Genomic DNA, 72,089 nt, shown 5'->3' on the forward strand with positions numbered 1-72,089 from the left:
TAGATTTACTTAAGTATCAATGTTTAAAAATAATTACTCACAAGATATTACTTAGAAGTATAAACATGTTAAATAGATTGTGAAATAAATCATACTTAAAATATTTAAATTAAAAATCCTATCTTTCGAGCATTACAAATTTTAATTAATCATGTAAAATAATAAGAAAAAATAATTTTGAATACACAAATAATTTTAAAATATTACCAATAATTCAAATATGTGGAAAAGAGAAGCTCCACGTTCTAAACAATGAGAAATAGTTTCAAAATTGATCAAATCAATTGAGAATCTTAAAAACTCTTATGTAGGCCAGTTTACTGACCGAGTTTTGTTAAAATAGAAACTTCTTTATCTTATGTATTTGGTGAGAAAGTTCGTGATAGGGTCATTTGTGGATGAGCTTGCTGCGGAATGGATTAAGCTTAATATAGGCGTCATTTTGTGGTATTTACAAAAATGTTTCCGCCTATATTCTACAACGGTCCCCGAATAACCGATATCGTCTTCTAGTAGTAGAATATTGCTTTTCTAGTAGTGAAGGGATATGTTGATGAGCTTAGTATAATCATAAAACTTTTTCTTTGGTGTTACGCGTTAGTTTAATGAGCCTGATGAGAGGGGTTTTTAAATTGAGGTCACTTTTGTTTTTCCTAGTGGCTTGTGCTATAGTTAATTAGTTCCCTTTTCATTGATAAAGTTTTCTGCTTATAAAAAAAATGGTGCATAAGATAAAGTACATTGTATAAATAGTCTTCATAAATGCTTTATTTGATTACTTAGTAATATATTGAATAATTTTAAATATAATAAATATTTTTTAAATAAAAATCATATTTTTATTTGTGTAACCTTTTATACTTGAACTATAAGATAAAAAGTTACTGTCTCTGCTTCTTATATAAGAAACGTACAATTGGATAGATTTTTTTTATTCCTAATTATTAATAAAAAATATAAACTCAATTTAAAAAAATTATTGTATTTTTTTAATATCTTGACTTATTCTGAAATCTATTAATGAGTCACTTACTCATTTTTCATGCAAGTGAATATATTCATTGACTTATTAATTAACAATATAGTATTGTTGGGTAATGAAAGCTCTCACAAATAAAATTATTTATCCCCATAAACGATCATGAGAACATAACAAAGATTACATTATAGGAAAAATAATAACAACATAAGAATTTAACGTGATTCGACACTTCTTGTTTACGTCCACGAGACTGACTCAAAGTATTTCATTATCTCAAAAATGATTACAAGATTGTAATCAACCCCAAATAATATATCACTCTATAAATCCAAGTACATTAATCAATGGTTATAAAAAATTATAACACTCTTACACATAGACATTTTTTTCTTAACAAAGTGACTTTATTTCACAATCTTACTTCTCATACACTCTCTCTCCTCATGTGTTGTTATTTCTTCACTTAATCTCTTCTTTATTTATAATGAAAATTGTCACCAACTATAATAAATAAGTTCTTTTGAAAGTTGAAACAAAAAAAATCTTCAATACATTCATTCAACTAAGGTTCATCTAGTAAAATTCAATTTTTTACTTTATATTTAAGTCACTTAAACCTTAGTAATAAAAATCTAATTCTCAATATGCATTCAGCTTATCTTTTGATTTAAAACTCTACGATTAGTATCATTAAATAAAATCATTATACTTAAATCAATTAATTTCATTGGTATTGTTAGAATAAAACTTAAATTTGTGATACTATTAACTAAAGTTAATCAATTTAACTATTTTTATTAATTTTAATAAATTTTAATGAATCAGTTAATTATTTATTATATAAAAGGCTGGAGGTACTTGTTAATATTTTTTTTATGATAGAGTGAAAATCACTTAAATTTTATTTATAACAAGAGTTTAAAGTTTGTTATAAAATTTCCATTTTATAGGTAAACATGCTAAAGATACAAAATATCTATTATTAATTTTATTGATAAGAAATTTTTGCAAGAGAAATTTTAGTTAGACTTTTCCTCCAATTTAGTTTTTTCATCTATATATAGACTCAAATTAGAGATTTTTTTAAAACTTAATTATACAGTTTCACTCTAACAGACACTTATTGGTTGTTATAAAATTTCATATTAAAACATGATATAAAAGATTCATTTAAAAATAATCAATAATTATAATTTTTTATTAATTATTTTATGATTATTGATAATCTTATGGACCCGTACATTTTGATAATTTTTACCAATTCATAGATGAATTATCTTTACTTTATAATTATCTTTTTATCCTGATTTCATTATATTCTTGGAAATAATATTATTATTAAATTGAAAAATATAATTCAATATATTTTATATTTTAATTATTTTGAATTGAATTTTACCAGCAAGTGTACATAAAGAAAGGAGAAACAATATTTACACATATTAAAGACAGATCAAATGCTAACACGCCTTTTGAATATCTGCAATGATGCCTCTTATATTGCAATATTCTAAGGAGTAACAGTTTCGTCAATGGAGAATATTAATTGTTCTTAGTTAATTTAAAGTATGGGGTCAACAACCAATAGTTGCAAACGAAATCTTATCTTTACACAGCCCTATATATATATGGCGTCCTGCAATTAATATTTAATGATGTACACAATTTTGAATTGTAGAAAGCAAATAAAAAAATGTATAAAAAAGAAAGTAAAAGAACGGAATACCTAATTTTGAAGCCACTAACATAAAGGTAGGGTCACTAGTCATATTTACATTCAAGTCGGTTCTTTCAAAATATATATTTACTAATTAGAGTACGTACATGTTAAATTTGCATATAAATCAAAACTTTTTGGGTGGAAGATTCTGAAATAAATGTGGTATGTTCTAAATATTTTAAGGGCTTCTCTAAAAAAAATAAGGGCTAAAGCCATGCCTCTTTCCACGAAATTACCAAAAAGGTAGCACAAAGATTGACAAGTTTGAAGAGTGAAGACTCAATAATCAAAAGGAATTGAATTATAGTAACAAGCTAGGTTGTAGACCGAAAAAGTGGAACTATTTTGTTTTTGCATCCAATATTCTAAGTTCAATGGATCTAACTATAATGGGGAACTCTTCATGGACCCGTACATTTTCGTCTGGACGAGGAAAAAATATAGATAAGAAAAAAAAATAGACATAAAGTATGTCTAGAAAATCTAACATTTTTGTTCTTTAATTTATTTATGTTTTATTTCAATTATTTTAAAAATATTCTAATTCTTTAATTTTTCTTTTCTTATCAAATTTATTATTTATATAGATAATTTTATTTCATGGCTTTTCACAGCTTGTAATATATGAATTTGATCGATAAAGAAGAAAATCTGTTTCTTACGGAAACCATTTCATTCAGAATGTATGTAGCTTTAATATTATATTATTAATTTACACGAACAGGATTACTTTCATGAATAATATCTGTAATATATATAAAAAATATTTATTATTGACAACTGAACGTCATTTGTAATGTCTAGATTTTATACTTTTGTATCTCGTTTGTCTCTAAATATGTTTCTTTTCTGAATGTAGTTTTTTTTCGCTGGTGTTGGTTGTTGTGAAGTTTGGTTGGTGAAAGGAGATTTGCCAATTTGGTTTTGTTTTCCAATTTGTTGTTGGTATATGTTTCATCGGCAAGTACCATTGCAGGTGCTAGCGAACGCTGGTGGTAGGTTTTGTCTTAGTTTTCGTCATTAGGATTTAAATTATTAACTCCAACGAAAATCACTTTACTTTTTAACGTGTAATATTTGAAAATAGCTTATACAATTGTAAAAATGCACAAAAAAGCAAAGGAGTACAAAAAAGTTACAATTTTCAATTACTTTATTATTAAATCCAACAGTCCATCAAACTCTTACATCGGGCAAGACTTGAGGAACTGTGATACCCTAGCTAAAAGTCATTGGTAGATAGGTAAAACATTATAATAAGTTATTATCTCTAATCCGGCCTTTTTATAAAAAAAGATAATATATTTAAATAATTAATCACTTACTTCTTATAAAAAGGATCGAAAGTATTATAAACACGTAAATCCTTTAAATTTCTATAGCTACCAAAATTTGGATAGTACACTTTTGGCAAGTTGTGTTGAGTTAATTATATTTATGGAGTTTTCCCTTGAGTCAACAAGCTTCTCTGGACAATGAGAGGTGGTACCTCCTAGGAATTCCGACCTCAAGTTAGGAAGGGTTTTTCCTTTGTTTTTTTTTTGTTTTTTTTTTTTTAAATTAAAAGAGAGTGATCATACTTACATGTATCATTTTTAAGAGTTTCGAAATATCTTGTGTAACTGTTTGAACGTGTTTTCCATATTTTTCAAACATATGATCTCTATCCTTAAGTTTGTTGGACAATCAGGTTCTAGTTATTTGAGATATTACATTAAAAAAAAAGAAGCATTTTATGTGCATGTATGTGGCTGAGTTCCAAGACATATTAGTGATACTCTGGTTACCATTCTACTAAGGAATTGTACAACTCGTATAACCAAATTGTTTAAGTAGGCTCGTAGTGTTTGTAGATGCGACAACTTATAGCTTGGTAAGCATATAACTCGGTCAATGCATAAGCATCCCAAGCTCTGAGCTCATCTTGGGAGAAGGAGCTTTATTTGCATTTGTTCAATCCCACAAGTTGTGTCGAAAGATTAAATTGTCGAGCTGTTGTAGGTTTGTTATTGCTGTTTCTGGGACTTACACTTAAATTTGTTTGTTGTCTTTAAGTTCTGTTCGTTCTCTTCAACCTTTTGTCTTCGTGTAATTTTTTTCAATCACTTTTCCATATTTTAATGGCTGATCCCACGAAGAAGACATGGGTAATTTGGATAAAAAAATCCTATTAAAATGTATGTGCTTGACACATGATCTCTCGGGATTAACAGAATAGACAAAGGTCCGTGCAATGAATTTCAATCAATTAGGGAGTTTTAATTTGTAGGTCTCCCAGAAGGAGGGGTATTAGATGTAGTAAAGTGATAACAAAATAGAGCGATCGAGCTTAGTTTGCTTTAAGGTTTAATATCATATTATTTCCTCAAAATGATACAAGATCACGTTAGACATTCAGTATTACTACTCCTGGTTCTTGTTTATAAGTTACAAATGATTAATTCACTGTCATTAAGAAAAATAATTAAGAATATTAAATTTATCTTAAATTAATATTTTTTTTTCAAAACTATCCACTATAACACAAACAATAATAATTTATGTTTCTCTCACTTTATGCAACTCTGTCATCTCAATCTAAAACAATTCAATTAATTTTCTTTCCAGCAAATATTTTTATTAGCAAATTGTTTAATTCACAAATATTCAATTTATCTCTTTTATATTTAATATAAATTTAAATCAACTCATGAGCAATAATTATATAAATAATTTTCTTTTATTTAAGCACTGTAACACATCAAAATAATATTTTTTTAAATAACCTATTAAATAACTCTTATTGTAAATGCTCTTACACATCATTCTAAGATTAACTTTAATCAGAAATAACTTTATGAAAAAATAATTAACACAAATAACATTTTGAATTTAACATTTTAGAAGATCAAGTTACGTACACATCTAATTTCAACCTAATAAGTACTAGAAGTGATAGTTTTTTAAGTCGACTTGATATATTGAAACTTTAAAAAATGATCTGATTACAATGTCCCTAATTCTTTAGTAGCTACATAAATCATACGTTTACTTGGCTTAAATAGATTCCTACAATAGAAGGTTGAGTAGATGATATCTGACCATAATGAAAATTGCAAACCTATATATAGAAGCAATGGTAGACATGCAAGTACTGCAATTATATCAGGAACCGCCTTCAAACCATAGTAGTACGTTATGAAGAAGGCACTGCCAAATGCTACCATCATGCATGCTATGGAGATGAATAGAGTTATCAGTCCACATATTAACTTCAAGGGTAGTGACTTGTGAAAGTCATACTCCGCATATCGTGAGATGAGAATAGACAAGAATATCAATATTGCAGTTGCAGAGAAGACGAATGCAGCTGCATCTGATATTGCAAATACTTGGAATGATGCTTTGTTCAAGTAATTTGGTTTATTTGTGCCATCATCGATACCACCTGGTATGTTAATAGCAGCAGCGAACACTGCTGTGGCAATAACTGTTGATATAAGCATACAAAACTCAGCAGTGCGTTTCATCCATTCCTCTCCTTCTTTTCGCAATCCTTCATGCTCCTTTGTAAATAATTCTTCAGCAGTTAGGCCATCAGAATTTTTCAACTTTATGAATGATGGTGGCATTATTTTCTTCACCTCCTGTGTTAGGAGTTAGTATAGATGACTTTAGTGAATAAACCTCAATAATTACAATTTAGGACTTCAGGCATAATAATAAATGAATCTATATATATGCGGGAACAAATGCATATATGGAAGATCGACAAACAAATGGATTGACTAAATTTTGAATAGAATTATAATGGATGAGTAAAAAATAAACAATTAATCCATGTATGATCTCTCCAAAATGTAAATATTTCAATCAACACATAACTTATTTAATAAAAAACCAAGCCATTATTTATGTTATGGATGTATACGTAAATCATCTATTTTTTAGTTGCCAATGACATTTATACGGAGCATCAACCTATCAAAACACATACTATGACACGAATATTGAACACAATATGAATATTTTAATACAACTTATGTCTAAAATCTAGGACACAAAGACACTACATAAACATACAAATAGAGAGAGTGATATATTCATCTTTTTAAATTAACCATTTATATTTTCTCAATTGTATGAATCATGTAAAAATGACAACTTAAGTGTTCAAGCCAACAAAAAACAATTTTTAAATTAATAAGTGTGGAGCAAGTGTCATGTGGTGTCAATATCGAAAATAGATTTGATATAACAACATTTCAAATAAGAGAGGTGTTCGTGTTTTATAGGTATCAATCAAATTTTCTGATGATTAATCTTGATTAAAAAATTTGATTAATTACCTTTAATAAAAAAATTTCTTCCATCCACAAAGTTGGAAAAAATGTAAAACCAGAGAAAAGAGTAAAAAACACTTTATCCTAATATGCAACGATAAAAGAATTTTCAAACTCATAACAATGCAGTGGTGCTGTGAAAACAGAGTGCCGTGTGAAAATGCAAAGCATTCAGAGTTAATGAAATAAAGGGGTTACCTTAAACCATATGATCTCGAGGCACATTTGGAATGCTGCTCCAGAAACTAATTCAAGTCGATCTGGTGGGGCTAACTTTGCAGCCAAATGCAATAAAGTGTTGTTCTTATTTTTTGGTTGAAAACACAACGGGTTGTTTTCTTTGACAAAATATGATATTATAATATCCTTAATGGACCCTATTTCATGTACGAGATTGAAGATGCTAGCATGGCGATATGAAACTGCTGTGTGAATTATACTTTGGTTTTTGTTGTCCACTTCCCATATGATCATGCTAGGGTAAGCACTAATAAGCTCTGACAAGAATCCAAAATTACCAACTTCTGCAGCATCGAATAATAGTTGAGAAGGAACACTTATGATTCTGAATGCCTCGGAGTGGTCTTTGTGGCGGAGAATCGTTTTCCAGAGAAAATTAACCAATTGAAACATCACATGTTTTTTCATGTCTGCAATATAAAAAATGGTTTCTTGTAATAAAAGAAGTGTAAAAGAGCAGGGTATAATCTGGAAGCTCTACAAATAAATAAATAATTCAAGCCACTTGTCTTTCCTTATAATTAGTGAACGTAAGAATTTACCAGGGTTGATCTGGATGGGATCTTTAATCTCTGAACAATGACAACAAGAATCCAAAGGGTTTTGATTTAGAGCCAAGAGATGCAAAGCTGTGTCCTTATTTTCATCCCGTGCATAAGCTAGCTCTTCCCACTCTCTTGCCATTTCTAAGGCCATGTCTGAAAGATATTTGGATCAATATCTACTCAACTTCATTTTAAATTAAGACTTAAATATGCTTTAAATATATGATAATTGATTAATTTTTATTTTGGATTTTAATATTTTTTTTTCATAGAATTCATCATATATTAAAATTTTTGTTTCTAGTTCATGTTGTGTGTTAAATGATTGTGAAACATTGGTGAATAAATATTTTCAATATATATTAACAGTTGAGATAATATCACAATATAATTTAAAGACTTAAAATAAAAGTTTTAATATATTAACGATCTATTAAAATTTAATAAAAATTGAAACAAAAAAAGTCATTTATTAACAACCTAAAACATATTTAGATCTTAATTTAACACAATTTTATGTTACAACAAATAAACATTGAGTATGTGTATATGGAATTGTTATTAATAATATAAAACTTTTTTATAAATTTAAATAACCAATATGATATCATTTAAAAATTGAACGGACTAAATTTAAAATATTTTAAAATCTTAAAGGACTAAAATAATATCATTTGAAATGACATTTTAATTAAGATATCATTATTATATCAATAAGTATTATTGGACTCGTCATACTTATAGAAAAAAAAAGATTAAAATAAAATCTTTTGAAAATATAAAAGAAATAAAATGAAATTTTTAAAACTTAAATAAGCAAAATATTGACTTAAATAATCAAAAGTAACTTTTAGCCTAAATAGAAAAAAAGTCTTGCAAAATTTGTGCTAATAAATTTTAATTAATATGTCTAAAAGAGTGTATTAATAATTGTGTTTAAAACAAGAAATGCTTACGATAGTTGCCGGTCTTGATACAGGTAAAGAACAACTTTATCTTGTCCTTGTCTTGGAATACTACTTTGGTCATGTCGTATAGAAACCGTGCCATGTCGCATTTTCCTTGCATCACAGCAAACTGAATAGGTGTATAATCATTTCCACCCCTTTTTGTTGGCAAGTGTGGATTTCTATCCATCAATAATTTAACAATTTCCATGTTCCCAGATGCAACAGCGAAGGAGAAGGCGGTGTTGCCCATGTAATCTTGCAATGCAATGTGTTCGTCTTTGAGTTCTTGCAGCAGCTCCTCCACAAAGTGTGAATCGTTTGCTCCTGCAGCAACATGTAGAAGTGTAGCCCAACCACTAGCTATTGCAGCGTGCTTCAGTCTATCATCTTTTGCTAAGATTACTTTGGCTGCTTCCCAGTTGCCTCTTAGAGCAAGCTTGTGAAGGGGCACACAAAGATCCAAAAATTTGTCCATGGATTCCCCTGAAACAAAGCTAATATTTATTACTTGTGAAGTTTTTTAATTAATACGTTTTTTTTTACAATACTGCCTCTACTCATATATAACTTTTCTATTAAAACTAATTTAAAAACATTAAAAAAATTGCTTAATTTAATTTTCGGATGGATTCAAGATATTTTTCAACCAAAAGTCAAAAGATTAATCCTTCAAAGGATTAAGATTCATTTTAAGTGGTTATTATTTTTTCTCAATAGATATTTTTCCACACATAAACCTGATTATTTAACTTGTCTTGAGCACATACATATAAAAAATAAAATTATTTATCAATCATATCATGCTATAAAACTCGTCATTTTGATATTTTTATCTTTTTTTACTAAACTAATCAATGTATGCAAAGTGAATGATAATTATATAATTTATTTTATTACTAATTTGTTGCTAGTTATTTAACCTTTACAAAAGAAAAAAAAATAATTTATTTTATTAATTTACAGTGTTTGTTTTTTATTATAAATTAACAAGTTTTTAATAAAAAAATTGATAATTTAAAAGAACAAATCATTTTTACCGTACTTGTATCCTGAAAAAAGTAAAGGTCAGGAGAATTAAATTGAGTAGCATCTGGTGTGTTTGGATCCTTGGAGAGTTGTCCTTGTGGAGTTGGAGAGTTGGCACCTGTCATTTCCCTGTTAAAGCAAAGATTGCAAATTACGTAATTATTATATTAGGGTTGGAGTTCTCTTCATTTATTTGATTTGTTTTTAATGTTGTATTTTTGTCTCTCTTAAAAATCAAGAAAATGGAGAGGTCTGAGTTGTTTTTTTCCCAATTATACACGTTAGAATTCTAGAAACAGTGCGTACTAAAAGGAGGAAAAAATATTCAAGGTTAGCATTCAGCAATTACCAAGTTTCAAAATTTTGAATCTACAAATTGAAGATACTTAACCTGTCAAAAAAAAATCTGTCAAGCTCGTCCCACATTTGCTTGGCTGATTTTGGGTCATCTGAAAATATTTCAAAAATATCTGGATTTAAGGCACAATGTAAAATATTTTTTGCTTTTGCTTCTAATTCCAAACTCTTCATGTCGTCTTCATCATATTCATCTTCACTTTTCTCCACTTCTTTGTTGTCTACTAGCTTGGTTGGAACTTTTGGTCCATTTTTTATCACAAGCCAAAGCTTGAAGTCAACAGATTGTATGAATACTCTCATACGTTCCTTCCACTCAGTGTAGTTTCTTCCATTGAAATATGGTGGCCTCGAAATAGAGTGCCCTTCAGTGATGATATTACTCATCAAATTCACAACTGTTGAACCTACAAGGATATATTTTCTTATACTATATTATGCCCAGGAATGTTAAGGATAAAATTTATTTAGTGGTCATCTAACTTGACCACTCAAATAAGAATTAATAATTTATCTTTTGTAGTTACATATAAAGTATATGTTATGATCTTTGTCCTATCCTTAATTAATAAATGAATTAACGAAGAGTGAAATATGAAACAAAGAAATAAGTGAGACAAAATAAGAAGAATATAATATGAATCATAAAGTTTTAGATTTTGATGATGTCGAAAAGAATTTATTTAATAATGATTATTATCATATAAAAAAAAAGAAAATATGAATCATAAAAAAATTAAAATAAATAATTGAGAGTCACTTCTTTCCTCTCTTCTTTACCCACATCCACCTACCAATAAAATACCTCCTTCCTAAGTGTTTTTCCTCGATCTTAATTCCTTCTCCCCTAAATACACCTAAACAAACACGGTAAGAAATTCTTATGAATCCCCTGAGATGAGTGGAAATTTTCATTCCTATTTAGACTCAAAAGAATTTATAGTTCTTATGCATATTAGACTCGTACGTGAGTGATTGAGAAATCCCTATGCTTTAAAAAAAACGTGAAGGAACAGTTGAATACGGAGTTCATACAAAGTGAATACATATTATGACGTTTCAGACACTTGTACTGTGAATATGGAAAATGTCTCTAAGAAGATAAGGATTTCCAAAAGAAAACTCGAATACCTAATTAAAGTGAGGCAGGAGTAAGCTATTATAATTTTGTATAAAAATATATAAATATTGAAAAATTCTCGTACCTAAAAATTTGTTTTTCTTATAGGATTCTTCAGGATATAAAAACTCTGTTAACTGAAGAAAGAACAAGAAAAGGTAAAGGTCAGACAAGAATAATTGATATATATATATATATATATCTTGGTATGGACGGTTTCTTTTATCTTTTCTACTATTTGGACCACTTGCACATTAAAGAAATGAAAAGATATTTAAGTATGATTAACCATTGACTAGTACTTTTAATCTTACCGAAGTTGGATCACGATCGTTGATCATTTAGCATATAAAAATAGCCTGTAAGGCACTCGAGTAGCTAGACAAGGGCCATAAGGGTTAAATTACTCCTTATACTTTCTTTAAAAAGATGGAGTACGTAGGAGCCAGGAGGAAGTAAACCTAACGGGACAACCGTATATTTCGACCTAACCGAATTTTACCTCGAGAGATGAAAAAAGAATGTCATTATATGTGAAATATTTCATGAGAACTGTAAAAATTGACTTAAAAAGGATATATATATATATATAAGAAGTACGTGCAATACGTGGTGGGGTCATATGCGAAACCCCACCAGTGAGAATAATCCAAGTTTGCGTTTGTTGTTTTTCCCCTCATGCCCTCAACTTAATTAATTATGGCCAAATACTGTACGACAAATCTTTCTTCAATTCCTAATAACGTGTGACTGAAATTTCAACCTTATGAAGAAAATATTAAGGTGCGCGTACCTAAAAATATAAAACTTTTTAAAGTTTTAACTGCATCTTTTCCTCCTCCACTTGATTGCCTGCACAAAAATGATAAACAATACCAATAAGTATTTTGGGCAAATAGAATTAGAAATGAAATGTTTCAAAATTGTAAGGGAAAGTAATTAGTGCATAGATCTGGTTGAGTTCTTGATGGAGTTGTAGTAGAAAACATAAAAATAAAAAAAGATACAGAGGTACGTAAATTCAAAGTGTGTCCATAAGATGAAAGGGAAAGAGAAGGAAATAAAGTTGAAACAAGTGTACAGTTAAGAGGAGGTGGAATGACGAAAAAGATACCTGAAGAAGAAGAAGATGGTGGTGGTTGGTGTTGTGGTCTTAAATGAAGGAATGAAGTTGATATTTAAAGGATAGGATAGAAAGAAAATAGCTCTAATACAATAGAAGAAATGCTGAAGAACGTTCCTTTTGAATATTCTTTCCTTCTTCTAAATGGCTTTGGGAAATGACACTTTCCAGGGTATTACTCAAACACAAGTTGCTTTTTAATAATGTTGCAATGTAAACCGGAGACTTAGGTCGTCAACGTACAGTAGTGAACAATGAAAATGAATGATATTAATGTTTCTGTCAACAAGCATCATAATATTCCACTTAAAAGGAAAAATTCTTTGTCGCAATATGCGTTGTGCTGCGACTTGTGATAATTTATAGTATATTAACAGTGTCATATATAATCAAGGTTTGAGTTGTACCGATATTTAGGTGGCAGTCATGTTCACATAATCTTCTTTCACAAGAGGTACCTCATATAAAAAGAGGTACCTCGGTGGCACTAGGAGGAGTTACCTCACGAAGACATCAATGAATCTCACATAGGTCACAAACCTTTCATCAACATCAAAGGTAGTACCAGAAAAATGCTAATGGGAAGGCATCACATGTCCTCTGGAGTACGCATAAGTTACATTTTTCTTTATTTCTTTAACCTAATAAAAAAACTGAACTTTTTGTTTCAGAAAAAAAAATTGAATTTTTATTTTTACTTTTATTTTCAAAATTACTAATTTCTATATAATTTTAACAATTTATTTTTTCAATGTTTTATTATAATGTTTTTTTTTTATGTTCATAGCAAATATAAGTAAACATCACCCCAGCGAAGCATGGGTCAACACGCTAGTTTTTATATGCATTGTTATGTTATTCTTGAACCATTTTTTCTATATTTAATCCATTAAAGTTGGTTTAGTGACGAAGAATTTGAGTAATTTATATGGATCTTACCTATGTTTGGATAGAGCAATTTAGTAAGGGAATTCATTTTTTTAAGGAATTTAAAATAATTTATAATAAAATAACTTGTTTGAATAGAATATTTGAAAGGAGATTGAATTTCTAGTATTTTTATGAATCATTTTGATTGACCAAAATAGTGGGATTTCAAATTCTCTCAAAAAATATAGAATTTGAAATTCTTTTTTCGGAGATGCTCACTCTAACTCACATTCTTGTTCACGACTCTTTTTCGCTCAACACTCACAACTACGGGTGACCAAAGTTTTTACGGTCGATATCGACATAAGTTGTTTTTCACTGACATTGGCCGAGGTTTTTCCAGTCAGAAATTTTTTATATGATATCAACCAAAGCTATTTTTTGTCGATATTGGCTAAGATTTTTTTTAGATGATGTTGGTTAGGGTTATTACGAGTATCGCGTAATGCCTTTTGGTCTATGCAATGCCCCATCGACATTTCAAGCAACCATGAACACATTCCTTCAACCTTATCTATGAAAATTCATCGCGGTGTTTTTCAATGACATTTTGGTTTATAGCGCCACCCTGAAATCTCACCTCCATCACTTAGAGTTGATTTTCACAACTCTCTTGCAGGGGTAATTCTTCCTTGAACACTCCAAGGCTTGTTTGCTCAATGGCAAATGGAGTATTTAGGACATGTTATTTCCACTAATAGGATAGAACCAGACCACTCCAAGATTATCGTGATGCTCGAGTGGCCAGTCCCCAACAACCAAAGGGACCTGCGAGGCTTCCTTGGACTCACGGGCTTCTACCGAAAGTTCATCAAAGGTTATGCTGCCATTGTCGCCCCTTTGACCTCACTCCTGTGTAAAAACAACTTCAGTTGGACACCAGAAACACAGAAAGTCTTTGAGTGGCTTAAAGTTGCAATGACTAACGCCCCTGTTTTAGCCATTCCAAATTTTTCTCTGCCTTTCATATTGGAAACTGATTTAATGTGAAGTCTAATCCACTCCTTTTATTTAAATTTTTGAGTTTGTATAAGAATATGGTTGTTTTCACAAGAAAAATGTCAAAAATATCGTGACTACAACTATATTTTTTGTGTGATTCAGTAAACCTTTTTTTCTTCTTTTGTGGGTTAACTGCTTTGTATTTTGTTAATTACTTATACGATCATCATTTTGAGCAACAGTAAAAAAAATTACATGCAGACAAAAGTACATCAAAATTTATTATTGAGCAAACAGCTCAATCTTTCTAATGAATCATTTGTTTCCTTGGTCTAAACAGAGAACCACAAATATAGTGCAAATACATTATGTCATGCCAGAGACGAAACTGTAGACATATAAATAAGAATATTGGAAAACACACAAATACAGCAATGGTGATAGGAACCCACGTTTTAGCATGGTAATATGCTATGAAGAAAGTACTACTGAATGCTACCATCATGCTGATTATTGAGAAAAATAGTGACACTAGTCCAAATATCAATTTGAATGGCAGTGACCTGAGAAAGTCTTCCTCAGCATAACGTGAGATGAGTATGGACAAAAAAATTAGGGTTGAGGTCGTAGAAAGGGTCAATGCCAAGGCATCTGATAAAGCAAATACCGTGAATAAAGGTTTCTTCAAATAATTGGGAGATCCTAACTTGTCATCGATACCACCTGGGACGCTGAAAGCTGCAGAAAACACTCCTGTTGCAATTAGAGTTGAGACAACCATGCAAGAACTTGCTGTTCGCTTCATCCAAGATTCTCCCTTTTTCAACAAATCTTCATGCTGATTGGTGAATAGTTCTCGAGGAATAATGCCTTCATAATTTGGCATCTCTACAAATGATGGTAGCATGATCTTTTTTACCTCCTGCCACATCAAGGGTATGTGCATAATATCATTTATGTATAAATTATTTATTTACTTCATGGAATTGAAGTATAAATACATAAATTTAAGGTTGTTTTTGTTTAAACTAATTACAAATTATTCTTGGGAAAGTGAATTTCAGAATATCATGTATTAATATTGTGAACAAATTTTGAGAAAACATTCCAAGTATTATTTATTTTTAAGAATATAAAATATTCATATTTATTTTATTACTTATTCTTGAGATGAAAAAATGACTATCTCTTAGAGTCAATTATTCGAACCTCCCTTGAGGTTTTATCTTATTACACTTCATACTTCTTTTGAGAAGTTCTCAAAAGAGCTTATGATTTGTATCCAAACAGGTATGTAATCCTACAAAAAGATCTTCTAATTTATTGCTTCGTATAATGTATAATACTGGGAACTCTTTTCCTCCATTTGCATCCCTTGTGTTTTATGTGAATAGCACTTGATATTTCTCTATTTATTTTTCTTAGCTTTAGACCTTACTGTCAAGTAACAACATTAATTAATAGATAATGTGTTTTATGTGAATAACACTTGATATTCCTCCATTTATTGCTTCGTATAATACCGGCAACCCAGTTACTTATCATACTATTAAGGAGTCTAATAGAGCAACCTCGTGTTATTGTTTTTGAAAAAATTGTGTTTTTAATTTCGCATCAGTTCATAACAATTGATGATGTCAAGAAGTTTTTAAGCAATTAAAAACAGTTAACAACAAAAAATTACCCTTGATGATCTCATTAGACTGCTTGATGACATGACAAGTTATTAAAATTCGTTGTTATATCATCAGTTGATGGAGTATATATCAAGCAGAATTTGCATAAAACACGGGGAGTGCAAGTGAGGGAGGGGTTGTCCGGTATTGTATGAGACAATATATTTGTGTGAGAGGAAAGGGGGGCAAGGGTTACAAAATGAAGGAGTATTAGGTGTAATCAATGAAAATCTTAGAAGTATCTATGTAATTTACTCTATCACTTATATTCCTATAAAAATAGAAGTTACTTCCTATAACAACTATTTATTCTCACTTCATTCTTTCACATTTCTTCTTTTACTTTTAGTTTTTTCATTTTTCTTATTAAATACTTTTTTATTACTAAATGTTAACCAAACACATTTAGGAGAATAGTATTCCAAGTATTTCTGAGACTATTTATAAGAATGTAATATTATACCTTAAAAATAGAAAAGGATGAAATTAAGAAGCTTGGAGTATAGACTATACCTCAAACCATGTCAACTCAAGCATCATTTGAAAAGCAGCTCCAGAAACTACATTAAGTCGATCTGTTGGTGCTATTACTGCAACAGAATGGAGTAACGTGCTGCCTTCATCATCCAAAAATGTTAACACGAAATCTTTGCTTGGGCCAATTTCGTGTATCAAATTGAATATGCTAGCATGTCGGTGTAAGGCAGCAACGTGAATTATACTACGACCCATCGTATTCAATTCCCAAATCAAATCCGGATAAGTGCTCATAATCACAGATAGAAACTCGAAATTGCCTTCTTCTGCGGCAATAAATGTTACTTGGGATGGTTCTCTTATTGCATCCATCATCTCAGAGTCATCAAGGGTAAGAAATATATCCCAGATGCGTCTTGTAAGTTTAAGGACCGGAGGGTCCTTCATGTTCTTGCCTACGGCACACAACATATATCACCGATTAGTTGTCTCATGAAAAAGTATTCAACAAAAAAAAAAACCACAAAAAAGTTGTCTCATGAAAAAGTTAAAATTGTTGAATTTTGTAATACTTATTCAAAGGTAATAATTAGCAGTTGAACTGAGGGTGTGATGAAGGTGTGATGAAGCATACTTGATTTTTTAGTGTATGCTTGAGAGATTTTCAATAAAGCAATAAATGTTAAAGAATATAACTACCAACACAATAAACAATAAATATTAACAATACTTTTTCTACTTTTTTTTACTTTTTAATGATTGAGTGAAATTTATCCTATATTTTGGTAAGTCTCACTTCTAATCGGAAAAGATAATCGTTAAATAAAAGTTGAGGCCAACTAAAATTAGTAATTTTTAATAAATTTTAATCAATTATAGAAAAAATATTAAAAAAAATGCTAGAGAGAATATTGCTAGCATTTCTCCATGTGAAAATTATAAAACAGAGTAACAGATTGAAAAGAGTCATGATTTCCTAAAAGAAGTGATTATATGCACTTACACAAATGAAGGAGGTGTTTTGGATATCGTAGTGGACTTCGGCAACCACAATTCAAAGGCTTTCGAGCCAAAACATGCAAAGCTGTCTCGTAGTTATCACCCCGGGCAAAAGCTAGCGATTCCCTCTGATTTAGCATTTCCAGGGCAAGCTCTGCAAGAAGATCCAAATCATGTGGACTAAAAACTCTGATGACAGCATGATTAATGAAAGTGTTCACCCATGTTCAGTTCTACCAAGATTACACTGCCTAATTTATGTGTACTTAGTGATATATTTGTGGTTCACACTCATCAGTAAAGGGAAGGATGCAGCCGTTTCAAGAATGAAATTAAAAGTATTCTTCTGAAGTCATTAATCAAACATTAAACCATTTGGACTTTCACCAGCAACTGGGGTATTAAGTTTCTTTTCTTGTTTAAAATCTTGCCTTGAATTCACTTTTGATTCCTACTATCATTAGAAATGATTTGACATTAACATGCTAATATGATAAATGATATGACAATTAACATTTATATTAACGTGACACTAACCGTGTGTTGTACATAAATAGAAAAACACTAACATGCAACGGCAACACATTATTAGTGTAACATAAATATTAGACTATCATATTAGCATGTAGATATGCCATCATGAATATGAAAATTACTCAATTTGAAAGACATGAGAACCAAATGTTTAATAAATATTTTAGGAGACTAAAATTACATATTCATAAAACTATATGGAAAAATAAAAGAAGTGAATTTAGATGGAAGACCACAAAACTGAGAGAAGGTTGAAAACTTAAACAAAATGTTTGGTTATTAATATGCTTACCATAGAGCCCAGAGTTTACACAAATGAGGAACAGTGTAATCCAATCATCATCATAGAGTATTTCTCTAGTTTTATCAAACAGATACCGAGTCATTTCACTCCGTCCTTGTAACACAGCCAAGTGAAGAGGAGTGACTCCTTCTCCACCCCTTATAGTTGGCAACGATTCATTCTTTATGCGCATGATTTCAGCAATGTGCACGTTCCCAACAGCTGCAGCAAAGCAGAATGCAGTGTTTCCCTTGTCATCTAGCAGTTCTAAGTCTTCGCGTGAAAGTAGTTTCACCAACTCCTCTACAAAGCATTCATGGTTTGCTCCGACTGCAATGTGGAGCACTGTTGCCCACCCCTTTGTTATGGCAGACTTGAGTAGCGTGGGGTCTTGGTCTAGTATTTTCTTGGCCTCTTTCCAGTCTCCTTTTAGTGCTGCTTTGTGAAGTGGAACACATTGGGTGAGGTACCTGTGCCTGGCTTCCTCTGCAACAAGTCAATTGAAGTGTTATTCCCTATATATACATATGAAGTTTTCAGAGATTAATGCGATTGATGCATGCATCCCCACAGGGGATTATAATTAATGATAGTATTACTAGTTTTATGTGTAGATTAACCGTCTGAGAGATGAAAAAGGTTTTCGGAGTGTCACGTTGAGTGGAATGAGAAGCTTAACATGGTGCTTAAACCATCAGACTCTCCCACTTAATAGATTAGTCGTTCAGATTTAATTCTTTTATTGTGCTTAAGTCATAAAAATTGGTACTTAAATTAAGAAATGACTCTTGAAAGAGGTAGCAATGTTTAAAGGAAGTTTAGTTTAGTGGTTGAATAATCTGCGAGTTATTGTAAATTTCTTGGAATCTTGGTACCTAAGTTTGATTCCTAAAGATAAAAACAAGTTTACAAGTTCCACATTGAAGCTTAGTATGATATTTTAGTCATGATGAGGCACTCTTAATGAACTAGTGTTTTAGGTTGGACTGTCTTCTCAGCTTAAGTCACTTTTTCAGTGCTTCAGATTATGTATTCTTCTATTGAAATCATGACATGTGACATTTATTTACTGTTCTTTAAACTTATAGAGAACTAAATGATGTTTCAAAAAGAGGAAAGTAGACCTTGATCTATAATGACCTACAATTTTGGTGCTTCAGTGTATGGGAAGACAGCCAGTAACATTAGTAGGAGATATTGTATATCATAAAAGTGAGGTGGTTTTGTAATGATTTTGAATTTTGATTGACCACGTATTACTGAAATTATTATTATGGTAAGTTACGCAGAAGACCCTACTTTTATTTTCCATTTTTTTATAAAAAAAAGAATCCACATTTTATGAAAAGATAATTGGTAGGGCTTTAAGAAGGGACAGAGAGCTTACGAGTGGACACAAGATGAAGGAGAGGCCTCCTAAACTGAGCTGAAGCAGCCCTCTGAAACATTTGTTGGAAAGATGTTGAATGTGTTAAGGCCATTTCTCTGCAAAGACAACATACAATACAATATTACATCTTTTCAGTAATTAGTTAAGCACTTGAATATGCTTGGCATGACAATCTTCTAAGTCATAAACTACTTTTTAGGGCTTACCTAAAATCAGAGAAAAAAATGCATTTGCTTTGACTTTTGAGTGCCTACAGAAATAGAGTCTTATAATAACTGAAAAGTGATATAATTTCATTAATTGATCTTATTTTTTATTTAATGAATTTTTATTTTAATTTATAATTTTTAATAAATTTCAGCTAATAATAAAGTATATTAAAAAATAATGTGTAACACTGTCAAGGAAAAAAAAGCATACGAACATAATTTGATAGCTAAATCAGAAATACCTGTAAACTTGGTAACTTTTTTCCCCCTTGTTTTGCTACAATATTCTCTTGCTTTTGGGAGGGGGAGGGGCTCAAGAAACAAAAATAACCTTCAGATTTCCACTACGAGTCTATGACCCAGATCTCTAAAGACAATAAATCAAATAAAGTTAGGTTGGAGCAGATTTAATTAATTAAGGAATATATTGGGATTCCTAGACAGATAAGCACTCACACAAGTGATTAACAACAACAAACGAAATAAGTTGGACACTGGTGGTAATGTATCATACGATATACTATACTATATCCATATACTTAAATGCTTATCATTTGAAAACTGGAAAATTTATGGTCTAATTATTGGTCTTCTGCACGCCACAAGTTTGCGCACACCTATTCTGGATAATGTTTCTGCCTCTGCGAATATAAGAAACTCATTATTCAATACTTTAAAGAAAATGAAACTAAACAATAATTGGTGAAGAGACAAAATAGTAAAGACTGAAAAAGATGAAAAATAAAGATTTCTCAGCTGTTTTTTGTTATTTTATTTAGAACTCTTTGTTTTGGAACATAATTTGTAAAAAAAAAATTTTAAAAAAAAACTAAGAGAACAAACATGGCTTTAGTTTTTGCATACCATGCCGTGTCTTCAAAATTGCAACAGATGAGTTAAATCCAAAAGAATACTGAAAGATCACTGTGCAGGAAAAACATGTTTTTTTTTTAATTATTTTCCTGCATACTTTCTTCTACTATCTGAAATATAAGCTTTTTCTTCATAATAACATACTTGAAAACTATCCTGTCTATTGTTCTATATTGCTCCATGGTTGAACACCAGAACAATTAGGGATATTTCGAGAGATGAATAAATAAATACCCAGAACATATAATCGGCATTTAGCAACAAATTCTTTGAACAAAAGAGAAAATATTAACTACTATAAAGACCAGAGCTATTTGGTCAAGGTAGCTCCAACAAACAAGAACTACAGTAATATAAAGGAAGAGAAGTGAGGGACAAAGAGCAATAGATAAGAAAGAGAAAGAGAAGGAAGTTATGTTACCTTAAAAGAAAAGTTGAGAAACTTTCCCCTTTTGCAGCGTGATTGGTTTTGCTTGCTTCCACAATGCCAAATTCATCTGCAGAGGGCACAGTACTGAAGTGAAGTGTTTTGGTTCGTTTAGAACAGTCCAAATGAAATAGGTGAATGCATAAATTGATGGAACACCTTTTTTTTATATGATTGGCTGCCAGACTGTTAGACAAGTCAATGATAAATAAATTAAATAAAGTAGTCTAGTATATCTATGAAATATTACAAACCAAGAAAATAAGAAAGCAAAAGTATGATTTTCATGATTTTTCAATTAAAATTACATCTTGATTTTCTAAATAAATCACTTAAGGCTTAGATGAATTAGTACATAATTTTAAATAAATCACTTAAGCGGTTTAAATAGTGGCTTTTAACTATTCAAACTACTATCTGAATTATTTTAAGAATGAAAAATAAAATAAAAAACATAATTTATAAAAATTAAAATAAAAAAAAAATTACAAGAAAAAAACAAAAAAAATATTAAATTATAAAAACTAAAAATATATTAAATTACAAGAACCTGCTGGCCGCGAAGCCAACAACTCCATAGAGAAGCACTAAGATCCAGAGGATTTTAAGTTTTTATTTTTATTTTGTGTGTGAATATGATATTAAACATCCACAACTTTTTAACTGTGAAGAGAAGAGAACAACTATATACAAAAAAAATGTTTTGGATGTTCTCCTCTCCGTCTCCACCTAGACGGATAAGGCGTTGTTGTTGTTGTTCTCCTTACACAACAATTTGGTATTAATATTAACAATTTCTATTTTAAAATACAAGTTCTAAATATATTAAATATAATTTATGCTGAAGCAATTAATATTATGTTAAATATGGCAATGCTTAATTTTATTTAGATAAATAAGATGTTATGTTAAAAGAATTGGATGATAATTGATGTAATTCCAAAAATAATTTAATTTATTTTGTCACATGTTTTATTTTTAATTGTTTAGTTTTTTTAAATAATTTATTTTGCTCAAATCCTTTAAGTAACATGAATGTTATTAGTTTAGTTAATTATTCACATAAATTTAATAATTTTTATTTAATCATAAAATTATATTATTTAAACTTCAAGTCTCTTTGTATAAAAAGAATAAATAATATAATTTTTTAATGAATATGTGATTGTAAAAAAAATAGTAAATCAGCTTTTTTAATGAATGATTCGAGTATTAAGAAACAGTAACGTTAACAAAAAAAATGACGTTAACAAAATCTTTAGTATATCAATGACTAAGTAAAAATCAGTCAAGAACGGTAGGCGCATAATTACGTTGACTTGATTTTTAATTTTTTATCTGAGCTAATTTATTGTACTTTTTTCTAAGTTAACCTATTATACATAAGAGTATCAGTTTATTTATAGAAAAAGAGAGTATCAGATTAGATTTTAATAGAATGTGTAAATATTAGAAAATCCTTTTACATGGTTACTAATCAGTGGTCTGGTCATAAAAATTTATAAATTTTTGATAGAATGTGTAAATATTTTTAATCCTTTTAATAGAATGTGTCTGAAAAATTTATAAATTTTTAAAATAATTATCATAAAAATTACATCAATAATAATTTTTAGTTGATTGATAATAAAATATTTTTTTACAAGCTGTAGATAAAAATTAAACTCAAATGAAACTTATATTAAAAGAATAAATATTAAAGGTCTATTTGGTTAAGTAACTTAATTAAGTAGTTGTTGAATAGTATTTACTTAAGTATAGTTATTTTATAATAAAAGAGAAAATAAGGTTAAATTATTTTTATATAGAAGTTATAATTTGTTTTCAATATTATCTTATAAAAATAAGGTAAAGAATAGTTTATAAACACATAGTAAGCTATTTTTATAAATTCAACTTTATCCTTTGTTCAACTTTTTCTTTTGAATAACAATCAAATAAAGGATTATTTTAAATATATTTAAATAATTAAATGATCATTTTAAACCTTTTAGATAAAATGAGATAGCAGAATAAATTTTTTAAAAGATAAATGATTATTTCAAACTTTTTAAATAAGATAAAAAGACCAAAATAAAATTTTTAAAAGATAAATAATTAAACAAAATAAATTAAGATACAAAACCAAAATGATTATTTAGTATAACAACGTACGGATCGGGTACCAGTTTTTGTACGCTATAAGTGTAGATTAGACCTTTAGTCATCTAATGAAAATAATCCAAAGTTGGGGTTCAGGCTTGGATGATTCAATTGTCTCTTCTTTTATCATTAAAGCTTGACACTATATTACTCTCAAACAGCTTGGAACAATCAAATTGCACTTCTATACCAATTAATCCATCATGAAACAATTAATAATGGGAAGGCATGTTCCCATGTTAAATTTTTACATGTTATTATCAAGTGAAAATTCTATGTTCACGTCTCTATTATAATTAAGAAGTGGGGTCAAGGAACTTCAATGTACATAAAGTGAGCGTTTATAAAGAAAACGGTATAGTCCCACTACAAATTTGTACCCCCACCATCAGACATTAGAGATGCAGCAGCTGCAGCAGCAGTAGGAACAACACCGGTTGAAATGCCTGGTTTGGACAGGTGGAGAAGCCTGGGAAATTCACACCAAACAGTTACATATGTCAATGATAAATGTGAAGGAACATTGCAAAAACATGATAATTTTTCTGCAAACTCAAAGGGTTGCTAATCTGATCCACCTAAATTGATAACCGTATAACTAATTCTAATATGATGGTAAGACCTTAGACAATCATAACTGAGCAATATCAAACAAGCATGACAAAGTTATTAAATCTATGACCTGTTGGCCGAATATGGATGAAGTTAACAATATAGTAAACCTGCCAGTTACTAGCAGCTGCAGCATCACCTTCTAGGTGAGTAAAATATTTGCACTTGGTATAGAAAAATGTGCAATTGAGAAAGCAAAAAGATTCTTACGGTGCAAGGTATTCACAAAAGGATGACACAGCAGAAGCAACTTCAGCGTAGGTTTCAGCAGTTGCAGGTGCTGTTACTTCAACCATTTGTATACCAGGTGTTACTGGCACGGCCTCATCAGTTGCATGCAGCTTCAGCATTTTATTGATTGATGAAACTGTTACAGTGATTTGTGCACCCCTGTGGAAATTGAAGGAAAATCCCACCCTCAGCAGCTCATGGTCTAACTTGTACCCCAGTGTATAAAACATGCGAAGTGCATTCTTGCTTGTTTTGCTTTCCACCATTGACCTAACGAGAACAGAAATTTGCTCTGCACCTGCTCCCCTCATTGCACCACCTACATGTTTAACAGTCCTGAACAACCCATCAAGCACAACTTAAATTCGTATATGATTATGGACATAAGTTCTGACAAGTTTTTGACAGTGAAGTTGCATGGTTTACCAGGAAGGTTCAGCTTGCTCTAGGTCACACAAGAGTCGAACCTCTGAGGCTACAGTGCCTAGAAATAAAGACCATTAAATCATATGATTAATTGGAGAAAGGTCAAGATATGATACACTCAAGAAAACTGGACATATACACTAACTAATTCAAAAAGTAGACAGAAATGTTGAGGACCTCAGGGAATCATTAAGGAATCAAAAACATTTCATCTCCATCTTAAGATGCAATACAGAATAAACCTCATCTTGGACAAGCATAAATTTCTTCAAAACAACTCCATGACATGTAATACTGAAAGCCAATACAAAAGAGCATCATGGGTCAAAAAAGGAGCACGAAGCATGCCATTTAGATACTAGTCCACTACAAATGCTTAAGGGTGCACTTGATGCTCATTGAAGAACAGCACAGCTCAAGAAGCCAAGTCACATAAAATTGTTTTGCTTTGTCTGCTGTTTGGTGGTTAATATATAGCACAGCCACAAGCAGTTCTAGAAATGGAGTAAGAGTTCACATTGGGTACAAGCCCGATTGGGGCATTGTGCTTGCTGGCTTAACTAAATTGGGGGTATTTTAAATTTTTTTGGAAATTTGTATTGTCTAGTCCTTCATTTGTTAGCAAATCAAATGCATTCTAAATGAAAATGCCACTGCATATACTGAAACAAACATTCAACAGAGAGTACACATTATCTGCAAACAACATTCAAAAAAATATTTTCTTTAATTTTACCGTGGCCAGAAGCTAAGCATATACGTCATTCTGGACTACTCATTTCAGGCTTCCAAAGAATCCTGGGTATTTCCGCATAATTTGAAGCAATTTTCCAAAATTTCATTTGGAGACTTAGGAGGGGGGGAATTGGGTAAGGCTCTGGGGAGAAGCACTCTTTTTCTGCCTTGGTGGAGTAGGGTGAAGGATGGTGCTCTTTTTCTCTATTCTCAATACTGTTATTATCATATGCACTCTCAGATTCTCAGGGGCTTGCTTATATATCAGAATTGAAGGCTTTGTTGTATCAATGTCTGTTTCCCTGCTTCCTAATGTAAGTTATTTCATATTCATACTTGTCTTTCCCAGTAGAATGATATTCTTTTCCTCTTCCTTAGTAATACAATTACTTTCATAGCAGCAAAGACAAATGGAAATATATTGAAATAAAACACTCACCCAGATGTGGACCACTCTTGAGGCATATTTCATGGATCCTCAATCGTTCTCTCTGAACACCACATAGTCCTTGAAGAAGAATCTCCAAGGCCTCAACATGCTGCAAAAGATAACAAAATATTAACAGCCAAAGTTGTCTCACAGCCAGAAACATGAAAGATTCCTTCTGAAAAAATGTAATACTAACATAACATACTAACAAAACATCTTAAGACATTTGTATGCCTTTTATTTGAGAAAGAGGTCCATTCAGGTGGCTACTCAATCTTTAACTAGAGCATTAAGCTACCTATCATTGGTAGAATTCAAATACGAAATGCAAGTAATACACAAGCAATCACAGTCAGCGTTCTTAAAACAAGACGGGGGAAATGGAGATTATGGCATTAACATGAAACAAGATGATTTATAATAGCTGCATCCCAAATCTAAAATTTCTAACCTCAAGAGACAATGGCTATGCCAGGTCAATTTAATTCCACAACATCTCCCATATATCTTCAAAGAAAAAGCAATTGCCAATTTATAATAATTCAACGAAAATATAAACTCACCTGAGTCTCTATAATTCCCTGAACCACACATTCCATATCCACTATGCTCAGCTGCATTACACACGAGATGCATGTATTATTTATGCAATCTAACACTTTTGATAAATCCATCCAATATTTATACAGATAAACACAGATAAATCCATCCAATATTTATACAGAAAATTCTACACAATATTCAAAGATAAAGTAAAATAACTTAAGAATTGAGACAAAACCCGTGTTAACTTGTAGTTGCAGCTCTTGACTAAAGTTATTAGTGAAGTCAATTGAAGGATCAATGTTCGAATCTATCATACAAAGTGTTAGACATTACTATCAGTAAATAACAGCGCTAAATATTTAACAAATCAAAAACACAAACCCTAGATTACAGTAGAGAGATATGAATAGATGAGAGGGACGAACAGGGCGAACGCGAGAGGGAGTGAGCGGGAACGTGACGAGCGGACGCGAACGCTTTCCAGGAGAATCTCGGATCCAGATCCTCTCCAATTGAAAATAATTGGAGGATCTCCGATTAATAAATTTTCAGCCATTAGATTAAATTGAAGGCATAGATTTGGCCACGTTTCCAATGAAGAGAGAGAATTACAATGGAAAAGGTGAAGAAGAAGGGGCATCAAATTATAGTGGGGAAAACGCGGACAGTTGGCATAAGGGAAGGCGCGTTGTTATTTGGGGAAACCATTTGCGTGAAAACTCCAACTACATGAGTAAACGTTAATATTCCTCCTGTATCAATTTTCATGTACAGTATCTACTTTTTTTATTACTTTCTTTTAACTTTAATTAAAATTTATATTAGACAAAAAATCACACCGAATTTTTTTTAACAATGTGAAGATTAAATTGATTGATTAAATCGGTCTATTTCTTTTTAGTTTACATTCTATTTCTAATTATCTTTTTTAATTCTTATATCAAATTCTAATAAAAAAATAATTTAGCAAAAGATTTATTTTTTAAATGATATCAATAACATTAAAATATGTTAACTACTTCATCATTATTAAATGAGATTAATAAAATTAAATGAATAATTTATATAAAAGAAAAAAATTATGTACTTATGTAAAAAAGTAATTCTCTCTTTTCCATTATCAAATCTTAACCCTTGATCTAATGTATTTATGTTAATTTGGAATTTAGTCTCATGTTTTTAATCTTTTGAAATATAGAATTGGAGTTGGATTTTGGAATATCTTAGGACTATGGTCAAAGTAGAATGTTGTCACCGACTCAACCAGACAAAAAGTTTGACCCAACAAGACACAAGGAAAAGAAAAATCATTTACTTGAGAAGTTCTTGCCCAACTAGCCAGATGGTGCGCCCAACTAGAATTCTTCCAACAAGCATTAGTGAAGTTTTGGCCCATCTGAAACATAATTTTGGTTTGGTCAAAACTGTTGAATTGACACTATGTACGAAAAAGACAAAGCAAACTAAGGGGCTTTTTGCTAGAGAATATAACATTCTTCTCTGACCTAGGTTTGGACACAAGTAGGATACTCGGGAGACTCTTATTCCTCCAATTTCCATGATCTTCTTTTCACCATTTTTTATGTTCCTCTCAACCATGAGTAGTTGAGCTCCCCTTTGTTGGGAATTTGAATGTAACTAAACTCAAACTCATGTATATCTTTTGAGTTATTAATAGATGTTTATTATTCACCATTAAGTGCTTTCTTCTTTGCTTAATGTTTTCTTTGGTTTGATCACCCATTTGCTTGATTTTATGGTTTTAATGTGTTTGGAAAATGTATTTGAACTATGAACCAGAGAAGAGTGCCTAACAAGTGTTGTTGCTAGGAATAGAGCAAGGCTCACTACTAAAATAAGTAGTTTCAACGGCTGAAGTTCAACGATTGTCCTCTCAAACCCGTCGTTATTTTTTAAGTGGTGGTATTTTGGTAAATAAAAGGAACATTTCAAAGATGGTCGTTTTCAAAAACCGTCTTTGAATGAGGTGAGTTTTTATTTTTATTGTGACTACTCAGCTCGCACCCTAGCTAGTCTTTGTGGACTCCCCTCACTCCATCTTTGAACTTCTCTCTCAATCGTGTCGTCGAGGTCTATAATGTCGACACCCTTGGCCACGACGCTGTTAAGGATCTCCAACTCCTCGTCGAGATTTCCGTCACGGCCCTTAAACAAACCCATATCAGTGACGACCAGGTCCACCGCGCCAAGAGGGCGCTCTACGCCCTCGTCACTGCCATGTTGCTCGACGACAACAATGCTACCGCCAAAGGAACCGTACACACCCGCTCCTTCAGCCACCGCGCCAAAAACACCAACACCACCACCAGATCTACATGATGAGCACCAGATCTTCAAATGTAAGCAGACTTCACCTTTAATTTGCATCCAATGTTGTTATGAGTTTATTGGTCAGCTAAATAGTGGTTTCTGTTTTGATTTTAGAATTTATTCTAACACTTCGATGTAAATTAGAGTGTTGTATTGGACATTCAATTATTGTTGTTTTTAGTTGTTCTAGCGGCCTGACATGGGGTATCTCTTATTTTTCTTTATGAGGATTTGAAACTTGCAAGGCTGATTAATCTTTGGAGTTCCTATAGATGAAAAATATGCTCTTATGATATGGACTTTAGCTATGCTTATTTGCTGAGCATATGCTTTTTTTCGTGGTGTTTACTTGGAACTACTGTAATATTTATATATAGTTTTCATTTTCCTTCAAGTAGTTTTGACAAAATCATTTTGTGATGATTTCAGTTTGTCAAGTTTGGAACGAATCACTGGCACTCCATGGTTGTATAATAGCATCTGTCTTTCTGATGTATTTAAAATTTCTATTTGGGTGATTGTTTATTTTGTTATTTTTTTTAGAAACATATCCCCGAATGGATTCATAGAAAGTTGTATTTCACACGATCTCTATGTCTATACTGAAATTCTATCATAGGAGGTTTATGCTTTTGTAATTGGTATCATGTTGGTAGCCTTGTCGGCAAAATTGAGTTGTTCTATGTATTTCTGGAATGTAGCTAAGATAGTAATTTTTATAAGATATTGAATACTTGATATGAGGATTGAAGTTAATTATTGTTTTTTTAAAAGAATATGTAAGTTGTGTACTTAACTTGTAAGTTGTAACCGACTCTCTCTATCTTACCTATAGCTGCAAGATTGCATTCAAAAATCCATAATGCACTTGCACTACACCATTACATTTCAAGTCAGCTACCTAAACCAGAAATCTTCATTTTAATTTCCTCGATCTATTACCATTCATACATGCCAGAGGGTTATTGATCCAAGAAGACGGTGGATAAATGAATCCTTTGGTACAAAACCGCATCAACTTCCATGATAGCAACTGCACATATTCCATAATTTCCAGAACAATTAAAAACTTTTCTGGGAGCACCTCTAATGTTAACTCGGGTCCTTAGGCACTAGTTAATAAATTTAAAATATTTAGTATAGCAAGCATCTTTCTTGAAGATTTTATTCTTAGTATAGCAAGCATCTTTTCATTATTATTTTTCTGTTACCTTTTGCTGGTATAATTTTTTATTTTATTTTTTATCATTGGTATGCATTTAAATTCTCAGATTCACAAGCGCTTGCTAAGAAGAAAAGAAACCTACCAGGAAATTCAGGTATCTTTTCTCTAATTAACAGCTATCTCAATTTCTCAACTTTTTTTTTCATTTAAATATATAAAAACATTTTTGTTTTTCCTTTTTCATGTTTAATATTTTGATAATATAATAAGTTATTTTTTTGTATTACTATTAGAGCTATTCATTATAGCTGTCAAATGAAAACAAGCGGCGAGTGGTGACTTTGACATTGCAACATTAGCTTGGGCTAGTCAACGGGCCATTGCACAGGCAGCCTGCCAAAGCAACAAGGTTGTAGAGCATGATTGGATGTTAAGATCAAAATGTTAGGTATGGGATTATAGTAGTGGAGTTTATAAGGTTTTTGGCTCTCCAACTATGGCAACTAGCTTTTATGGTGTAGTTCAACAAAGGTTCTTATCATGGCATGCCACAATGTTAGTTGTTATTCATGAGTTAGTTTGATATTGAATATTTGCAAGGAATTAGCGCTTTACCTCCAATTTATGGTTCTATTTGTAGGAATTATACATATTTTTCTTTGTAGTGTGATTTTATAGAGTAGATACTCCATTTTTGTGAATTTATGTTGAATCCAACTCAGTTTCAGGTCAAAGAAGAGAAGGTTTAAGTAGCTGATGACTCGCTCTATGAGGCAGATCCGCTCAGCAAGTAGCATCCACTTAGCGAGGCATACAGCTCGCTTAGCGGATTGGGAAACCCTAGAAGAGGATAAGCTAGAGATGTGCTCGCCCAGCGCGCAGCCAGCCTGCCTAACGAGGATGTTGTCTCTTCTCGTGCTCAGTGCGTCTTGTCTCGCTAAGCCAAAATTCACTTACTTTCGCTTAGCGAGCCTTCGGAAGCTGAAAGGTCCAAGAGCCTTTAAAACATTGAAGTTGGCAGAAATAAGGAGAAGGGTTTGAGGAGTTCAGAGAGTTGGCACTAGAGGAAGTAGAAGAGACACAAGGAGAGCAGCAAAGAGAGCTTAGGCCAGAAAAGAGAGAAATTTAAGGTTTAGAGGTTGTAGGAGACATCCTCAACCATCTTTTTCCATTTCTTTCACCAAAAACAATTCCTTTCTTGTAGTTTGAGTTTCTTGCTTGTAATGGAAGGCTAAGCTCCTTTGTTGAGAAGTTCTGTTGAAAAACCTTGATGTAACACTCTTACTATCTATTTAATGTTACTTTTATGTGTTTATTGCTTTTATCTATGCTTATTTTACATGCTTGTGGGTTGATCACCCATTTGTATGTATAGTTAGGATTTTTAGCATTGGGAAATGATTTAAAACCTTAGAACTTAGTAGAGCAAGCTAGAAATCTGTATGTCTAGGAATGGAGTGCAGTGATCTTGTCCATATTATGCTGGAGGCTTAATACAACTCTTTTAGACTAAGTTTGTTGAGGGATCAAGGACAAAGTTTAAAGAGAGTTAGGCTCATTCACTAGAGGGATCTTGGTTTGAGTAGTTTCTCAGCATAAGAACACTAGGATAACATTAGATAGAGAAAAATACATATTAAACATCAAGAGAAATTCAGTAGAACGATCCAACACTCTCAACTTGATAGTTTTCACCTTCATAGCTTTAGATATTTTGTTTATATTCAAATAGGTTTTCTAGTACAGAACTCAACATTTACCTTGCTTTTAATTCATACAAATGTTTACATACTGAATTTACATGGTCTGAGTGAAACAAATTCCCTGTGGACTCGACACTCGGTCTTATCGTTTTATATACTACTTGTACGAATTGATACACTTGCTGACACACGAACACGCAACACTATTTAATTTAATATGTTATTAAAGAAAAAGGTGGCTTCGGTTTATTTTTTATTGGATGGCTTTATGTGACTTCGTTAGCTGTCATTCAAGTACAAGACTATTTGGTTAGTCAACATTTTAGCAACATCTTTCTTCCTAAAGTAAAATATAATGAACTATTAATGTTGATTTGATATGACCCATGCATATTCTATTCCCTCATATTATTTGACATTTTACTCCAATTTACCTTGGTAACATGGATATACAATACTGTTATTGTGACCTAGATTGAGTTATATTTTCAAGTTTGACAATTCCTTTATCATGTTAATTAAAATAATCGGCAAAAATTTTGGATTAGTGCAAAACCTATTAATTGTTGATTTTGAGTGGAGTTGCAACTATCAGGATTGTTGGGGGTTTGATTTAATTCTATTTTCAGAACCTATTAATTTTGTTTCTTTACATATCTGTTAAGGCATTGGATTGAAAACTCAGACTGGCACATAGTTAGATTCTTCTTATGGTGGTCTCAAGTACTCATGTCTTATACACTTACATATTTAACTATTTCTTTTTGTGCTTGTAAATTAAATGACTTTGTTGGGAAAGGGCTTCTTTTGATGTAATTATTGATTATTCTGAAAGTAATGCAAATTTGAATACGAGCCTAAACATTTGTTTTAGTTAATTTGAATACACAATTTGTATCTTGTAGAAATTGATAGTGAAACACTAATTTGAAGGGGCTTTTTTTTTTCTTTTTTAATTTCACAAGATATTTTACTACGACATACAATAGCCTTGTAGAAAGTCTTATTTGTGTAAATGCTATTAATTAGTAATGCTAATTAAAAAATTATAAAATTTCTGAGTATTTTCTCTTATTTGATCAGAGGATTTCAAATCTCTGCAAGAATTTTCTTGTTGCCATCTGTGATTGTTATGTTGCTTGTTTTTTGTGCTTCAAACCTCAACACACCTTATATTCTACTAATGTAAGCCTATATTTCTTTTGCCTTGCTACAATTTTGTATTCTAGTTCCATCCATAGTTGACACTCAATTTTGTGATTTCTCAGGATGGTAGAATCAACTATGATGAATTTTGTACAATGATGAGGAGTGGAACCCAACAACAAGGCAAGTTATTCTAATGTGTAGAGTGTCCTGCAGCCAAGATGGGGTGCTTGCTTCGGAGAAAGGCTTCCAAAAGTTAATATTCATCTTAGGCATGTAAAGCTTGTAGTTTAGATTTGTTTTGAGTTACATATATGGTCCGCATGATTTGTTGTCAACTCTTATTTCTCTTTATGGTTTCCATTTCACTTTGAATTTTATTATTCAGTCCTCATGTAATTTATTAGGTACACTAATAATAAATGGACTTGCATAGGGAAGGTGATTTTCCAACTTAGATTCTATAGTTGCATTCTTTATCATCACTTCATCACCAATTATAAGCACACATAATTATAACTTGTATGTATATCAACAGTTCATCACCAATTTGTATCTATATCCTTATGCAAGTTTCTGTTTTCTTTTGATAAGTTCAGGTCACTATCATCAAATCTGTTAAATGGAAGCATTCCATATGCCTTATCGTTGTTAACTCAATTGTCAGACTTGTGAGTTTATAGCATTGCCTCATCTCAATACTAAGTTGTTATATTTTTCCATAATTTGTTTCTTCATTTTGAATGAGAATATGTTGCCACCGTTGTATATTTAAGGGTGTCATTGCTCAAATCAACCATGCAATTGGAGCGGTTGGTGTTGTGAGCAAAGAATGCAAGGTAGTGGTAGCTCAATATGGAAAAACCATATTGGATAAGCTGATAAATGAGGTATTTATTATTAATTTTCATATATTTTCCATAATGAGAATGAAGAATCATTATTAATCAACCCGATATGTCTTCATCTTAGGTTACTTACTTACCTTGGGTCTGTATATCAAATATATGATTGCATTACAAACTTAAGGATATTTGATTTCTAGCGTAATATATAGTATTTTTTTTTGTTTTTTCAGGTTCTCTCTGTGTCTGCCGTTAGGGATAATATCTTGGAGGCTGTCAAAGTTTTAATTGGTACTCTCAATTTTTGTTTAAAATAATTATTTAATTTAGGAGCTACTTTTTAATAATATTTTTTAATATGTTGTTGTTTCTATGAACATGTGTTAGGAATTTTTAATCTTATTTTTATTTAATCTATCATTTCAATTATTTTTTAAATAAATTTTAATATTCTTTCAGGAAAAATATCAATAATTAAAAATAATTTTTATTTCAAGGACGGTGCTTACGTAGATACTATCTTAGAAAACAAGTTTTCTAAGACGGTGCTTACGTAGGCACTGTCCTTGAAAGCTTACTTTCTAAGACGGTGCTTACGTAAGCACTGTCCTTGAAAGCTTGTTGTTTTCTAAGACGGTGTGTTTTTACCCGTCGTTGAAAGTTAACACTTTCAACGACGTTAGCTTCTACGACGGTCGTCGACCGTCTTTGTATGTGGTTTAGGACCCTCGTAGAAAACCATTTTTTTAGCAGTGGCTCATCAGTCACCTTTGATTCCTTTTCTTAAAACAAGTAACTTGGCTAAGCTATGCAAACAATTAGTAGTCTAGTCAAGGGACTTAGGCTCTTCTTGTAATGAATTAGGGTTTGAGAATTTTTATGAGTGGTGATAATAAAATAATGATAAACATTGATTAATACTTTGTGTATGCATGATAGAGTGGTTTAGGGAAGTTGAACCCCAACGTTATTTATCATTACTTTTCTGCAATCTAGATATTTAAAAATAAAAAAACATCTTTAAATAGTTTTATTTTCAAGTTTACATCTTTACCTTGGTTTTTGGTCATTTCTATTTCAAGTTTGCTTCATATTTCGTCTAGTGAGTAAAAACTCTGTAAATTGGAAAAGATTGAACAAGTTCCTTGAGAAAATGACACTTGGACTTTCCATTTTATACTACTTGTATGATTTGGTACACATGTCAAAGATGTAACAAGTTTCTAGCGCTGCTGTTGGGTACTTGCATCTCAAGATTTGGCAATTTCGCATTTTCCTACTTATCTAGGCTTCATTCTTTTATTCTTTAGATTTATTTTCATAATTGTGTTGTCTTGTGCTAACTTATCTCTCTTTTAGTGTGTTGTTTTCCTTGTGTATATACAAACTAGGAGCTCATGTAATCCTTTGCCATACGACCTAGAGATTGGAAGAAGAACTCGCATGAATAGTAGTTTGACAAGGAAGAGGAAGGCATGAGAGAGACTAGCTAGACAAGAGGCAATCGCTTCATTCACACCTCATTTGCCACCTATCCTTGAAGAGCCCACTATGACAGCTGGTGTTGATGGATTGACAAGTGCACCAATTCGTCCCAAGTAGTAAAATTAAAATGGAATTTCGAGTATCGAATCTACAATAACTTTGTTTCTACTTAGATAGATGAATATTTTATTAATAAAAAAAGTTAAAGAAAATTGACTTGAAAAGGTTATGAGAAAAAAAATTTAATTGGTAAAAAATTAAATCAAATAAGAGAAAAAATCAAACAAGAATTTAAATTGGTTAATTAAAGATAGAAAAATTAGAAAACCTAATATTATTGTAGAAGTAAATTCAGAAGATGAGAATGTTGAGAACTTAGCCTATCAGAGCTACTCTTTGATGTAATGTTAATAATTTTTCTCTATTTATAATTATTCCAATTTACACTTGCATCTATCACTATAGTCTAACTTTGTCCCCCCACATGAAAGAGTCTAATTTATCTATTTTCTCTCTCAAATCCCTTTGTTGACTGTCAAGTTCTCAACAAAGAGGATTTAACCTCTTATAGTCATAAGATATTTTACAATTGCAAGAGGGGAATATTTAGTGGAGGCAAATAAGATAATAAAAAGGGGGTGGATGGAAGGAATGACTCCTAATGATTACTTCTCCTTCTAGTCTTTGCTTTCTATAAATAATTGAATTCTCTTAGAATTTCTATGTGTTTTTTCTTCTTTTCTCTTCTTTTATAGGTGCAAATTAGCTTAGCTAAGCGGGTTTCTCGCGCTAAGTCCGCCTCTACTTTCCTTAATTAGTCTGTTTTCCTTAATTAGTTTGTTTTTCTTAATTAGCTTGTTTTTCGTAATTAGTCTACTTTCCTTAATTATCCCTGCTTTTTTTAGCTTTATTTTATTCACTAAGCATCATAAATTCATCACTTTTAATATTTTCTGCACAAAATGTTAATTTAACAATTATTTGCTCAAAAAGAAAGAATTAGGAGAGAAAAATTATAAATTTCTATATAATTTAACCCAAAAATATACTCATAATTAATAGTTATCAAGTGGCGACAATGGTGATGAGTTGCCACCTCTTACTCTTGAAGACTATGCTACTTCTTAGCTTTCACGCTACTTTTCAAGCATAGCAAAAACCCTTCAAGCTGAAAATGTTTCGTATTCAGCTTCTTTGATCACTTTGATCAAGGCCAACCAAGTTCATGGTTTGTCTCACGAAGATCCTTACACTCAATTGGCTAATGCTGTGGAGATATGCAACACAATGAAGATAGCTCAGGTGCCAAAAGAAGCCATCCAATGAACCTTTTCTCTTTCTTTCTTGATAGAGATGCCAAGGACTGGTTCTATTCATTCAAGGCGAATAACTTGCGTACTTGGGAGGAAGTTGTGTTCAAGTTCTTGAAAAAATATTTTCCTCAACCAATTTGAATATAAAAAAAATCAACCAAATCTTTCTGTTGGGTAATCAACACTCACTCAAATAAAATTATCCACACCCACAAAGGATCGTGAGAACACCACAAAGATTACACCGTAAGAAAAATAATAACAAACACAAGAATTTAAAGTGGTTTGGCACCTCTTGCCTATGTCCACGGAACCGTCTCAAAAGTATTTTTCTATCACAAAAATGATTACAAGATTGTAACCCACTCCAAATAGTGTATCATTCTATAAACTCGAGTACCCCACTCAATGGTTACCAGAAATGATAACACTCTTACACAAAACCACTTTTCTCTTAACAAAGTGACTTTGTTTCACAATCTCTCTTCTCACACACTTTCTCTTCATGTGTTGTTTCTCCACTAATTATCTTCTCTATTTATAGTGAAGATTGTCACCAACTATACTAAATAAGTTCTCTTAGAAGTTGAAACAAAAACAATTTCTAATGGATCCATTCAAATAAACTTTACCTAGTAAAATACAATCTTCCACTTTGCCTTTAAACCACCTAAACCTTAGTGATAAAATTTCAATTCCCATTATGCATGCACCTTATCTTTTGGCTTGAAACTCTACAATTCTCCCCTTCAAGCCAAAAAGAGAAATATTCTTCGATCAATTTAAAAGTGAACAAACTCCCCCTCCAACGGAAGTATCTCCCAACACTTCTACAACATTAGAAAACTTCACTTTCTTCTTTACTTTGTTATCATGGTTAAGGCTTGCCCATCCAAATAGCAAATGTTACCTTTATTTTTCTGTCCTTGCAACACCAAATGTCTCTCTTTGTACACCTTTCATCCTCACTTTGAACCAACATACTTGTACTCTTGTGATGTTATCTCCCTCATAGAAATCATATTGACAACAATAGAAGGTACAAACCTCACATTTGAGAAAGTTTGAATATCACCATCATGGAGTTTCGTCTTCACGCTCCCTATGCCTTCAACCTTCATTTTTCCACCATTCCCTAACTTGAAATGACTGAATTCTCCATCAATTTTCAAAGTATCAAACATCTCTCGATCTCTGCAAAAGTGCTTTGAGGCAACAGAATCCATCACCCGTTTTGTTTTAGCAACCTCATCGTTTGTTGTCAAAAAACACATCATCTTCATCTTCAACACTTTTTACTACATTAGCTTGAGAGTTTACACCATCTTTGTTCATATCTCTTAATTTCTTCAAGTCCTCCTTCATTTGTTTGCACCTCACTTGCACATGACGATTCTCACCGCAATAGTAACATTGTATGTTACTTATATCTCGTTGCGAACGTAATTGTGATTTTGATCTTTCTCTTGGCCCATCATGTCTTCTTGAATGATTCCTCCCTCACTCAGACTCCACCACAACTATTGCATGGTGTTCATCATCAACATTTTCAGTTCTCATTATTCTCTCATTTTCTCTAAGAGCGGTGATCACCTCATCCAAATTGAAAGTTGATCTTCCCACAAGCAACATTTGAACCAAAGCTTTGAAGGACCTTGGTAGTGAAACCAACAAAAACAACACCTGCTCCTCATCAAAGAGTTTATCATCTGCATTCAACAATTGACTTACTAGCTGATTGAACTTGTTGATGTGGCCATGGAGATCTCCTCCCATCTCCATTTTGAGTTGATACAACTCCATCTTCAAACAAAGACAATTGGTTAGCGACTTTGACGCATAGATATTCTTAAGTTTCTCCCACAAGGCCTTTGGTGTTGTCTCCTTCAACACGTTATGTTTTATCTTGGGAGTAAGGTCTAGCCAAATCATGCTCACAATCCTCCTTTGGATCTTACTCCACTCGGTTTCATTTATAGAAGTCGGTCTTTCATCTTCTAATGCCTGATCAAGACCTTGTTGCACCAAAAGGTCTCGAATAGTATTCTGCCAAATCATAAAATTTATTTTTCCATCAAACAATGGTATCTCGAACCTCTGTGTGTTCCCAACCATAGCTTTGATACCATTGTTGGGTAATCAACACTCCCTCAAATAAAATTACCCACACCCACAAAGGATCATGAGAACACAACAAAGATTACACCTTAAGAAAAATAATAACAAACACAAGAGTTTAACATGATTCGACACCTCTTGCCTACGTCCACAAAACCGTCTTCAAAGTACTTCCCTATCACAAAAATGACTACAAGATTGTAACCTACCCCAAATAGTGTATCACTCTACAAACCCGAGTATCCCACTCAATGGTTACAAGAAATGATAACACTCTCACACAAAGACATTTTTCTCTCAACAAAGTGACTTTGTTTCACAATCTCTCTTCTCACACACTTTCTCTTCATGTGTTGTTTCTCCATTAATTATCTTATCTATTTATAGTGAAAATTGCCACCAACTATAATAAATAAATTTTCTTGGAAGTTGAAACAAAAACAACTTTCAATGCATCAATTCAAACAACTTTATCTAGTAAAATGTAATCTTTCACTTTGTATTTAAATCACCTAAACCTTAGCGATAAAATTTCAATTCCCATTATACATGCACCTTATTTTTTCGCTTGGAACTCTACGCTTTCCCCATTTTTTACTCCTTGTTCCCTCACATTTCCCCCGCCTTACCTTACTCTTTCCCCTTGTTCCCACGACCTCATGAGCACACCTTCTCCCCTGCCTTGAACGCATCACTATGCCTCCCAATGCCCTGACTAACAACCATTAGATGCCTCTCGCCCTCATGACCATCGACATTTTGAGTAAAAGATTAAAGTCTGAATCTTTATTTTTATTTTTCCCGATAAAAAGTGGAATAAACGATGCTGAACTTTTGTTGATGCCTGGCTGCGGTTCCATTGAAAAGTTTTGTGGGATTGAATTGACACCACAATCGTGGGTGGCTCCAAAATTGCAATATTGTGGACGCAACTGGTGATGATGCAGTCTACAATTCAGATCCCTTCCTCGTGTACTCAAATTAAAGATGAATCCAATCATGCTTTTTGTTATCCTTTGTTTCTACCAAAATATTCTTGACAATGTTAAACATGTTTTGGAAGAAATATTTTTCTCTACATGTATTACAACAAGATTGTGCCTCTACAAGTTGTTCTTCCGGTATGAAATATGTTCCTATATATACTTTGTTTACTCCAATAATAAAACACACCATACCCATGGTCATGGATCAGGGTCTCACTTTTGAAAATTCACAAAGAAATTCTCATATTTGTACATCTGTCAACATGTAAGGACAATAAGGTGATCCATCCTTCTCGTAAGCATTTCTTTTATAAATGACATTTTGCTTGTTCTAAACAAATATTCTTATGGAAGAAATTGACTGTGACATTCAAACCAATAATTTTTCCAACCATATTTCAAGGTGAACACCTTTACATCTTCCAACCAATAAGGGCACGAGATCGCACTCAGATCCACCTTTTGAATAAGAAATTCTAATTGCAGAGCAAACATCAAAGGTGAAATAGGAAGCAAAGCATAGATGTTGAGTAATTTCTTCATTCCTTAGAATTCCTGAGAATTACAATTAATGACGTAGGGATTACTACTTATCTAACATACAGTAGAATCATTGTTTACACGGCCTCAGTTTTCCTAGTAAAGAACATGTTTACTTGGCCGAAATACAGACCTACAAAAATAGGCTGAGCAGACAATGTCTGACCATAATGGAAACAGAAGAAATGTGAATAAGGTGATTGGTGCAATTGCAAGTACTGAGATCAAAATTGGCACCCATTTTAAGCCATGGTAATATGTTATGAAGAAAGCACTGCTAAATGCCACCATCATGCTTGCTATGGAGATAAACAGTGTTACCAATCCACATATTAGCTTCATTGGAAGTGACTTGAAGAAGTCATCTTCTGCATAACGTGATATGACAAGCATAGACAAGAAAATCAGAATAGAAACTGAAGATGATATCAGTGCAGTTGCATCTGATATTGCAAATATTATGAAGATAGAATTGCAGTTGAGGTTGCCATTGTTGTTGTCATCACCGCCATCACCGCGTGGAATGCTGAATGCTGCAGTGAACACTTCTGTAGCAATGAGCGTTGAAACAATCATACATGATTTTGCCATGCCCTTCATCCAACACTCGGCTTTAGTCAGTAACTCTGTATGCTCTTCAGTGAACAGTTCACGAGGTGTTTTCCCATTGGAGTTTCTCTTCTCTATGAAACAAGGTGGCATGACCTTTTTGACCACCTGTAATATTGAACCTACGTGATTTTCTATTTATGTGAAAGGTAGATATAGCCTATAGCTTAGTCAAATGATACCTAAAATTGGAAAATAGAGGCATAAATTATAGAACAATATGATTCATGTAAAAGCAAGAGACATAAATGATCTAGCCCGGCCTGGCTCCAATTTCTCACGGGCCATGTTTTTCTTTGTGCCAAATTGGTCAATCTATTTTTTTTTTTACTTAAATTTATAGTATTTTTGTAAACAAAAGATACAAAATAAAAAAATAAAGTCTGGTCAAATAGGTTTGGTGATGTTTGGACTAAGAATCTACCGTCTTGTCTCGGTCTGACCTGTTTGTCCAGGTCATATTGGCCTGGTTAGGTCTCGAGTTTTACAGCTCCGCCTGATTGACTATTGGGTCGATTTTGCTAGTTCTATAATTTAGTCCCCAATTATATTAAGTTTGGGAAAATTTAGTCTCAAATTTTGTGTTGGGAGGATTAATTTTTTTATGAAATTGACAAATTTGAGAAACTAAATTGTATACAAGCAAATGGTTAAGATCTAAATCATCATAGGTTCCTACTTTTATGAACAAAATTGTATTTTTCACTTAATGATTATTGATTATGATTTGGAAACAAATGAAAATAACAAATTAATGAGATACCTCAAACCACCGTAACTCTCGCATCATCTGAAAAGCTGCTCCGGAGACCAAGTTAAGTTGGCTCGGTGGTGCTAATTTTGCAGCACAATGCAGTAAATTGTTTTGATCAGCATCTTCATATGCTACTACAAAATTCTTAATAGTTCTTATTTCATGTATTAGATTAAATATGGCTGCATGGCGGTGTAAAACAGCAATGTGAATGATGCTTCGATTTTTGGCGTCAACTTCCCAACTTAGATCAGGGTAAGATCTAACCAGCTCGGCTATAATCTCAAAATTTCCAACTTCTGCGGCTATGAATATTACTTGAGACAGCTGGCTTATGACTATTCTCATTTGTATCTCTGTGCAATCAAGAGAAAGAAGATTTTTCCAGAAACACCTGACAAGTTGGAGAGCCAAAGTTGGATTCTTACCTATCACAAATAATTTCACATGTTGGTTATATGATGATACACTAGTGTCCATGAAATCAGTAATCTCGTTCATAGTAGTTAATAGCTATATCTTGAATATGAAGAAATATACTATCTCCCCTTCTATGTTCTAATGAAAAAAAAAACGTCTATAGATAGGACTATTATGGTTCTGACTAATGTTCTTGTGACATATAAAAATTAATTATATGTCAAAAAGATTGATCGGGACCATAAGCATATGATGGTGCTAGAACACAATTTTTCCTAAAAGGACCCTTGTTAAAAGTGCAAGTAGATAGCAAGAAGATAGATTATGGAAACTTACGTGAGTTGATGAGCTGATTTGGATACCTTCGACCTTGACAACTAAAGGCCGAAGGTTTGCGGGCCAAAACATGCAATCCCGTTTCCTTGTTCTCATTCTGAGCCACGGCTAATCTTGGATTCTCTTGTAACATCTTTAAAGCTAAATCTGCAAAATTTCCAGGAGTTTTTTTTTTTTTTTTTTTTTTTAACTATTCAAAAAGTTAAACAAAGGATGAGAACAAGTGGGACAATAATATACATAGGAAAAAAAATCCCTTTTGATTGTCCTTGTTATTATGTAAACTTTATCTTTTTGATCTTTGCCATTTTATAACCGAATAATCAAAAGAGATTTGGAAATGCTTATACAGAGACTACAAAAAATGATGAATTTTAAGTATAGAGATTAAAAGATAAAATTTGTGTAACTAGAGTATTGTCATTTATGTGTAATTTTTCGATATACATACATACCATAAATGCCGGTGTTGATACAAAGGAAGAACAATAAACTCCAATCTGCATCACCAAACATGTGGTTGAGGTTGTGAACAGTATCATGGTAGAGATACCATGCCATCTCACCTTTTCCCTGTAAAGCAGCCAAGTGAAGTGGGGTGAGTCCTTCCCCACCCCTGATAGTTGGCAAACTCCTATTTTTTCTTGCCATTGCTTCAGCAATTTTAACATTTCCAACTGCAGCAGCAAAGCAGAAAGCAGTGTTGCCTTTCAGGTCTTGTATTTCTAAGTCTTTTTCGCTTAAAAGTTTTACCAGCTCTTCTACAAAGTGCAAGTGATTAGCTTCTGCAGCCACATGAAGTAGTGTGGCCCATCCCTGTGAAATAGCAGCAGTAGCCAACCTTCTATCTTTGGCTAACATGGTTTTAGCTTCTTTCCAGTCCCCTTTAATTGCAAGGTTGTAAATGGGAGCACATTTGTTCACGTAATCCCCTAATTAATTATACATAAAGGAAAAAGTTAAATTTATACCTTTATTTGGGGTCTATGGATGAAAAAAAAAGGCAAAAACACAGAATAAAAAAACACTACTGAAAGTTAACAAATAATGTGAGGTGAAATGAAGAGATAAACTAAAATAAAAAAATAAAGAAAAGTGGGAAGAAAGAGAAGTTGACTGCATAAATAAAAGTTGACTTGCTTTGTCCATAGAACTTTTGTTGGTGGAATTGAATCCCTCATTCTATAGCTCAGGATTTCTACAAGAATAGATTAGACTTACCTAACTATAGCTTTTTGTTCAAGGGTTTAGTTGAAGCCCCCGTAGTTGTTTTGTTCTTCTTTGTCTTATTAATATATTCAGGGTGTGTTGCAAATGTTTGGTAGGTTCAGGAGTGTCACCTTAGTTAGAATGTTGGGACCTATAATGATGCCTCTGCATATTCTTCTTTTATTAATGTAAAATCCTTAAATAGAAGAGGGAAGTAAAGGCACGCCCAAAAACAAATTTAGCAAAGTCGCTCGTCAACATATTAAAAGAATATTAAAATATTTGCTTAACATATTCATATTTCTTTTGTAATTATCATCTTAAGAGTGTTCGTTTATAAATTAAACACACTTTATTAATTAATTTTAGTTTATTCTAATTTTATACATGTCTCGATCAATATGTTTAAAGGTTTTAAATTTTGTCAAGTTTATTACTGTATTTTTTCTTTAAGTTTCTTGAGGTTTTTAATATAGCTAGGTAAACAACTAATTTTTCAGAATACAAGGTACTAAATGTAGAAATTACCCACAATGATACTTATTTACACACTTCAATTCTAGGAAAACTCAAAATAAAACTCTTAAACTTCTTTCCAACATCAGATAACTAACACTTGTTGGTTTATGTATATTAGCTAGCATTAAAACATATACATAATTATAAATCCCTAAATTACAATATTAATGTATAGAAGGATAATGAATAATGGCATATGCAGCTGAAATCTCTGGTGATCTTAATAATGAAGATTAGCAAATATGTGCAGTAAACACAATGTGCAGTTAGCACAATTAATATAAATATAAATCAGTGATCCCTACTACAAGAATTTAATAGTAGCCAAAATACCAATAAAGTAAGTAATTGGTTGGTAATTATCTATTTAGTTAACCTTATCAACTCGACTTTTTAACGTAAATAGTTAGTTGCAAACTAATGAGAATTTTATAAATCAAACTTTGTCTGCTTTGCATGTGTGAATGATTGAGCAAATGCAACAATGAGGGAGAGGATATATATAAGAGAGAGAGAGAGGAATAGTACTTGTATTTTGTACTAGATCACATGAAGGACTTCTGAATTGAACTGAATCAACTTTATGGATGACTATCTGTAATTCTTCTGGATTTGTTGTATTACGAACTGCCATAGCCATTTCACTGTAAAAGCAATAAAAAGAATTTCAATTGAAGTCTTTTAAAATATACTACACGATCCTGTGCCTTAGAAACAGTTTCACATTTATTGACCTTTTCGCTAATTAGATAATTTTAATTGCAATATTATTAATTATTGAATCATTTTTAATTAAATAATTTTTTTCAAGCTCTTAAAAGTAAATACTATAATTCCATTTGGTTATCAATATGCATATTTAATTATAAATTAATTAAAGATAATCACTCAAGTAATTGAAATTAAAAAAATAATTAAAGGAGGACAAATATATAAACGGGAGAGAACCAAACTACCCTACCTGGAAAGGACAAAAATCTTTAAATTACAACAAAATAATCCACAACCAAATTAACCTATGGTAAATAAAAAATATGGAAGCTAACCCATTTAATAAAGTCATTTACAGATTTACTGGGAGGAATGAATTATATTTCAATTTCATTTATATCATTCACCTTCCCATGTAAAATAGTGAAAAACCTTTGCGGTTTAAAATTTAAAGGGAATTAACAAATCAAATTATTTAATATTAAAATAAAAAATAAACTATAAACAAGGATGCGTATGTTATTCATACTTTTGGAATAAATATTTTAGTTTCTTGAAAAGGACATAAAAGAAATGATAATAAAAAATGAATATATTTGAAAAAGAAACTAATATTAATATTATCGAAGACAGAAAGTTCACAAAAGTAACCATATGTATTCCATGCATTTTATAAATACTTTTATATTTAAGTTAAATTAATATACTTTAAAATAAAATATAAAATAAAAATAAATATGTGTAATTCATTAGAAAACAAATTTTTAAATTAGGAAGAGAGTATAAAATAATTTTTTTATTTCCCCATGTACCAAAAAAATGTTTATTCCTTAAGAGAAAGCATGCAGATTGATAAGAGATTTACTCTTGAGAGAGTGATCACTCAAATTATATAGATAAAAGAAAGAATAAGTAAAATTAGAAGATAAAAATTAAAAAGATAATTGTCAAATTATTTTACTAGAAATATTTTCTTTATAAAAACTGATCAGATATTTAACTTAACATTGTTAACAGAATAAAAAATTTGTATATTAAGTTATAATTTTTGTGTCTTTATTTGGGATTGTATGCAATTAAATTGTCTTCTTACTTTCTTGGCCAATTAAGTATGTCTCCTTCTAAAATTGGATTCCCCAATTATTTCTTTTTCTATTTAAAACCCTCAAATTCTTTTTTATCCAAATATTTGAGAGTTTCTAATGAATTTGAAATGTAAAATAATTTAAAAAGTTTAGAAGTTAAAAATGTAGTAAAAAAATAATAAAATATAAAGGTTTGTTGTAGAATGTGAAATTAGTATTTAAAGAATAGAATTGAGATTTTTCATTTTGGGTGAAATTTAATATTTTAGTTGGTGAGTTTTAAATTGATAAAAGTTTAACAAAAATTAAGTAATTCAATTTGTGATGATTTTTAGTAAGAAAAACTTAAATGTTTTATTAGGTTTTAGATAGAAAATTTGCAAAGAAACCAAATTTGCTAAATTTTAAAAGTAGAGACTAATTAATTTATTTGTTTTAAAAAACTAAAGTGAAAATTATAATTAAACTAAAAGCAAACCTTAAATATATTTTTACAGTCTAAATAATGAATGATTAAGCAATTTTCAAAAGATCCTGGTTTCTGATGAGGAATTTAATTACCAAAATTCTGAACATATTTATTGGTCTATGGTGGAAAGGACATAGATACAAAACGATCCACAAGAAGCTAAACTAGTCCTGTTTATTTTCACAAAAGAAAAAAAAAACTGTTTGTTCATGTATTGAAAAAATCTATATGTTTTGCGTATGGATGTAAATATTCAAGGCATATGTTTATTCCGAAGTGAATTCACGAGTAGTAGTAATATTTTAAAAATATGTATGTTGTGAAAAGTGTTGTTTGGAAAGTACAAAATTCCATCTTGGAAAAAACATAGACCGTGTCTTAATTTATTTAATACTTCCGTTTTTTTTCTTAAAAAGTTCACCAAAAGATTGCATTAGAATGCAACAAAAACACTTTAAAAGCAATAAATAAGAACGAAATCAAACCACCACACCATCACGCTTCATGATTAAAAAACAAATAATGAAAGACAAGTGATTAATATGTTTAAATTAAGATTAAATTATTCAAGAAATAATTGAGTTTTTTTTTGGTAGAAATAATTTTTAATAAAATTTTATTTATTTTTAGATTAAATTTCAAACATTCAAGATTTTTTTTCTAATAAATCAAAATGTTAAGACCGAAAAATTACTTCATGAAGAAATGGTTTGAAAAACCAATATTGTTGTGGAGCTGATTGGCGCTGCAGACAGCTTTTTCTTGGCGGGGGGCCAGTGTTGTTGACTTCATGTTCATTTTGTGCTCGTCACACGATTTCGTTGTTTGATTTGTTGTTGCTTTTTTTAAATTTCTATATATAGAGAATACTAGGACTTTTTATTCCAAAAACGAAGAGGAATTATTTACATCAGAAAAGATTTGTTGGACCTGCGAATCTTTTCTGTTTGATTTGTTGTGATCACTAAGGTTATTGTGAAATTAGTTAGTGAACTTAGTATTAGGAATTAATTAATAACACCGTTTATTATTGTTTTGGTAATTTAATTACTAGCATTTGTATTTACAAAATGCAATTTTGATATTTTTGGGGCTAAAAGTTTAGGAAGGAAAGGAGTTACCTTGATTACATCAAAGCTTTTTAATTTCTTTTACTTATATTCTTTAATCTTTATATAAAGTAATTTTGCTCAAAATACAACTATGCATTAAATACAAAGGGTTCTTCTAGTGAAAGTTCTAATCGTGGTTCGCCACTTTACATTTGTTTCACTAGATCCAACTTCTGTAATTATGATCTTGTTAGCAGTTTTTATTAGAAAATAAAATAGTTAATTTGAATATGCTTATGTAGGAAGTTATAACTTTTAAGTGGTTATAATTATGTGATGATCACAAACTTTTAATTTTGATACTCCATCCATGCATAACTAAATTCACAAAAGAGACATAGTTTATTTTATCTGTGCATGTGAAAATGATAGATAAATATTAACTATTAAGTTTTATTGTGATATAATGATATGATAAAAAAAATAGAAGTAATAAAATTTCTACACTTTTTTTTAAAAAAAAATAATCATGTTACTTTGATAGGGAATATCACAAACACACACAGTTTATATATTCACACATAATGAGAGATTTTTTTATCTTTGAGAAAATGCTAGATAAACATTAGCTATTATATTTCAATGCCAAAAAAAAATTAACTATTATATTCTATGGTGAATGATAAGATTAAAATATAAAAATTTTAAAATTTAAAAAAGATTATTTTTAATTAAAGTAATTATGCATATATGTTTGACTCTAATAATTAAGAAACATATAATCTTGACTATGATCTATAATTGTCTAAGGATATATGAAGAGAATGAGAGAAACACACACAAAAACAATTATTGGAGGTACATATATATATGATCGAATAATTAAAGCCAGACATTTTACACGTATTTCCTGTCATGCACTTTTTTGGTCTTGCCCATGCAACACTTGATGAGAAAACAAACAAACAATATTAGGATAGATACGTGGATATGACACAGAATTCCTGTCTGTAAATTTGGTCGTTAATTTGTCATATGTAAAAGTAAACTATGAGTTGACTCTTTTTTCACAGTGATATGACACTTCTGTTCCCCACCCTCTGCAAAGCAGCTAAGTGACAGATAGCATCCTTAAGTTCATGAAAATTTAATCTTGTTAATCTTATCTGCACCTGAAATTTTCATTAGTATAAGTTTTTTCCATACCTGAATTCCAAGTTTTCACTCAATCTTTTTCTGCTCCACTAGCTTGCCTGCCACACAGATGAACAAATGATTATCAGCAACACAATCTTTCAAAAACTAACTTACCCATCACAACTTTTGGCTCTGCGAAGGTATGAAAGAAGGTATATAATTTTACGTAGTCTTTTTCTTGCATATATAAAAATACGAAGATGCTCATTTTAGATTCAGGTTCATAACCATTCGATCACTAACACACAATTTTATTTTTGTGTCAGGACTTGCCCTCAGCAAGAAAATCTTCTGACAAAAGCAAAATATTTTGTGTAGCCAGCAACAAAAGAAAATTAATTAATTGTATTTTTTATCAGTTAATGGTAGTTAATTTTTTTTGTCAATGGAGAGAGATTCAAACTCATGATCTCTCTTTTTTCTATTGTTTCTTCACCACCAAATTACCAAACCATAACTCCAAGAAAATTAATTGTGTGGAACGTATCTAAGGCAAATTTGTCTTAATATCATTGTAAGAGGAGAGAAGGAAGAGCCAAAGAGGTTAAGAAGCAATAGAAAAGCCAAGCAGAAAGAAACAACCTTTGATATACCATGAATAAGACTCGATAAGAAACAGAACGACGAAAGAGTTTCTAGACAGAAGAGAAGAAATGTAATGACAAACGTAAAAAAACATATAAAAGATTTATGTACCTTTATTATATGAAATCCTTATAAAGTTTCCTCATATGTCATTTTATGCACATAGATTACCTCTTTAAACATTTTTCATCAAACTGAACATATAATTTATTACAATTAACAAGGTTATGAGAGGAACAAAGAATAGAGATAATCAAAAGAAGATAGATTAACAGAAGAACCCAAATGAAGTATATAGTACAATCATGCATAAACGAGAAGATATGAAAGGAAGAAAAGGGGAAAGAGGCTAAGAAAGTTTAGGAGGCAGAACAGCTTACACTTACCACAAGAAGAAGTGCAGTCGAATAATAAAGGACATGAACGTGAAAGTTTTTATAGTACAAAATCGGAAATCTTCACGAAATTCAGTTCCCTCTTTTTTGTCTTTGTCCGCATTTATGCTGTGGAACATACTAAAGCCGTTTGGACCGCAATTGCATTTTAAAAATAATAGATATTAACCGGGCATGACACGCAGATGATTTTTAAATGACTTAGAGAAAAAATAATAATTATTAACTTACCCTTATTTTACAAATTAAAATGTACAATTTTGCTTTCACTGTTCTCACTTTTCCAATTATATGTTCTGTCTCGACCATTGAATGCATAGTCTAACTAATATAAAATTATTTTAATTTAACTGCTTGTGGTTTCGATTTTAAATTCTATGTAATTATGTTAAATTATTTGAGGGAAAAAAATTCATATACAATAGTTTTATTTGAATCGAGCCAGATTACCTAAAAGATACTTAAATGTGGTTCATAAAATAATAGATATTCGTGATATATATTTTCTCTTCTCTTTTGAACATGCATTTCATAAATTACTTCTACAATAAGTATACAAAAATCTCTTAATCATTTCAATCGTATCCGTCTTTTATTTTTATCCATATATTTCTTTTTAACCACATGTGACATGTCCCTTTTAATTTATAACTTTTTTTTATCTCTATTTCTAAATTAAATTTTAATAATTTTAAAATGAAAATGTCAATAATTAAAATACAGTCCATATATTCAAAGATATTTATATTAATTTTAATTATATAAAAAGCATGTATCTTATACAATGTATGTATTAATATATACGAATTAATTAAATTAGAAATCAATTCCTCCAATAAAAAAAATATCTTAAGTAAATTACACATGTTAAAAAGAAAACATAAAGCCAAAATTCAAAATTTGGCATTAATTATTATAGTGTCAAGTGGTTATAAAATAATCATTCATGATATTTGTATTTTAATTAGAGTAAATCTTCAACTATTTTTCGTTCCTAGTTGAATTATTCTTCAAAAATTAGCATGCCCCCAGGTCAATTATCTAGTTATTTTAAATTAGCTTTTAATTTAAAATTTAAAATATCACCATATTGATTTTATGAAAAACTCATTAAGGTCAGCTAAGTGATAAAGGATTAAAGTAGTATGCGTAAAGTTATTGGTTTAAATTTAATTTCATTATGATATAAAATGGTAAATTTAGTGATCATTTGAAAAACTAGTCTGATGATAAAAATATATAAAGTGCTAAGTAAGGAATTATATATTAGACTCAATGAACTACGGATTAAATTATTTTATTTCATTTTTTAATATACAAATGAAGCGTAAAGTGATTAAACAAACATTTTTCTATATCTTTGAGAAATTGCCTGGCAGCTACGGTATGGAATGAATGCCAGTATGCCACACAGAAAAGCAAAGTGCTCCTCGTTCTTGGTTGCCAGCAAGTCAAGGAGATAATTATTGAAAACCAACATGCATTTATAGTCCATCATTTTTTTTTTCCAGTGAATGTATTTAGTCCATCTATGGTCTAGGAACTTGGACATTAACTCGTACGAAGCAAACGGTATCTCCACACTTGTCCTTTTGAACCCCTTTAATTAGTTATTTTAAAGTTTAAACAGAATAAGGTGGTCACAAATGATGAATTACAAAGTTGCAAAGAGAGCTTCATTAGTTGTAGAGCAATAGTATTTAGCAATATGTTACAAACATAATGTTCTTTTCAGCATTATATTCTCTCGAACGGAGAACGACAATTTCATAAATAAAATAGTGGGAAACGACAATTTGAGAAGCTAAGACATGGTGGGGGCAATGGAGAGGACCTGGGCTACATGCTTAGAAAGGCTGGAAATTAATGGACAGCTTTATGCATACGTAGGGTGTGGGATTCACTAGATATGTTGGGGCATAGAATCTTAAAGAGATACTTATTGTTTCTAATATTCTTTGTTGTTTTCCTTTTCTTTTCATTGAAAACTCGGTCTCGCTTATGCCAAGTTTAGCATTAATATTATAGGAAGAAATTGAAATTAAATAATGTACGTAGGTGTGTGTATATATATAAATGAATTAAATTATTCATTTGTTATCTATAATTTTAGGATTCATATTTTTTAGTCTCTATATTTAAAAGTAATTTTTTTATTTTCTTTAATTTATATTTTAATTTTCTTTTAGTCTCTATAGTGTAAAAATAATCTTTTTAGTCTTTATAGTTTGTATTTTAATTATCTTTTAATTTTTATAATTTAAAAATGATATTTTTAGTTCCTATAATTTATATTTTAATAACCTTTTAATTTTTATAATTTTAATTTTAATTTTCTTTTAATCTTTCTATAATATTAATATTAAAAGAAAATTAAAATACAAATTATAAGAACTAAAAAAATTATTTTTAAATTACATAGATTAAAAATTAAAATACAACAAACAAAAAAATCACTTTAAAATTATAATAACTAAAATATACAATAAATTAAATTTGTAATTAAATCATACATATATATATATATATATATATATATATATATATATAACGGACACGCACACGAAAGTAATGTAATATTTGGCTTGTAGCGTGAGTCATACCCAAGTCACTAGAGCAATCCACATCCAATTAATTTAAGTATTTAACAGTCTACATGAAGCATGAAGTCAACCAGTCAAGTAGGATCTGTCATGCCCACGTCGACAGAAGGGTCCACCGTTGATTTGTAACATTTTTTATGCTAAAGTATAAACTTGCTCACCAGAATATTCTGTGCAGGTTTTTCTACAAGGTGGAGTCTTTCATATTTCTTGTTATTTAAATCTATTAAAGTAGGAATCCCTTTTAATATTTTTATTTAAATATGTTATTTATTCTTAAAAACATGACATTTTATTTTAATTTTATAAAAATTTATTTTGTTTTTAGCCTTTATTTTAAAAAATACAATTTTAGTTCACCAAAAACTAAAAATACAGAATTTTGATATAGTATTCTATTAGTGCATTTTTTTTAATTTTTAAAGAAAAATAAGTAAATTTTGTATAAGTACTAAAAAAAATCATATTTTTAAAAGTAAAAAATATTTTGAAATTGAATTTCTCTCCCTTCCTCCCCTCCCCCAATCCAATAATTAATACACATATGCTTCATAGATTTGAGCTAAGTGACTTTGTTTTAGAAATTGATAACTTAAATAATAGTATTCTTTATTTACCTATACAATAATAATAAAGGATTATCTCAAGAGGTAACTTGTTTACATGAATCATACGATGTCATTCAACTCGGCTGAAAGATTAAAGGCTCAAAGATGTTATTTATCATGAAGTCTCTTCTAACATATTTCTCTAATTTTGTTTTAGATCTCTTTCTTCTTTTTCACAAGATTAAAAATCATGCAATACTATTGTCTATGAGGTATTTGATGCATGTGTTCTAATAACCTTAATCGATTTTGTCATCCTTTATTCAATTGGTATTACACCAACCTTTTATCATATGCATATACAATCACCATTACCATTATTTTCAACAACTATCATTGATACCATCTTTATCATCATTGTTGTTAGTGGTAGATCCAAAAAAAATTTCTTATCGGAGCAAGAAATAACATAAGATTAATTATATTTTTAGTTCCTAAAATTTTTCAAATTTCACTTTTAGCTCTTAAACATATTTTTTAGTATTTTTGGTTCATATATTTTTCTTTTGTTAATTGTTTTAGTCCTTATTATCATGTAACATCGTTAATTGGTGATGAATATTCATATTAACCGTCTAGTAATTGTCACATTATCAAGAAATTTGATGGGACAATCACATGTAAATGTTTTGGTAAGTTGTGTTTCTAATCTTTTGTAAACTTGTTTGACATCATCAACTAATTTAAACAAACAGATATTAAAAACATACTTTGCTGAAAAATTACATGTGGTTGCTTGGTTTAGACTCCTTGATGACGTAACAAGTTACTGAACCACACATGAACTAAAACTATTAATAGAAGAAAGTCATAGGGACCAAAAATGTGTAAAATTTGTTTAAGGACTATAAGTGAAATTTACAGAAAAAGTGTAGGGATCAAAAACATAATTAACTAAATAGTTTATAATATTTTAGCAAAAGAAAAAAATCCTAAACTTTTACAAAACATATAATGTCATGAAAAAAAATCTAAAATATTAAGTTTATGCAAATTACGATTGTCATTTATGCATTCTCATATTTTAAAAATATTCTATGATTTTTTTCATCGTCTATTATTAAAAGTTAAAAGGATAAAATAATAACATTAGCATCAATTTATTTTTTTGTTTCATATATTTTTTACATTCATTTAAAGAAAATTAGCTTATGGGGACAAAACCTATTCTTTTATGGGAACAATTTTATTTATTTATTACACATACAAATACATAAAAAAAAAATCTTGTGGAAATAATTGTTCCCACACTCTTGTGTGTACTTCTGTCATTGATTGTTGTTTCCTCAACCATAATAGCTATTATGAGAGTGTTAGGTGAAGGCGATGACAATGTAATCTCATAAAAGACGTAATAATGATAATAATAATTAATAATGATGATAATAATAATAACAATTATGGTACTTCTTGAAAGTTATTATAATAGTAATTACATGGATAGTAGTAATACTATAGGACTATGAATTATTAGTAATTAATTGATTTTTTTGTTAAAGATAAATATTAAATTACTTTTACTTCCCTCCTAACCCAGTTTTACATAATTAATACACTTTTTTATTTCTCGTCTTTGATTTTTCTTCCACCCAATTTGTCACACATTTCATCACAACCTGATATATCATATTCAAACTAAGCGAGACTCATGAAAGGTGTGATGACTTTGATTGAAGACAACTCTCACAGAATCCTTCTAAGATTTCATATTTTGAAAGATTGAAAACATTTAGGTGGAAGATCATGAAATTGTCCTATTCCTGTAGATTTATTCTCTGAAGCTGTATCCAGTTATGATTTGCAACAGTGAAAGAACCAGCAATAGAGTTGACTGCGCGGAGTAAACGTCAAAGAACTCTCCATAGTAGTGGGCCAAATAAACAATGACAGAGCTAATTAAACACTGTTGGCTCATCTTCTATTATTATTCATAAAACTCTAGACTTTAGTATATATCTTCAGAAAGTGTAAGTGTGGAAGGGGTTTGATTTTAAAGGTTTGCGTCATCAAAATAAACTAGTTAGCCAATAATAGAACTGATGAAATTACAAATGCAACAACTTTCGAAAGCCAACTGGAATTGAAGATCCAATCACATATCAAGCACATGCATGCCAAAGTTGTAGGAAAATGGAAATGAAAGAAAAGAGACAGTTGAGTAGCCTATCAATGGGAGGGAGGATGCGTCAAAGTTTTTAATTTTATGATCCCTGTGACACGGTTTTGGTTTATTTTGGTTGGTAATTAGTGATAGATAAGAAAAAATAGAGAAACTTTTACGAGGCTGTTTTGTCAGATTTTTAATTTTTTTTGTTAATTATTACAAAATTTTACTTTTATTTTAATTTTAAGAATTTATAAAATATACTAAATCAAACAAAAAAAGTTTTTTCACCGGATTTTATATATGTTTTCGAAAATAAAGTGATAAAAAATAAAATAATAAATATTATAAAAACATAAGGAATGTATTTGATAGTTCTACTCCACATTCATTAACTCATAAGTATTAAAGTTAAATATATTGCTAGCCCATGCAAATAATGGGATATTCATTTTTAATCCTTAAAAAAATCAACTCTTTTATGTTTTATTTATAAAAATGTGTATAGTGTGTAACACTCTCACTCTTCTCCCTTGTGTTTGCTAATTACTTGTCTAAGCTACTAAATAAGTAAAAACCCTAATAATAATCCTAAGATTTAATCAATATGATTTATTCTTGCTCAGCTCATAACTCAATTTTGAGTGAGTTGTTCAATTAAAAATTGGACTGTGTTCTTGACAGATATTATAAACCTACATTGATCAATTGTCCAATTAAGGATTTTTTTTTAAATAGGAAAATGTTTTGTATAAGAAAAATGTTTGTTTTTCATACTCGGTTTATTTTCTAAAAATAAATAGCGTTTCTAGGAAATAATGTTTTCCATGTATTTTTTTAGCTATCTTTTCGACAAACTAATTGATCCCACAGGAGAGGCAGGAGTCTAACTTTTTGAGTTGAAAAAATAGTTTTATTATGTTAAAAATACCGCACTACTCATATTAGATAATTTTATGTGCTAAATAATTAAATTTATGATAAAAATATCAACTTATTCTTTGATTATCAGAAAACTCATAAAAATATTTTTAAGAATATTTATAACCAATTGAATAGATTTTAGATATTTCTAACAATCATGCCTACAATTATCAGAAATCATTATTCTTCCCTTGCACCAAACACCCCTTAGGACTCATCTTTGATAGGAAAATAGGTCAATACAATAACAAACTTTATAACATTCTCAAACTTGCAAGAACCTGTGAGACGCACCAATGAAATATAGAGTGTAAAATAAAATTTAAGAAAAAACAGAGCGACACAATTTTTTTAACGTGGAAAACTCCTCAGTGCATGGGTAAAAACTACGGATCGTCCAGACCAAAGAAATAACTCCACTATAATTAATGAATATACAAGAGAATCTTCAACAAGTGCACTAAAACATGTTACAAACAGTGAAATCAAAACAAATCCCCAATTGGTACAATAGAGACAAGAAGATAAAACCCTAAAATATAAAGCAGATAATGCAAAACACTTATCTCTCTCTATAGATATCTTTTATTTGATCCAACTAGACAATTTAAAGTATCACACGCTTAGAACCTGCTGTCCAAAAATAATCTTGATCCAACGGTGAACGAATCCGCAGTTGCAATATGAAAAAAGTTCTCTAGTGGATATGCGAAAATCACAATGATTTTTCCTCTTTTTTTCCTCTCTCAATAAATTTGTAATTGTTTTGCCCTCTCAAATGAGTCTCTCTTACTATATCTCACTCTCTAATATGACACATCTCCACTTAAATAAGTGAGATATACGGGCCTTTTCATTTGGGTCTTTACTCCACATAGGAAGGGAACCCAAAAAACCCAACAAATCTCCCCCTCACAACTATGTGGAGGTGACCGCCAAACTGGCGATCTCAGAGCAAACTTCAAACTTCCCTCTTAGTAATGCCTTAGTCATCATATCAGCACCACTAAAGTATTTCACCTTCAAAGGGCCACAAACATTTGAATGCACCAATTCAAGCAACTCAGATTTTATGGAGGGAGGATGCTTCTTGAAGGATACTCTGGTTTTCTTACCAACCATGCAATGAGAATATTTCTCTAAATCTACATTCTTCAATCCTGGAAGCATATCCTTCTTGGCTAAACAATTCAGCCTCTTCTCACTGATATGACTAAGCCTTCGATGCCACAAAGATGCCTCTATATCCATAGCATTCACACTACCTCTAGCAACCAAAGCTTTTGCCCAATACAACTTTGAAATTTTCTCCCCCTTGGCCACAACCAGGTTACCCTTGGTGAGTTTGCACTTTCCAGACCCAAAGTGATTATCATAACCAACATAATCAAGTACCTACACAGAGATCAAATTAAAGTGAACATCTGGAGCATGTTTCACTCCTCTAAGTAGCAACTACATTCTCATGTTGGTTTGCAAACAAACATCACCAACACCAATCTCCTTGGACACGCCATCATTACCCATCTTCAAGACTCCAAAATCACCTGGAGGGTAAGATGTGAAGAACAACTTCCTGGTTGTAACATGCAGTGTAGCACCACTATTAATTATCCACATGCTCTCATCAAATACAAGATTAAGCAAATCAGGGTCATGGAGAATAACAAGATCATCACTGTTAGCAGTAGTCACACAATCATCATCATGATCCTTCTATTTTTGCTTACCATTCTTGTCTTTATTCTCCTTCTTCCATAGAAAATAATTCCTATGGATATACTATGTTCTGTGACAATAATGACACTTAACATTATTGTACCGAGACTTGGACTTGCTTCTACTCTTGTCTCTATCACCCTTTATATGTGCCTCCATCGTTCAAGCAAGTAGAAAAAACAACCCCTTAACCAAGGGCTCTGATACCACTCCGATGGGGCAAATAGGCCAACACAATAACAAACTCTATAACAGAGTCATAAGCAGTGAAAATAAATTTCCTCAAACTTGCAAGAACCTGTGAGGAGCACCAATGAAATATAGAGCGCAAAATAGAAATTAAGGAAAAATAGAGACACGATTTGTTTAACGTGGAAAACCCCTCAATGGAAGGGTAAAAATCACAGGTCATCCAGACCAAAGAAATAACTCCACTATAATCAATGAAGATACAAGATAACCTCCAACAAGCGCACTAAAACATGCTACAAACAGTCAAATCAAAACAAACCCCCAATTGGTACAATAGAAACAAGAAGATAAAACCCCAAAATATAGAACAGATAATGTGAAACACTTATCTCTCTCTAAAGATATCTTTTTTCTAATCCAACCAAATATTGAAGTATCACGCACGTAGAACAGGCTATCCAAAAATCAATCCGATCCAACGGTGAACGAATCTGCAGTTGTAATATGAAAAATGCTCTCTAGTGAATATGCAAAAATCACAATGATTTTCCCTCTTATTTTCTCTCTCTCAATGATTTGTAATTGTTTTTCCCTCTTAAATGAGTCTCTCTCATAGTATCTCACTCTCTAACCTGACCCCTCTCCACTTAAATAAGTGAGTTGTTGTGGGATGCAACTAAATTTTGGATTCTAGATGAAGAAGCATCTTTCTTCATAACATATTTTGTTGTAAATGAAATCATATCTGATTACAAATGTTTGAACATATCTATACTACAATTGTGGATGATGTAAATGAATTCAATTTCAAGGTCTCCTCGAATTAACTAATAATTAATATTCATTATGATGTATATGATTAACAATTTTCATGTGATATGTTCAAAATAGGTTTATGGATGAGTGAAGTACAAGGTTGGGTCATGGTTCGGTGGATGGATTCCTTGAGGCTCAATCCATACACAATGCAAATGATAAACGTGATCAATGTTAGCATTACATTGAAACATGGGTTAACAAATCACAATGAGAGGTTTACATAGGAGCTTACTTGAATCAGTAAGTAAAATTTTTCAGGTGCTTTAATAGAATGTTTGCATAATATCTACCTAATTATTATCGAATGTAGGGCCTATTAGCTACTTGTTTTTGTGTGTCCTAGGGACAATATTGTTGCCTGGTTCTATTTGTTGCGTAAGAAGCCTGATATTCACATCAAAGCTACAATTAACAAGTTAAGTATTAAATTATTACTCATTCAGTTTATTCTAAACTAGGAAATGTAAATACATTTATGCTCATACATCTCTTCATTTTTTTAAACTAGTGCGATGAAGACATTAAAGGCTAGTTCCGCTGGTAAATTTGATCAACCTGCACCTCACTGGATTGAAGTAAAGGTTAGTCATTTAATCAATTATTCTTTCCGACTTGAGACATTTTGTAACTTTGTAATTCTACATTGTTAAATATTTTTCATATTGAATTTAGAGTCATACTCAAATCAGAGGCTATAAGTGTGACTACTATGCCATGCATTGGATGTGGAACATAGTCAGTGGAGGTTTGAAAAATGAATGGAGCATGGAAATTTACTTTCACAAGTTTGAATTGTTAATTGAATGAGTTTTAAATAATTTTACATGTACATCACTAATTTGTATATTTTAAATTTTGTAGTGGTTTGGTGATGGAATACCGTTAGATAACGAGGCCATAACAACAATTTGCAAAAAATAGGCAGCATATTTTTTAGAGTGTAAAAACATGCCATTTACAAAGCTTTAGATGACATAAGACGAAATTCTATTGTGTTTTTCACGTTTGTTGTAGACATTATAAACAACTTTGTTAATTTAATTACAATTATTTCATGACTAATATATATTTGTTTATTACAACCTAGTCAAAAAAGCCCTTGCACAATGCTTTGTATTTGCAATGTCTAATTGTGTCGATAGGATAAGTGTCTCTTGTGCTGCTAGACTGGCCTTTTTGCAGCTCATTGTCAACCTAAGAATTTGAGAGGTCTTGGTGACAATCCTATTCACAAGAACAAAAAATAGGTTGGAGAACTACATTCATGCATTTTGATATGAATATGTCTTTTTGTTATATGTTTTTTTTTTAAATGTTTAAGTAATTAATTCTTTTTTTTATTGTGACCATATGTGAAAATATGTGACGAGGGATCAACTAGAGAAAAGCTTGCTTGTGACACCCTCTACCCCGACATATATATAAATAAATAAAATATATAAAAATCTCGGTAACCAAATTCACACGGGTAAAAGATTCACATTCACTTCACTATTATCAATTAAAACTTATTAAAACATATTCGGCTCAAAATAAGGCCGACAAAATTTACAAAATATTTTGTTAAATCAGTGAGATAAAATAAAATAGACTAACATCATGTAATTAATATAAAAACTTATGCCCCACTGTCACATCCTATTAGAGCATTGTCTTCTGACGTCCTTCAGCACAAGGTTCTTTAATGCACTTCACCTAGCCATCTGCTCCCCGAACACAAAGTTCAAGATCATCATAGGATCCAAACACAAACAACACACAGGGAGTGAGTTATCACATTCCTAGCTAATAGAAAAACAAGACAACTAAATATACATATCATATAAATGAGATACCACTTGCTTAAACATAGTTCACGTAATTTCACCACTTTGTCATTTCAAATTCAGTTTTCAATCATCAATCACATTACACATGAATCACATAATCCGATCAAGACATAATAACACATCAATTTCATAATGAACAATTAGCAGGCGTTATGCTACAATTATGCCAAGACTCAAGCCTATATGCAATGTGGTACCATGTCAGTGAAAAACCACCCATGGGCGCTTAGGAGTACATAACAAGGCACACCACACAATGGGTTTGTCAGGTCACTCTCACTAAGTAAGATCATAGGGAGACCAGTTAGGGTCACGATGTTTTGCGAGAATGCTCCAACCATATGGGATCAACATAGGCTTAAAGGAGCACTCAAACCCAGTGACCCCCAAGGCCTACACTCCGAAGAGTCCGTCAGAGCCTCTCCCTCCTGATTCAGGTCCAACCCCTAAAATAATTTTTGCATGCAGACACTGCTCATGAATTGTACAATACCCACGACCTCACACTCGAGTTTAAAACACGTTTAACACAATTATGCTACAATTTAACACTGCTTCCTAAATTGGAAACCTACACTTTTTCTTTAACACTGGTTCCTAAATAGGAAAACTACACTTTTTCTTTAACATTGCGCATCAACACTTTTCTCAAGATAACATTGGTCGGGTTATTGTACAATTCACAGCTTACAACACAAGTAATATCACATCAAGTGTTAGCCACACACTAATTCAAAACCAAAACTCATTCATAATTTCACATCTCATACTGTCACAATCCACCATCACAAGTTTACACATATCACACAAATTAACACATGTTCAACTTTGCACTTATACTTAATCTTAATAACATTATCATAATCTCAAGACAATATGTTATTCCATAATTCATCACATATTTCATTTATAAGCACTGCTCATGAATTATACAATACTCACGACCTCACACTCGTGTTTCAAACATGTTTAACACATTGTGCTATAATTTAACACTGGTTCTTGAATAGGAAACCTAACTACACTTTCTCTTAAACACTGCGCATCAACACTTTTCTTAAGATAACACTGGTCGGATTAATGTATAATTCATAGCTCACAATATAATTATTGTCACATCAAGTGTCAAACACACACACACACACACACACACACACTTATTCACAATCAAATATCATGCCCACAATTTAACATCTCATAATATCACATCAACCATCTCATGTTTACATGTATCTCGCAAATTGACACATTCAACTTTGTACTACTCAATCTTCACAATAATATTATAATACCATTATAATAACTTATTACACCTTATAACTCATATACACATCACACAATAATAATATTTACATGATACAAAACATATATATATGTATATGTATATGGTAAATTAAACTATATTATTTTTAATCAAAGAATTTCTATAACAATTAATTTAATATTACATCAAAAGAAATTACCACTAGACATTAACCTTACAATTTTCTTTAATTTATTATTCTAGTATTACAATAGTTATATACACATAACATGTTAATCATCGTCGTAGAAAAAATTAGAATAAGATAATAATTTATATAAAATAAGTCATTGAATAATATTATTTAAAATATAATTTACGTTAATAAAAAGAGCTTACTTTTTTAAGGGATTCAAACTCAACACAAGAATACATCAATTTTACAGTAATTTCTCATTGAGACATCAACTGATTCATCAAACATATATAATTCACCGTAATAATTATAAGGATAAAATCAAAATTGCGAAAACACCCCAAAACTCATTCCAATTGATACTCTAAGGATCCCTACACATGTTCTCACTAATCCTCAATTGTGAATAACTCATCCCTTACCTCTAAGCAGACTCACGTGTCTTCCGACAGCGATAGCGGTTTTTTCCTTTGGTTGCTTTGATAGGGTTCCCAAACGTTAGAGAGAATGAGAAGAGATAGAAGCCCTCATTTGTACTGTCTTCGTGCGATTCCTTTTTCTACCTCCACGAATATTCTATCGCAAATCCCAATGGTGAAGGTGTGCGCAATTGAATTTCAAACAACATATCAAAATTTCATAACAATTTAACGGTTAACGAAATTGGGATCATAGTTTTACCGAGACAGCTCTAGGTTTCTGCGGGAAAGGAAAAGACTACAATGCGAAGAGTATTTCTCTTAGCTCAGACATGATATAAAAATTTCCAACGGTTCGAATTCTCAGAATTTGGTTACGAATATTTTGTTTAAATTTCACGATGATCCAACGGTGAATGAGTCTAAGATCGTCATTTTTCTAAGACAGATTTGGTGGCCTGCAGGAAAAATAGAGGGTTTTGAGAGAAGAAGAGAGAAAAACGAAAATGAGGAAAAGATGAGGCATCGTCAGTCTGAAACTGACCTAACATCGCTATTTATACTTAGGGTACACACAACTTATTATTAATCTATTTTTTTTAATATTTAAAAAAAAAGAACTCTATTTTATTCCCTATCAAATGAATAAATCAAATGTCTTTTTTTTTCCCTTTCAAATCATTATTTATTTATTTATAAAAACCTGATCATTTTTCTAAAACTCTATTTATTTAAAAATAAAAATTCTTTTTAAATTGACTTACGAAAAATGAGATGTTACATTGCTCACTAAAAACGGTGAATCACAGGGGAAATTGTCCCAATTCCAACAAATGGTAAGGCCTATGTATAATATTAACCATCATGCATGCATGCAAAGACTCTCACATCATTAATGAAGTTCCATTTGAAACATGAATTCATATTAATTAATGCAAAAAAATTAATTATCCTCCTCCAATATTGAAATAGTTCAACTTAAACATTTATTGCCAATGGTCAAATTAAACAAGTTCAACGCAATTTGAATATTCATTGGTTGGCTCCCATAGATGATTTGGATCATAGGATGTGGATAGAAGATAATGAAGCCAATTTCATATGGAAAGGAAAGACCTCACATGTTAAGTGCTTTCTTTTTTTTGTAACTAGTTTCTTGTTTTGAAAATGTACTTGAATGTGAATAATTTTGCATGAAATCAACTGGTTTACTAAGTTGCTTAACGACTCTCATCATAGAATTTGACGAGGACAATACCATGGCAAATATGGAGAGGAAAAAATTTGGGATAATCATCATAGTTCAATGGTAAATAATCATAGTCGAATGAGGGCTTGCCTTGGCACAATAGTAAGGATGTACGATTGTGAGTCATAAATAGAGGTCCTATGCTCAAATCCTGGTAACAACCTCTGTGCATGTAGGGGTAAGGCAGCACACATCTACCCTTCTCATACCCCACCAGCAGGGGCAAAGCTATGTGTTCTTTGAAGTCCCCAATTTCTTTATTCTCATTCATTTCACATGTAATTTGTTTTGGAAAATATGCATTTCTTAATTAGATTGTTTACAACAATGTGTTTTTTTTATGCTTTGTGTTTTTTTCCTTTACATCCTAACTGTTCGGCTATACATTGAAACTTCAAATCAATTTGTTGCAATCTGAATTACCAGAAGATGTTGTTGATGGATTGACAAGTGTACCAATTTGTCCTAACTAGTAAAGTGAAAACAGAAGTTTGAATGTCATATCAACAGAGACTTTGTGATACTTAAGTAGATGAATATTTGATTAATAAAAGAAGTTAAAGAAAATTAATTTGAAAAGGGTATAAGAAAAACAATAAATTATTTTGGTAGAAATTTAAAAAAAAAACAAGAGAAAAAATTAAACATGAATCTAAATTAATTACATAAAAACAGAAAAGATAAGAAAAACCAATTTTATTGTTGAAGGAAATTCCGAAGATGAGAGTGTTGGGAACTGAACCTACCAGAGTTATTTTTTGATGTAATATTAATGATTTTTTCTCTATTTATAATTATTCCAATTTACACCTGCATCTACTAATATACTCTAACCAAGATCCTTTGATTGAAAGAGCCTACTTTATCTATCTTTTCTTGCAAATCCCTTTGCAAAGAGCAAATAGTTAAATTGCATTAAGAATATAAATGTATAACAGGCTAAACAAAAAACAACCTATCCCTAGTGATGACTTTATTTAGATACCCTTTCCCAGTTCTATTACAAAATAACTTTTCCCAACGCTTTCCCCTAAAACTTACCATGTAAATGGGTGATCAAGCCACAAACAATAATATTAAACACAAGGATAATACAAAAGTAATATTATTAAATAGATAGAAAGAGAAATTACATCAAGAGTAGTTGGCTATCAAGTTCTCAACAAAAGAGGTTTAACCTCTCATTGTTAAAAGAGGTTTTACAATTGCAAAAGGGGAATATAGTAAAGGGGAAAGATAAGAAAATGAATGGAGGGAAGGAATGACTCCTAATGATTATTTCTCCTTCTTCTAGCCTTTGCCTTCTATAAGGAATAATATTCTTTTGAATTTTTTATGTGTTTTTTTTCTTCTTTTCCTTCTTTTATAGGTGCAGATCAACTTAGTTTTCATGCAACCTTCTCACTAAGCGCGTTTGCCGCGCTTGGCATCTTCTGGAACCGTCTATCTTCACCGTGTTGCAAATGTCGATGTATGTGGCCAAGTGTGCATATGGATCTTCACTTGGTAGGTCGTGAAATAGATTCCCTTGAATCAGCTGGATCAAGGAATATGGATACGAGAAGTTGGTCGCCTGCACCTCTGGTCTGGTTATGCTGGTGAAGTATTAAGGTATAATAGAGTAATCCTCTAGTGTCATCCTCTGTGGATAATCTTCTGCCATGATGCGTTCTTTAAAGAACGAATGTGCACTGTTCACAAAAGAAACAACTACCGTGCACGATATCACAAAATAAAAATTAAACTTTTAATATTTTTTTTAATTTTTTTTAATTTTTTATTTTTATAAAAAAGAAAAGAATAAAATAAGAATGAATAAAGAGAAAAAATTGAAAAATAAAATGAAGCAACTAAAAAAATAATAGATAAAAAAGAAAGTAAAATAAAAAAATAAAAAGTGAAAACTAATTGCTTTAAAATTGGAATATGCAAATAATCAAGTACGAAAAACAAAGTTCTCGACAACGGTGTCAAAAACTTGTTAACTCGTTGGCAAGTGTACCAAATTGTCTCAAGTAGTAAAGTACTTGGAGGTTCGAGTGTCGAATCCATAGGGACTCTGTTTGTACTTAGATTAATGCAAACCCAATTTAAAAGAAATAGATAAAGAACTTAAAATAAAGATAAGAAAATATAATAGACAACACAAAGATTTAAAGATCAAAATAGAAGAAAAAAAGATTTAGATTAAAAGATTATAAAAATAGAAGATAAAGAAAATAAGAAAATAAAAGTAAAAGATAAAAAAATAAAACATTAAGATAAAAATAAGATAAGAAAAATAAAAGATAAAAATAGAAGATAAAAGAAATAAAATCGTGATAATGTTGGGACCTGACCTGCCTTGTTTGGCTAGGATGTATGAGTTTATGATTTTTCTTTATCAATTTAGGTGATTCTATTTCACCCACATATGTTCAATTACTTGCCTTTGATTCCTCACGATAACAAGCCTATTTTATTTATCTATCTTCTCAATTCCTTTGCAAAGATTCAACAAATAAAATGCATGAAGTATGAATTCTAGATGTTTGCAAGAATGCATGGGCATAAAATAATTATTCTAGGTCTAGTAATGACTTTCCTATGAAATCCTTTCTTTTTGTTCTATTAGAAGTTACAATCTTCCGAGCGTCTAACCCCTAAATCTAATGCATGCATACCTTCTTTAAATCTTATTTAGAAGTTACTCTCTCACAAGCGTGTAACCCCTAACAGAATATAAAGATGAATAATGCAAGATAAAAACAGAAAAGATAATAAAATAGAAAACACCTTTGCATTGATAAATAGTGAGTACATCATACATCGCTTGGCTTTTAGGTCTGTCAGACTCTAACGAGGGGTTTATCCACTCATGGTCATTCAGGGTTTGGGGTATAAGAACTGATGGGATAAGATGAGTGAAAGAAAGGGGGTAAATGAAACCCCTACTAGAAGGGTTTGTGTAGTGTTTTTTTGCTTGACTTGATTCCCTTTTTATAGTTGTTGTAGTGGACTAGGGCTTGATGTTAGAAATCTTACTTTTTGATATTTTTGATATCTTTTGGATTTGTTTTGCTTTTAATCATATCTTTCTGAGACTTCCTGATATTTTGGATATTTTCTCGATCTTTTTCTCTTTTAATCTCTCATTTTCATATCTGCAAGCCATAAATAAGAAAAATATTAATTCTTATCATTTAATACAAAAATAACTGCTAAATAAATATTTTCAAAGATATTTTCAATATATTTTTATTATAAAAATAACTCATATTTAGCAGTTATCAATCAGCTTAGTTTTCATGCAACCTTCTCACTAAGCGCGATTGCAGTGCTTAGCGAGTGTGGCGATAATCCTCGCACTTAGCGTGTGACTCATGCTAAACACGACTTTTTCCTGAATTAGCCTTACTTTCCTAAGTTATCTTCCTGACGCTAAGCTTGTTGTTCCTGCTAAGCATGTGCTTCGCGTTAAGCGCCTGGGACGTGCTAAGCACACTTCTTCAGATTTCCAATTATTTCTTTTGGGCTTTATTTTTTTCATTAAGCATCATAAATTCATTAGTTTTTAATATTTTTTGCACAAAAACTTAAATGATGTTAAAATAACAATTATTTACACAAAAAGGAAGAAATAAGAGAAAAAATTACCAATTCCTATATAATTTAACCCCAAAATATACCCATAAATAACAGTTATCAGATGTTAGGTTGCATGTCAAGAAAATTTCTGTTATACGTAATCTCTGTCTGATGGTAAGCACAAGATTTTTCAATTTTGTTAGTACACATTTGAATATGTGTGGTGTAAATAATTTTTATGGATTTTTCATGTCCCGACTTTTCTAATATTTTAATGAGTTCCAATAGTATGAAGCTCTTGAAAAAAATTCCAACTTCGTAATCCTTTACAACATGCAAAATGGTATGACTATTTTTTCCTTTTAATGTTGCAAACATAGTGATAATTTCCTAAATTTATAACACATTCGATATTTTTATCTCTATAACTTTGTTCATTCGTTTCTTTTCAATGCATGCTTGCACTTGCTGTTGACAAATAATTTTAAAATTTATTGGTTGTGGTATTGGTAATACCTGTGAATAGTTATTGGAACCCTTATGTGTATATTTATAAAATCTATCCAGCACCCAACCATGTGTTGGTTCTTGCATGATGGAAAGTAAAAACTCATTGTGGAAATCGGAAAACTTCAATTGGCTGAGGTATTTACCATGCCTTGTATTATTTTTTACCGTTAACATGAATTAATAAAATACATTTTAAGCCATGGGGGTTGGTTACTACTTAGGTGGTTTGGATAGTTTGTAGCAAATCATAGGCACTGTTAATCGATTGGCAAGTGCACCAATTTGTCACAAGTAGTAAAGATTAAAACAGAAGTCCAAGTGTCGAGTTCACAGGGACTTTGTTTGTACTTGCGTTGGTAATTCCCCAATTTGTAAGCAATAGAAGAAGGAGAAGAGATAAAGATGAAATTTGAAGTAAAGAAAGTAAAAGGAAAAACAATAAGAAAATTAAACAATGGCTTTTGTGTTAAGGGTCTGTTCAGAATAAGATAATGTTGGGATCTAGCATGCCTAATTACCCTTGATGCAATTTTAATGATGTTCTCTATTGAATGCTTTCCCAATTTCCAACTCACATATGCTAATATACTCAACCCGGATCCCTCACACTGAAGAGCCTAATTTATATATTTTCTCTTCTAAATCCCTTTGCAAAGACAAAATAATAAACAACATTAAGTAAAAAGATGTTATGCAGGGGCACAAGAAAATCAAGCTATCCCTAGCAATGTAATGTTGAGATGTTATTTCCTAGTTCTTTTAGACATTACCACTTCCCCTTGAATAATCCCTAAAATAGATGCATGGATGGCCAAACCACACAATAACAATAAAAGCAAGAAAGAATAATAGAAATTGAAATTGCATTAATAGATAAGAAGAACAGTTACATTACAAGAGTTTTTGGCTGCCAGGCCCCAACTGAGGGAGTTTAGTCTCTCATAGTTATGTGGAATTTGGCATAAATTGGAATATTTGAATTAGATTTACAAAATTATCATGGGAATTTAAGCTTGCATTTAGCCTTGACATTGTGTTTAGAATGTATATATACATGATGCTTGATCCAGTGGTTTTAATCCATTTTTTCTAATAATTTTTCTTTTAATTTAATTAATTTGTTTATCATAATTCTTTCTGAAGGGGAAAAGTTTCTCATTGTTATGAAAATTTGAGATTTTTTGAATAAAATAATTTGATTTGAAGTATCAACTATGGTATGAAATTTATAGTTATTTGGTCTTTCAGGCCTCACACTCTTCAAAAGTTTAGTGTTGTCTGACATTGACATTGGGAATAGTGGACTGCATCATATATCAGGTTTGTGACACAATCTTGTGTCCTAATTGATACATAACTAGTCATTGTAACAAGGTTTTGAATGAAGACCCTAATGTTATTTGTGCTTTGTGTAGATGTTATGATTATCAATATGTTAATCTCATAATTATTATTTATCAGACAAACCAAGTTATATATGGTTTCCTATCTAATATTTTAGGTTAAAAAAGAACATCAATTATTCACAAAACCTGTCTTAGAATGTGTAATCTTTAAAGACGGTTATGACATCAAAATTGTCTTAGAAGAGCCCCCTTCAAAGACGATTATTTTGTCAAAACCATCATTAAATAGGCCACATTCTAAGATGGTTATGACGTCAAAACTGTGTTAGAATGTGTTAGAATGGACCATTCTAACACCATTTCGGTGTCATAACCGTTTTAGAATGGCAGCTATTCTAAGATGGTTTGGATGCCACAATCGTCTTAGAAGAAAAAGATACTAAGACAGTTAACGGACCATCGTCGAATGTGTTGTGACATTCGACGATGTTGGCTATAATGACAATAAAAAATTATCGTGGAATGTCGTGAAGAACTGTCGTTGTATCTCTGACTTCTAGTAGTGGATGATTGTCATTTTGTCCTTGTTAATTGAATGAATACTGGGCAATGCATTAATTGATTGAACATTGCATTTTTCTTATAGGAATTGATTGAACATTCATTTTTTTTAGACAATTTGACCTCACATTGCTTTTGTCCTTACAATTTGACCTCACATTGCTTGTTTCGAGACGATGTGACTGGACAATACTTTCTACGAGATGATGTGACTAGATATTATTTTTTTTTTGAGTTGCACAAATCAAATGTAATTAATTAAGACTCAATCTAAACTACTTATATTATCGATGTGATCTTAGTTATGAGTCATAGGAGAACATTTGATCACTTGATATATATAGTAGTAGGGATTAAATACAACTTAACACCTTTGTTTGATGTTCACCCTATTGCTTTAAGCATGAAGAATGTATCTGTCCTTGTGTATTGTGATGGTGACATGATTCTATCATATGAAAGAATAATGTTTGAATGTCCTAGTGATCGTAAAGTCAATACAATAAGTGAGGACATGTCGCTTGCTGTCTTAAGGAAAATAATTTTTGATGCTAACGGAAGTTGCAAAATTTTAATAAATCTTTTTTACCATCAACTAATCTATGTAAGTGATGATTGTGTTGAAAAATAATGTATAAAGCTCAAACACAACAATGATGTGGGAGAAATATTTTTCATTTATTTAGAATTTAATACCAAAGGTCCAATTGAGTTGAATGCAACTTTTGGGTGTTCTTTAGATGAAATCCTTGTCCTGCTGCACAAATCAAGGAAAGCAAGAACAACTGATAACTGCTCTAATGTGTAATGAATCTGTGTAGTCATTGCGCAAATTAATTGTTGTTACTTTTTTAGAATAAACTTGGAATTCATCATTGAAATTTTGAAGTTACTTTTTTTTAAATTCTGTACTTTAATCGTATTAGTCCCAAAAGATTATGATGCATACCTAAGTTTTATTATATTTAAGTACTCATAGTTTTACATCAATCATCAATATATACTATTAAAATTGAATATATTTTTTTTATTTGATTTGTTTAATTCAGTGATGTCTCATTGCTCTTGTTGCTCAATCTCTAGATTTGATGACATTTCACAAAAATCATTCTTAATCTTTTATGAAAAAGAAATAGATCACTTAAAAATATATACATTTTTCTTAAAAAAAATATATTTAATAAGTAAGAAAATTAATAAAAAAATATGATGTAAGAAAATTTAAAATGATTCTTTTTTTTTTATTTCATTGATCGTGTTTATTTCTTTATAAGAATGCTATTTAATAAGTAAAATATTATACATTTTTTTAATTTGTATTTTCCCTAAAAATGTATATCCACAGTCCATAAAACTAATAATTTTAATATACATCTTGGTATTTTATGAGTATTTAGATATTTATATTAACTTTTTTTCTTAAACATTAGTTAAATAACATTCTTTTTTCGTATAATAGTTATAAATCATAACAAGAAAAGTATTTAACTAAATTTAAAACAATCTAAATCGTATAATAATTCATAAAATATATTTTTTAGTTACATTGAATTTCATTTGAGGATTAATTTTTCTAACTATAATTTTTTTATAAAAGTCAACGTTGAGAATGTTAAAAAAATTAACGTTGATACTATTTTTTTTTTATTGTACGATGACTTTTTTTTCTAGAAATCATCGTATAATAATCCATAATTTTTTTTTATAAAAAGTCAACGTTGAGAATGTCAAAAAATACCTTCATTTTTCACAGGATTTAGGTCTATAACTAAGTAAACATTCAGTGCAAACTGCACTTCCAGTTCAGCCTCGGACAGCAAAGGATCAAAATCCAAAGTTTAATTTGTTGTCCCCTTTACCCACATTATTTCACATCTGTCAGGTTAATCCCCGTAATTATTGCATTATATTCCGTTGTTATTTATATATATTTTTTTAAAAAATTATTTATTTTTTATATAACATTCAATTCATATTGTCTTATGTATTAATTATTTTTAAATTAAAAATACATTTAATTAAATAAGAAAAAAAAATATATTAACATACATTTAAAAAGAGAAAAAAATATTAATGATATTGACATTTTTTTAAAATATATAAATTTTAAATAAATTTATTATCAATTAAATAATCTATTTTTCTTAATCTTAATGAATTATATACTCTCTTCCTCTCAAATTATAAGATCCTTTTAACTTTAAGAAGAATACTTATTTTAATAAATCATATTAAAATTATTAATTATTTTTACTATCATTTTAAAATTATTTTTTTTTATTTTTATTTTCACTTAATTACTTCTTATAAATGTTTAGAAAGAAAATAATTATATTTTTAATACGTCTAAAAATTAAAAAAAAATCTTATAAAAAAAAATAAACAAATTTTTATAACATACAATTACATACTAATCAATAATATAAATGGCTCTGCTTTTTTAGTTAAGTATATATTTTCTCCGCAGAAATAGAGTCATACAAAAGTAAGATGAGCGGAAAATATCAAACCAACACAGTGGAAATAACAAGAATATAGGCACAACTGAAATCACAACTATGAAAATTTGAACCCACTTTGAACCATGGGAATATGACATGTAAAATGCAACACTAAAAGCCACCATCATGCTTATGATGGAAATGATTTGTGCCACCATTCCTAATAGTAACTTTTTAGGGAGCAACTTGAAACATTCTTCCTCTGCATAGCTAATATAGATAGACAAGAACATTAGTATGGAGGCTGAGGCTGATACCAGTGCACATGCAACTGATAATGAGAATGCCAAGAATGCTGGTTTGTGCAAAAAGTTGGGAGTTCCTAATTTTTTATCGTTGCCACCAGGTATCATAAATGTAGCAGTGAAAACTCCTGCGGTTATGAGTGCAGAAACAAGCATGCAATTAATAGATGTGCTCTTTGTCCATGACTCTGCCTTTATCAATAATTCTTTGTGCTCCTCAGCAAATATTTCACG

The 72,089-nt window shown here is 30.8% G+C and overlaps 5 protein-coding genes across 22 annotated transcripts; 1 reads left to right on the forward strand and 4 right to left on the reverse strand.

Moving 5' to 3' along the window:
* Positions 1-5,637: 5,637 nt before the first annotated feature.
* On the reverse strand, positions 5,638-12,550 carry LOC100812799 (uncharacterized). Of its 5 annotated transcripts, XM_014768374.3 has the most exons (10): positions 12,377-12,550; positions 11,577-12,114; positions 11,348-11,399; positions 10,937-10,999; positions 10,177-10,549; positions 9,802-9,914; positions 8,766-9,242; positions 7,807-7,962; positions 7,223-7,674; positions 5,638-6,328 (listed from the first exon to the last, which is right to left on the reverse strand). In XM_014768374.3, exons 2-10 carry the CDS (start codon positions 11,601-11,603, stop codon positions 5,687-5,689), a joined length of 2,355 nt encoding a protein of 784 aa, XP_014623860.1. In that variant the 5' UTR covers positions 11,604-12,114; positions 12,377-12,550; the 3' UTR covers positions 5,638-5,686. The 5 variants fall into 5 exon arrangements, with proteins under 5 accessions (XP_014623860.1, XP_006597775.1, XP_006597774.1 ...); XM_006597712.4 differs by lacking the exon at positions 11,348-11,399 and having other exon boundaries at positions 12,056-12,114; XM_006597711.4 differs by lacking the exon at positions 10,937-10,999 and having other exon boundaries at positions 12,056-12,114.
* Positions 12,551-13,981: 1,431 nt separating this feature from the next.
* LOC102664802 (uncharacterized mitochondrial protein AtMg00860-like) lies at positions 13,982-14,305 on the forward strand. The gene has a single exon (XM_006598314.1). The coding sequence runs from the start codon at positions 13,982-13,984 to the stop codon at positions 14,303-14,305; it is 324 nt and encodes a 107-aa protein (XP_006598377.1).
* Positions 14,306-14,513: 208 nt separating this feature from the next.
* On the reverse strand, positions 14,514-21,263 carry LOC100814409 (uncharacterized). Of its 8 annotated transcripts, none has more exons than XM_014768249.3 (9): positions 21,120-21,263; positions 20,282-20,466; positions 20,068-20,192; positions 19,823-19,866; positions 19,614-19,711; positions 18,236-18,712; positions 17,414-17,563; positions 16,447-16,865; positions 14,514-15,179 (listed from the first exon to the last, which is right to left on the reverse strand). In XM_014768249.3, exons 5-9 carry the CDS (start codon positions 19,705-19,707, stop codon positions 14,565-14,567), a joined length of 1,755 nt encoding a protein of 584 aa, XP_014623735.1. In that variant the 5' UTR covers positions 19,708-19,711; positions 19,823-19,866; positions 20,068-20,192; positions 20,282-20,466; positions 21,120-21,263; the 3' UTR covers positions 14,514-14,564. The 8 variants fall into 8 exon arrangements, with proteins under 8 accessions (XP_014623735.1, XP_040865993.1, XP_014623739.1 ...); XM_041010059.1 differs by having other exon boundaries at positions 19,823-19,891; XM_014768253.3 differs by having other exon boundaries at positions 20,443-20,466; positions 21,120-21,260.
* A 2,168-nt stretch (positions 21,264-23,431) lies between these two features.
* LOC100500095 (uncharacterized) lies at positions 23,432-26,844 on the reverse strand. 7 transcript variants are annotated; one of them, NM_001363044.1, is made up of 7 exons: positions 26,673-26,840; positions 26,483-26,554; positions 26,265-26,315; positions 25,711-25,810; positions 24,537-24,594; positions 24,090-24,446; positions 23,432-23,736 (listed from the first exon to the last, which is right to left on the reverse strand). In NM_001363044.1, the coding sequence occupies exons 3-7, from the start codon at positions 26,298-26,300 to the stop codon at positions 23,634-23,636; spliced, it is 654 nt and encodes a 217-aa protein (NP_001349973.1). In that variant the 5' UTR covers positions 26,301-26,315; positions 26,483-26,554; positions 26,673-26,840; the 3' UTR covers positions 23,432-23,633. The 7 variants fall into 7 exon arrangements, with proteins under 7 accessions (NP_001349973.1, NP_001349974.1, NP_001236730.1 ...); XM_014767323.3 differs by having other exon boundaries at positions 23,480-23,736; positions 26,493-26,554; positions 26,673-26,844; XM_006596906.4 differs by having other exon boundaries at positions 23,480-23,736; positions 26,493-26,554; positions 26,629-26,844.
* A 13,021-nt stretch (positions 26,845-39,865) lies between these two features.
* Positions 39,866-49,174, reverse strand: LOC100814943 (uncharacterized). Its single transcript, XM_003547381.5, has 6 exons — positions 48,250-49,174; positions 44,255-44,370; positions 42,454-42,930; positions 41,999-42,145; positions 41,252-41,670; positions 39,866-40,596 (listed from the first exon to the last, which is right to left on the reverse strand). Exons 2-6 carry the CDS (start codon positions 44,364-44,366, stop codon positions 39,976-39,978), a joined length of 1,776 nt encoding a protein of 591 aa, XP_003547429.3. The 5' UTR covers positions 44,367-44,370; positions 48,250-49,174; the 3' UTR covers positions 39,866-39,975.
* Positions 49,175-72,089: the final 22,915 nt, after the last annotated feature.

Source organism: Glycine max, chromosome 15, assembly GCF_000004515.6.
Source record: "Glycine max cultivar Williams 82 chromosome 15, Glycine_max_v4.0, whole genome shotgun sequence".
Lineage (NCBI taxonomy): Eukaryota > Viridiplantae > Streptophyta > Magnoliopsida > Fabales > Fabaceae > Glycine > Glycine max.

What these genes read in the sequence shown, in the direction of transcription:
- LOC100812799 (XM_014768374.3), bottom strand. Translation starts at nt 11,603, where the DNA reads ATGATCAACGATCGTGATCCAACTTCG. An exon ending in ACGATCGTGATCCAACTTCG is followed by an intron (nt 11,400 to 11,576) that starts GTAAGATTAAAA and finishes TTCTTTCTTCAG; the next exon opens with TTAACAGAGTTTTTATATCC. An exon ending in TCGAGATCATATGGTTTAAG is followed by an intron (nt 6,329 to 7,222) that starts GTAACCCCTTTA and finishes CTCCTAACACAG; the next exon opens with GAGGTGAAGAAAATAATGCC.
- LOC102664802 (XM_006598314.1), top strand. Translation starts at nt 13,982, where the DNA reads ATGGAGTATTTAGGACATGTTATTTCCACTAATAGGATAGAACCAGAC.
- LOC100814409 (XM_014768252.3), bottom strand. Translation starts at nt 19,707, where the DNA reads ATGGCCTTAACACATTCAACATCTTTCCAACAAATGTTTCAGAGGGCT. An exon ending in CCTTCATCTTGTGTCCACTC is followed by an intron (nt 18,713 to 19,613) that starts GTAAGCTCTCTG and finishes GACTTGTTGCAG; the next exon opens with AGGAAGCCAGGCACAGGTAC. An exon ending in AAAACACCTCCTTCATTTGT is followed by an intron (nt 16,866 to 17,413) that starts GTAAGTGCATAT and finishes TGTGTGCCGTAG; the next exon opens with GCAAGAACATGAAGGACCCT.
- LOC100500095 (NM_001363043.1), bottom strand. Translation starts at nt 26,375, where the DNA reads ATGGATTTATCAAAAGTGTTAGATTGCATAAATAATACATGCATCTCG. An exon ending in GAGCAAGCTGAACCTTCCTG is followed by an intron (nt 24,447 to 24,536) that starts GTAAACCATGCA and finishes TGGGTTGTTCAG; the next exon opens with GACTGTTAAACATGTAGGTG. An exon ending in TTTTGTGAATACCTTGCACC is followed by an intron (nt 23,737 to 24,089) that starts GTAAGAATCTTT and finishes TGAATTTCCCAG; the next exon opens with GCTTCTCCACCTGTCCAAAC.
- LOC100814943 (XM_003547381.5), bottom strand. Translation starts at nt 44,366, where the DNA reads ATGGCTATGGCAGTTCGTAATACAACAAATCCAGAAGAATTACAGATA. An exon ending in TATCAACACCGGCATTTATG is followed by an intron (nt 42,146 to 42,453) that starts GTATGTATGTAT and finishes GAAATTTTGCAG; the next exon opens with ATTTAGCTTTAAAGATGTTA. An exon ending in AAATCAGCTCATCAACTCAC is followed by an intron (nt 41,671 to 41,998) that starts GTAAGTTTCCAT and finishes TATTTGTGATAG; the next exon opens with GTAAGAATCCAACTTTGGCT.